This window comes from Chiroxiphia lanceolata, chromosome Z, assembly GCF_009829145.1.
Source record: "Chiroxiphia lanceolata isolate bChiLan1 chromosome Z, bChiLan1.pri, whole genome shotgun sequence".
Lineage (NCBI taxonomy): Eukaryota > Metazoa > Chordata > Aves > Passeriformes > Pipridae > Chiroxiphia > Chiroxiphia lanceolata.
In genome coordinates this window covers 56,412,963-56,485,051 of record NC_045671.1, presented here as the reverse complement: position 1 = coordinate 56,485,051, position 72,089 = coordinate 56,412,963, and positions in this window count along the sequence as shown.

The window sequence follows — 72,089 nt, the reverse complement described above, 5'->3', positions numbered from 1 at the left end:
GTCTTGTCTGACTACAGGCACTCTAAACACACCAAGGTAGTTTGGAATGATAACTGCCTCCAGATGTTGGCAACACAAGATTTGACTTTTAAATGAAGTATTTGTTTAGTTTTATTTCCTCCATAGGTTAGTGAAATGAATTTTCCCTAAAATGTCCATAGCTTTTAAAACCTCTGGCTCTAAAAGCCAAGTTTGTTGTATGAGACACAGATACTATTATTCAACTTCTTTCTTTTTCCTGGTGTTAACTTTTGACATAGTTTTCAGTGGAATTTTGGTAGTAATTTGATAGATAAATCCAATTATAATGTCTTCTACAGTGATGATACAATATGGAAAATTCTTAATTTTCTTGTGCTGTTTTCCGTGACATCGTTTTAATCATTATAGAATGGTAAATCACAGGTTATGTTTTCTTGCAGTCTCTGAAATTAGCTGAATTCTCTTCTTAATTGTCTTAGCAAGGTAGTCAAGTAGTTATTTCTTGGTGCTCTGAATTATAGTGAATGTTCCCAACAACACTCAACAGCCACTTTTTGCATGATGCCTTGTGCACAACCTGGAAGGAGGTCATATTGATGCTATCAATGACACACTACAGCTATAAAAATGAGCTCCATTGCCTATGAAAAAAGAAAGATGAAGAAAGATGAAGAAAGATGAATGAGAGTTAAAACCAGTATAAACACACTAAGATGTGGTAAGCTGTAACTGCCCTCTTTCCTCCATCTGTTTCTTTTTCTTCTCTTCCTTTAGAAAACTACTAGCAATTTTCTAGCACTACAAAGGCTATTTATAGCTGTTGCACAAGGGCTGAATGCATTATAGATTAAAACTCTCTTTGCACCCCTCAAATTCCCATTTTCACCTACTCACGTGGTATTCATCCATAGCTTATAAACAATATGTTCCTTTGCTGAGTGAAGGACACTCAAATTCAACATGAGCCTAGCAAAATTACTTTTTTTCCTTGTGCAATTTTAAGGCACTGTCCTTTAGAAAGTGTGTGGGAGAGTTTGCTATGTAAGGCTTAAGAGATCGTGGTGAGAAAGGAAGTAAAAGATAAATTCTTGCAAATCAGAAGTTAGAGGAACATGAATGCAGATGAGAAGTTAGAGTAATATAAATTAATAATGTGGAAGAAGAAAAACAACTGAACTTAAAAGATACAGAGAGACACTATATTGCACCTATCCTTGCGCTAACTGCTGTTCAATTTATTTTATAGTCTAGAAGACTAATACTCATCTCCTCTTGTTGCACTGAGAGATATGACAATCTCTGCAGTTTAAGAGATATTTTTTGTTTATCAGACTCAAACTGCATTTTGGATCATATTCTACTTGGAGTGGAGATGGTAGACTGTGTCCTAACAGGATAGTAAGTGCATGCAAATATCAAGGAACTAGAACAAGCTGAAATAATTTTCTAATTTTCAGATAAATTTCTTCTATCAAAACTTCAGATATTTGATCAGAATTTCTATGAACATTCTAATACAGATTTGTAATTAATGGTGGAATGAAGTCTGCACCAAAGTCACAAGATACAAATTTACCATATGCAATGCATGGAAAGATACTAGTATCATTGTAAATTAAGTAATAAAAACAAACAAACAACAATAACAAAACCTCTGAAATTTCAATTTTCCTAAATAAAGGCTTAAATAGGATTACAGTTAGTCTAAGTTATCTTATAGTAAATAGAGAAATTTTATTCAAAGTAAAAGAACATTAAGTATTGTCTCCTCAGCAGGAAGTAAGATAAGTCAGAGATATCACTGAATATAATACTTGCATATAAAGACAAAAAATATGTTCCTGGGATATTATAACTAAACTGACATTTTCCTGAGTTTCATAACTACTAGTAAATAAAACACTAAGTTAACAAGACATTTTATCTCATTGGCAGCTGGCTGTAAAACTGCTAAGCTTCATGGATGAAAACTGAATAGACTACAGTACAAAATTTATTGTCAGGCACGATACTTTTACTTTGATTATTTGTTTTTGTCTGTAGACTTGATGTCTATTATTGTATTTTAAACACCTGTATGTCCCAGAGATTTATTTGGAGGCTGTTGCTGCTTTCATTTGTGTCAAAACAGTGAAAGTTTAAGGGACCTCTAGAAAATCCAATTAAATACTGCAACAAATAGTTTGCTTCTAAAAAGGTGTTTGAACGACCATATACTCTTGGTGAAGGCTCATAAAGAAACACACAAATCTGTCTTCAATTTTATGAGAGATGGGAAGAGGGGAATTCTGTTGCATTGCCATCATATATAACAAACATGTCTCTGCAATCATCTCCAAAATAAATATTCTATTTCATTGTGATTTTAATCTTTATTTTAGCCTTCAATAGACAGTTAATGTAATAGGATAACCGCACTCAATTATTTATGATATTATTTAAAGAAACACCTCATATCAAAATGGTATATACAAGCAAATAATAAAAACATGTGAAAGGAAAGATTTCTAGTTGAGCTTTTTCTCTTAAACCCATAATTTCAGAGTTATACACATAGGAAGAGCTATTGGATTTTCCGTGTGATATTCTGATGTGTCCACACGTCCTGGTTTTTTTTAATTTGTTCAGCATCGTTACCTGACTGACAAGGAGACAAAACTTTCAAGCAAGATCCATGGTTTTGCTGTTGAATTCCCTGTGTTTTTCTACATTAACTAGAAGAAATGTCCACTGAAACAGAACCTAAAACCAAGGTAGAGAGGAAAGTCTTAGAAATTAAACTGGCTAGCAAACTGGGGGGTTGGGGAAAGACCTTTCTGTTCTTGTTAGGTTGAAATATTTAAGTGTTATTGCCATGACAAATGCAGTCAGAAAAACAGAAGAAGCCTACCAAGACTACTGAGAGAATGAGAAGGGCTAACTGAAATTAGAGAACTCAGATAATGTGAGTGCCCACTTCATGTGGGCTCTTGATGAGTAGGGAATGCACTGACCTCTTTTTCTTTGGCAATAAGATGTGCTTATTGAAGAAAACTAGCACTTAAAATGAACAAGGCTGACAGAAAGTTTGGATGAATTCTTTGATGTTCTTTTTCGGTTTTTCTGATGTGAGTGAAACAAATTCTTCAGAGGTGATAAAAAGTTAAATGTTCAAGAGCCAGCAGTACCTTCTATGATACCTCACTCAGCTGTTTCTTATCTTGAAGAACGCCAAGGCAAACAAGACCATTAGTCATAGTCATTACCCTCCAACACTGGATCATTTTTCCAATCATTTATCAGTATTGCCCTTTCATTGATTATTTTTTTCTTTTCTACCTGACTCAGTTGGGATTGCCTATTTGTGACTCGCTATTTAACAAGAACCCAAGAATGGAGGACAAAAACTTTCGAGGATTTGTCATATTGATAAAGATGACTACCCTCATATTTATTTGAATGCGCTAAATCCACATTCAAAATGTACTGGTAAAAACTTCAAGTAGTTAAGGCCATGACAGTGGAAGCTTTCTGGAAGCCCTTAACTGCCTTGTATTGCCGATATGATGGCACTGCATGGGTATCTGAGACATGTAATGGTGGCCAAAGCATGTGTGGCTTTTCCATACTGTAGTGAGTTCTTGGACTTCTGCTGATAGAAAAGAGAGTTTCAAAGTCACCTTCTATCAGATGCCCTTTGTAGGCTTGCAGAAGTGTTTGGGCTTGCACCCAAGCAGTACATTCAAATACAGATATAACCAAAACGGGAGACTTTATCAGTGCTGAGTGATATTAAAGCATCTTTGTTACAGAGCGTCATTTCATTATGAATGCAATATTAATAGCAGCAGTACATTGTTGCTGCATGTTTGTTACTTTTTGTTATCTAAATTTATGCTTATTGGGCCAAATACCCATTAAATTCAGAGATGGGTGTAATGTCTTCATTGTAAGCCCCTCCCAGCTGCAACAAACTCCAGTTAATGAGTCAGTACACTGGGTAAGTATAGAAAGAGTGAACAATGTAATATAAAACTTACTCTGAATGCTTTTTGCACCTGAGTGCAGCAGCATCTTGTGTTTTCCTTTTGGTCAAAGTTGACAATTACAACAAATGGCATTGAAATTTGTAGGAATGCTGATCCTGAACTGAAAAGTTTCTTACATGATTGCCTCAGCAAGGACTTCACAGGAAATAAAGTGGGTAAATATGGTAAATTCACCTCATTAATTTTCTAGCATTCTCACAGTTGATAATTTTAGTTGACCTTTCTGAGGTATTCTACTTCACAGAATAGTTTTGACCAGACCCATCCTATAAGGAAGTCTTCTGAGTCCCTGAGGCCTGGATAGGGGATGTTATTAGAAAGCTCTTTAGTCTTGCATGGCTGTCTGATTATTATCTGCTATTCATTCTTCATATTGGCAGGGATGAAATAGCAGAGAAGTCCAAGGGCAATCAAAAGAAATTTCAGGGTCTTGAGGTGATTGGTTGAAGAATGAGGAGCACATGTAGCATTTTTCTTGATTGTTTCAGTAGGCAGGAGGGATATTAAAAGGAATGGGCAGACCAATCAGGTCAGCACATTGCTCCAAGGCTGACAATATCAGCAGAATTTTGGAGTCTTTAATCTTGGGATGATCTATACAACACCAAATCGGTTGACACCTTATAGGATACACCTTTCTCAGAGGCTCAAGGACCTAGAAGGGAGGCCATATGACGAGCAGCTGGGGCAACTTGTTCAGCCTGGAGGAGACTGAGGGGTGATGTTATTGTGGTCCATAGGTTCCTCATGAGGGGCAGTGGAGCAACTGATCTCTTCTCTTTGGTGACTAGTGAAAGGACTCGAGAGGATGGCATTAAACTCTGTCATAGGAGGTTTAGTTTACTCACACAGAGGGTGGTGGGGTAGTGGAAGAGGCTCCCCAAGGAAATGCTCACAGTACCAAGTCTGACACAGTTCAAGAAGCATTTGGACAACACTCTTAGTACATGGTGTGATTCTTGTGGTGGTCCTGTTCAGGGCCAGGAGCTGCACTTTAATAATCCTTGTGGGTACCTTCAGACTCAAGATATTCTATGATTCATTATCACTATTATTTATTTGTCTCAAAGAACAAAAACTGTCAGTAAAATTCACAGGAAACATAAAATAAAAAGGATGCTTGAATTATATATTTTTTTGTTCTATTTTCTTGGGGACTCACTCAATTCCAGCAGCTTGATGATGACTAACATGGCTAGAGAAGGAAGGTCATTACCAAATAATGAAACCTGTTTATTATGTCTCCAGCTACTAGGATGAGCCATTTTCCCCAGTAGATTATTCAGTATTTCTCAGGGATAACATTTCTACAGCACAGCTTGGTGGTGGTTTTTTGTTTGTTGTGTTTTGTTTGGGGTTTTTTAGTGTTTGGGTTTTTTTTGTTTTGTTTCCCTTTATTTTATGATAGGAGAAAAAATAGCACCCATGATCAAAAGAAGTAATTTAATGGCAAAAAGTTTCTCTAGCATTCATGGAGTCCTAATATATCCTGGGAGTTAGTAAATTTCTGCAACCACTGGGAGTGAAGGACTTTATCAATTGCTATGTTCATAATGATTCTATTCAGGCCCAAGAAATGGCAAGGAGCTTAAAAAATATTTCTGTTACAGCCAAAAAAGCACACATGAAGCACTTTATGCTATGCTCCTTATGATCTACAGATATTGGTCCTATACCTGCATATTTAGGATCTGTTCTGCCTGGAGGGAAACAGGACCCCATTGGCAACTCGTAGCACTTTGGACCTTGTAGTCCCAAAGCACTGTCAGGATAAGCTGCACAAAGTCAGGATGTATTGAGCTGTCCTGCAGGCTCAACTCTATGTATGCCTTTGTGAAATGACAGGGAGATGTGAAGGGAGGATGTGAAGGAGTAACCCTGCATATCCTTCCTGTCAGGAAGGTTGGAGGCAGCTGGTATGCCCTAACATGGGGAAGGGAGGTCTAGGCTGAACACTTCCATCCTGCAGAGCACTCAATCCAGAAGTAGGTGCTTTAGCATAATAGAAAAAAAGCCAGGCCTTAGAAAACAATGAAGAAAGGAAGTGAAAAGTAGTGTCAGAGGAAGAGCAATAGTCCTGTAAGCCCATGGGATGCCTCCATTCTTCAATAGCTATAAAGATTAACAGAAGCATATTCCATTTAGCAATATTGAACTGCACAATGATAGGATTCAAGGATTTAAGGGAGCCCCCAGATAAACTGCACTGCAATATAATAGGTGTTTTTTTCCATCTCTGTTCCCAGTCTTTGCCCTGCCTTGGTGCATACTAAAAAAATATCTTATTTCATTCATATAATTTCTAGTATAGTATGAGGTATAATTGTCAGTGCTAGAATGTCTAAACAGAATGTTTCAATAGTCCCACAAATTAAATGCTAGCAAATTAAATGCTGTATTTATGTAACAGATTTTTACATTTATAATGTTTGCTTTTTCTGATAGAAAACCCTGCACTGAAAACTGTATCATGTCAATAGTATTTAGAAATTAGTGTGATGCGGAAACTACTTAACCTTTATATCACTAATGCTGTTAAGGAGTTGTTTCTTGATGCAACTTAGCCCATGCTGGAAAAATGCATAAGATCTCACAAGAAGCAACTACTTCTACGGCTGCTTTTTTTTTTGGTTCCTCCATATATCATGCACTTGTTTTTATACAATTTTTTTATGATCCTGAAAGAATTATATAATTTATCCTTTTCACATTTATAAGTTTTATCTTGTGAATATTTTGTCTCACTGTGGTAAACAGGGATTAATTATTGTTTAATAACAATTAATTCTACCATCCACTGTGCAGTAATGTTGAAGTTTGCTCAGGATCAGTACTTATGAAAATATCAGCACAGGTAAATGGAAGAAATTATAAGCACAACAGCACAAACTGGAAGGAAATAGCCAGAAGTCACCAGGTTAAATGGAGTTAAAACCTATAGGGTGAAAAGGTAAAATTTTACGATTTAAAAGACACATCTTTCACCAAAAATAAACCCAGATCCTTTATTTGGGGAGAGAAAATGAGGGATGACAATTAGAAAACTGTATTCAGTATATTACAATATATATTGCCCAACGTTCTGCTGAAAACTTTGCTGTAATATTGCTAGTCTAGTCTACTCTCCTCAAATTATTCTCCTTCCTACCAAAAAACTCAATGAAACTGCATATATATGACTTCATATGGAAAACATGTTCCTTCCAAGATTTGCCCAGTTAGCGCAAGAGTAAAACAAAGCATCATAGGAGTACTAACATCTACCTTATGCACAACCTTAAATAATAAGAATAAATAAAAAGAATAAATAACTTTATTCTTTCCTTACTGCTTTTGACACTGTTTTTTAGTCGATTTATGTGCTTCATGTATTAGGGAGTTAGAAAGCTTATGCTTTTTCACTGAAGAAAAAGAAAAATCACATAGAATGATTAAACAGACTTGGGTTTTCAATGACAGTGAGAATATAATTCTTTTTAGATTCTGTCAAGTATTGACAAGTAGCTAGCAGAAGCACAGGAATATTGTTTCTTTTCTTTTTTTTTTTTTAATTTTTACTATTTCTATGCTTTTAAAATCACAGAATAAATTTGGGTATTTTTATATAGAAGGTCTTACTTTTACATTTTTGTCCCAGAAACCTAGACCAAACACTCATTGCTTGTGGCTGTTATAGAGGAGAAATGCCAACTGCTAGTCATGATTAATCATCATTAAGGGTTGAAACCTATAAAAAAAATTAGATTAAATGAAAGTTGACTTGTTAGAAGTATTTACAGAAACCTCTACGAACTAGCATATTCTATTGCTTTATATACGTAGAATGGTTTGAACAGGACGGAAGGAATAAAAAAATCAGTTTAGCAAGAGGTGGTATACCCTTCTTAGTGCTGTCTAAAATGGAGAGTTACAGAGCTTGGAGGTCTATTATCTATCATTAAGTAGATATCCCATTTCATGTAGTACATAGTATGGGGATACAGGCAATAGCTATCTGTTAAAAAGAAATAGCGAATAATCTGAGACTGTAAAGTCTTTCATTCCTACAGCAGTAATGAAACCCAAAAGTACATAGAAAAGAGAACAGACATTGCTTGCCACTTGTCTCCACCGATAAAAGAAAAAATATAAAAATTAATGTTTACTTAGAAGAATTTAAGGAAATAAATTCCAGTGAGAGTCATGTTTTTCATTCTAGTTGTGTCAGAATCTACCCTCAGCTTTCTGTTCATGCTCATTTCTCGCAATAAATTGTCACTGTATAAGGAAACATTTCCTTTGATTTCTGTCACCCAGAAAATATATGCATAAATTCATATTACATTTTCCTTCTTCTTGAACCCTTGAAGATAGAATCTGTCCTTCATGGTTCGGCAAACGAGTGTCTCACAGCTGTTTCCATAAATACTTCAGTATTTATGCTATGGTAGCAAAAATTATCATTTTAAAGGAGAGTTTCAAAAAATTCTGTACCACAGGCCTTCCTTACTTTAACAGTACTGACTGTTTTAAGAGGTTCCTGAATAAATATGCAGTTTGGTAACACAGGCTGTTGTTACCACCTCCTCATCCCCACAGTTAGTAGAGAGCTTTGTGGATGTGAAATAAGACTGTGAATATCAAAGGCAATGGAAAGAATTGTAGAATCAGCCAGGTTGGAAAGGACCTCTGAGGTCATCAAGTCCAACTCTTGAAGACAGAAGTGGCACTGGACTGAGACAGCTCTGTTAAGTCAGGGGTGCAGGAAACAAATTTCAGGTGAAGGGGATTTTCTTTTCATTGAGGAAACTGAATAATTTCAAATAATTTAAAAATAAATTAAACTTTGAATCTATGCAGTTCATTTAGACTTATTTTACATTTGCAATAAAAAAGTAAATTTGGGGGAAATTATAAAAAAGTCATGTAAGCAATAAATTGGTTCTGAATTTTCCATTAATTCTTTCAGTTTTTCCTAACAAAGTTTACTAAAAACAACATGTATTCCCAAAAAGTTTTAGTGTCACTGAATGAGCAACTTTTCTCTGGGAAGTTCAGTTTAACGTATGAAAAATCAATAAGTACACTGAATCACTATGGTCATGATGTATCTTTATCCCCTTTGGTAAGAATTGGCAGGTTTTGACAGACTTTTAGGACTACTTTTCATGTGCTTGGGTAGTTTGCTTTTAGTACCACATTAAAAGTCATGGTTTCATACACTGTGTTAGTACACTGTAACTACTCAATGGTCACATGAACTGAAAGTCTGATACGAGGAATAGACTGTCGCAGTAAAATGCAAGCATAGAACAAACAAATTAAAAAAAAAAAAGGAGTTAATTATATTATATCATTAGGCCAAAATCATAAACAGAGCAATGTAAAGAACAAGGAAATGTGAGCTTTATGTAAACAGTCTTGGCACACAAATGCCATTGAGAACAATCTCATGCTAGAGAAATGGGCCACTATTCATCATTCAGGTTTTTTGCTTCTTTTGTCAGAGCTGTGTTCATCAACAGTCCTGAGGCGAGATAAGAACAATGTTGATGAGTCATGAGGGGAGACTTCCCCATCTAAATGGAGAAACACTGAGCAGCCCGCTATACACCAGAAAGATGTTAGGAAGATAGGTCACCATTCTAATATGGAAACTCAGTATATATGATGTTATTTTATTTTTCTTTTTTATTGAATTTTGTAATTTAGAGAATATGTTGTTCCTAAAGTGTTGATAGAGAAATAAAGGATGTAAGAGAGCTTGGAGATCATGTTGAATAATGCTAGTATGTCTTTCTTATTTGTTAAGCTTTCTGTGGTGATCAATTTATGAATTCTATTAAATAAGTGGGTTCGGGGTATTTTTAAGAAGAATTGGACAATCTTTTATTCCCAGCTCCAGTTGAAAGGTAGACTTTAAATGATACATCTAACATCTCAAATTTCAAGATCAGGAGGACTAATAACATTTCTTTTACTTCAGTGATCTCTGGGAATTCAAGGTTGTGGTGGGTTGTCCCTGACTGGATGCCAGGTGCCCACAAGCCAGTCTATCACTTCCCTCATCAGCTGGGCAGAGGAAAGAAAATACAACAAAAGGCATGTGCACTGAGATAGGGCAGGGAGAGATTACTCTGTTGTTGCCATCTTGGGTGAAGAGACTTGGGGAATATAGTTTAATTTATTACTAATCAATGAGAGCAGGATAATAAGAAATAAAATCAGAACTTAAAACACCTTCCCCCACCCCTCTCTTCTTCCCAAGCTTAACTTTAGTTACGATTTCTCCCCCTACTCCCTGTCAGTTGTACAGGTGGATGGGGAATGGGGGCTGTGTCAGTTCATCACACATTGTCTCTGTTGTTCTTTCCTCAAAGAGAAGGACTCCTCACACTCTTCCTCTCCTCCGGTGTGTGGTCTCTCTCATGGGAGACAGTCCTCCACAAACTTCTCCAACATGAGTCCTTCCTATGGGCTTCAATTCTCCATGTATTGTTCCAGTGTGGATCCTTTCCATAGGGTGCAGAGGTTCAGGTGCTTCAGCTTGGGTACCCTGTGGGGATCAGAGGTCCTACTTGGAGCTTGCTGTGGCACAGGCTTCCCACAGGGTCACAGCTTCCTTCTATCATCCACCTCCTCCAGCATTCTCAGGTGGATATCTGTTGCCGGGACAGAGAGAATGAACAATTTTCCTGCACTCTGTAGGCCTTGATTGCCATGGAAGTGTCAAGCGTGTATTGTTTATACTTATAGACTGTGTGAAAATATGTGATGCTTGTACTTGTTAGCTGTGTGTCTAATTATAAGGTTTGAGAACATAATATGTTTATAGAAAGAAAACCTTGAGAAACCGAAGATAATGAAACACCTGCAAATTTAGTAAAACCCTAAAAGCAGATTAATTAGAAAGAGGTTTCTATGCCAAGGATGATTTCAGGTCGCGTGGACAGAACAACAGGTCCAATGAACTGGGGACATGAGACGCGTGCACAGACTGAGCTATCCAATTATCTTGTTATGAACATGTACCCTGAGCAAACTAAACTGTATAAAAGTTAACTGATTCAAATAATAAATTGACGTATGCCGACCATAATGGCCTGTGAGCATTATGTTCATGCCTCCCCATCGATAGATATCTTCTCCACAGTGGACCTCCATGGGCTGCAGGGTGACAGCCTGCCTCACCACGGTGTTCACGTGGGCTGCAGGTAGTCTACCTGGAGCACCTCCTCTCACTCCTTCTTCGCTGATCTTGCTGTTTTGCTCACATATTTTCACTCCTCTTTTCTCTGGTTGCAGTTGTCATTGTACAGGTTTTTTTACCCTCATCTTAACTATGTTATCACAGAAGCAGTACTACCATCGCTGATGGAATCAGACCAGTGGTGAGTTTGTCTTGGAGCCAGCTGGCATTAATTCCACTAAACATGGGGGAAGTTTCTAACAGCTTCTCAGAGTAGCCCTCCCACTACTAAAACCTTGCCATGCAAACCCAATACACAAGGAAAGACAGAAGTCTGCAAAGACATTTTAAATGAATACTGACAAATTCTGCCATCAAAGAAATTTAGTTTGCCAGTACACTTTATACATCCAAGAATTTTCATAACTATTCAGCTAGTGATTTGAACATTCCTGATTAAGCAATTCTGCAAAAGAAAATATTTAAGCATATATAGTTCTGATTAATTAATACGATTAATTTTTTGTCTATTTGTGCATAGGGCTTTTTAACATGAGTAAAGTAACATCAGTCAAAATTTTCATTTTGGTATCCTAGTGATGAGCAAAATAATTAAATAAGGTGACAGATAGAGCTTGCAAGTATATTTTTCTTTTCAATCTCTGTAAAAAAATTTCCAGAAGCATATAAGTTCTTTGTTCTTCAGGCCACTTTTAATGAATTTATGGAAATTAATATATTGCATGTAATGTAATAATGGAATCTTGTCAGTTAATAATTTCAACTGGTGACACAGTTCTTGTGGTGAATTATCTGTGAGAAAAGAAATTATCCACTTACTGCAAACAAGGTTTCTGCATAAATGAATTGAATGGCCATACTTGAAATTATTTTCTTATGAGGTAAAGATTGTATTTAGAATTATTTTTAAACTCAAAATGGAGTATAATCTGGCATTTTTAATGCAGCAATTTTAATAAAACTAAAAAAAGTAGTGCCTGGGTTTTAATCACCAGACAAATTATACACAGCTCCTTTCAGGTCTGAAGTGATTTTATTCCTGTCACAAAATCTTTGATCAGAACTGCCGCTTCTGATGATCACATGCTATTATTTTTACTTATAAAAAAAGGGCAAAGAGAGGGAACATGGCACATCAAGACCTCTCAAGAAATCATTCAAGCATCTTAAGTATTTCATTTTAAATGAAGAAACAATGCATCTGTAATTTTGTCTGTATAGGCCTAAAATATTTCTCATTATGAAAGTTAACTATCATTTTAGAGTCAAACCTATTCTACCCTCTTCAAATGTCCCTTACTTCTTTATCATATATTTATACTTGAAATAGCTCACAGTTAATTTTACAGTATTTCAGATTATGGTAATATGAAATCTAAATTATAACATTCATCCTTAAAATTCTAGCTTCTTTCAGAGGCTTTCCTAACAAAAAGAACAGATTATGTTTACTTCTTACTTGCTCAGCTTCTTTCCGAGAATGTAGTCTTCTGCACTATTGTTCATTGTTTAGAGAGAGATTACAAAATTCTGTAATATATTAATTATTCAGAATTATCTGTTAATTTCCTCAGTCAAATATCTTTGGTCTGTAGATCATTGAAATTGCAACTATTATAAGAATGTAAAATTGGAAATAGAATTTGTATACAAGGCAGGCAATTGTAACATACTTAATATCCAAACAAAAGTGAAATCAAATGTTATATGCAATATATTACAATATTTATTATTTATAATGTGTTATTTATGTAAATCACCTACTGAGATACCAGCAATACTAAACCATGCTTTATAGACTTAATGTAACATAAAAATTTAATACATACATTTTCAGTCAAACATTAAATGCAGGAGTATTTTTTTTTTGATCATGTGATCCAAAAAAGTTTGACAAGTCGAATTGCTACAAAACTCATCCTTGAGCTGTTAAATGCACTACCCTAATGCCTACAATCATAGAGTCACCAAGGTTGGAACAGGCCTCCAAGATCTCCAAGTCTAACTGTCAACTTCATGTTCACCTCTAAACCATGTCCTCAAGTGCTACATCTACGTTTTTTTTGAACACTTCCAGGGATGGTAACTCCACCACTTCCCTGGCAAGTTTGTTCCAATGCTTTACAGCCCTTTCAGTGAAGAAACTTTTCCTGATACTCAATCTAAATTTCTGCTGGCACAACTTGAGGTCATTTCCTCTAGTCCTGTCACTTGTTACCTGGGAGAAGAGGCCAACATCCACCTTGCTACAATATCCTTTCAATAGTTGTAGAGAGCAACACGGTTTCCCCTGAGTCTCCTTTTCTCCAACCTAAACAAATCCAGCTCCTTCAGCCACTCCTCAGAAGACTTGTGCTCCAGACCCTTCATCATCTCTGTTGCCTTTCTCTGGACATGCTCTACCACCTCAATATTTTTCTTTTAGTGAGGGGCCCAGAACTGGACACAGACTTCAACGCGTAGCATCAGGTGCCAAGTACAGGGGAAAATCACTGCCCTGGTCATGTTGGGCACACTGTTTCTGATACAGGTCAGGATGCTGTTGGCTTTCTTGGCCACCTGGGCACACTGCCAGCTCATAGTGTTGACCAACACTCCAGGTCCTTTTATGATGGGCAGCTTTCCAGCCACTCTTCTCCAAGCCTGTAGTGCTGCATGGGGTTCTTGTGACCCAAATGAAAGACCTGGCACTTCACCTTATTGAACCTCATACAACTGGCCTTGGGCCACTGATCCCTCTACAGAGCCTTTGCACCCTGCAGATAAACAGTGTTCTACCAGCGTTCTCCAGGACAATGCCACGGAAGACTATCAAAGGCTTCATTGTGTCTACCTGAAGTCCAGGTAGAGATATGCACAGCCTTTCCCTTATCCACTAACCAAGTCACCTTGTGACAGAAGGATACCAGGTTGGTCAAACAGGACCTGCCTTTCCTAAACCCACAGTGGCAGAGCCTGATCCCCATGCCATGCTCAGTGACCTCCCCTGGCACCAAGGTCATGCTGGCAGGCCTGTAGTTCCCTGGATCCCTCTTTTGACCCTTCTTATCACATTTGCCCGCTTCCAGTCACCTGGCACCTCCCTGGTTATCCAGGACTGCTGATAAATGATTCAAAGTGGCTTGGCAAGCTCTTTCGCCGTCTCCGTCAGTACTCTTGGGTGGATTCCATCCAGCCTCATAGACTTGTGCAGGTCTAAAGGCATAGCAAGTCACTGGCCATTTCCGTATGGATTATGGGGGATTCATTCTGTTTCCTGTCTCTGTTTTACAGCTCAGAGGGCTGGGTACCTTGAGGACAAGTATCTTGCTGTTAAAGACTGAGGCAAAGGAGTTAAATACCTCAGTCTTTTTCTCATCCTTTGTCACTATGTTTCTGCCACATCCAATAGAAGGTGGAGATTCTCCTTGGCCCTCCTTCCATTTGTTGCTGATGTATTTGTAGAGATACTTCTTGTTGACTTTTACAGATATGCTCAAATTAATTTCTGTGTGGGCTCTGGCCCTTCTCATTTTCTCTCTGCATAACTTCATATTCTTTTAGTCTTCCTGAGCTGACTGCCCCTTTTTTTCTTTTTCCTCTTCCCTTTTTACTTTCTTGATCTTAACTCAAAGCAGTCAGATTCTTAATCTAAATAAAATGTTAGATCTCTCTTGAAACATTACCAAATTTTATAATTCAATTCATATTGATACTCCTAGAAATATTTGATCTAGTCCTTTTAATCTTTAAATCCATTTGATAGTCTTTTTAAAATATACAGTGGGATTAAAAGTTCCAGAAAGTTAATGGTAAAATGAAGTATGATACGTTAAAAGATAGAGGAGGGAAGAAAATTCCTAACTTGAGGACGACTGAAATGCATTATTTTAGAAAGGTATTCTGATTTTTTTTAATTTCTTTCCAAGATGATTTATACACCCTCAGATTTATTATTGAAGTGCACTCTAAAACCTGTTGATATCCAGACTTTATTCTGGCTCATTATGGTTCACCCCTCCCTAAGCAGGTCTCTTTTCCTAATGTGTGCCTGTTTTCTGTAAGTACACTGTTAAAACTTGTTGCACAAGAAAAGTTTCCACTTTTAACTGATTAAGAGCTGAAGTTCACAATTGATTTTCAATGCTTGTAATGAATCAAGCTGTTAAAATGTGCATATTAATACAGATGATAATTTCTTGTCTCAATTAATATCAAGATTAATTCTCTCTTAAGAGAAATCTTGACCTTAGCTTTACCTCAGCTAGTATTTAACTTTGAGGTCAATAAATCATAATGTCTTTCTCTGAAGGAGTCAATATCCACTTATTGTGAGTATAATGAAGACTTAAGAACATATACATGAATTTGTATTAGAATACATCAGCAAACACATGAAGAATTATGACAAATGTGTCACATACTTTGGTTTAATGATAAGCCAACATTCTTACCTTATAATGAGACAAGATTGGATGTTATTTTTTAAAACTTTCACCTACTTTTTGGTTACTGAACCATTTAGAAACACTTTCCATATTTTTTTATATACATATATATTTAATGTTGACATGATCTTGCTGAAAATCATTTCAATCTAGTCTGAACAGTGACTTGCTGTTTAAAAATTCAACAAAAAATGTGGTTATTGCATGTATAAACTTAAGCAAGGAAAAAAATATATTTTTTCTGCTGTGACAGGATCAAATCATGCCATCTACAGATACATATAAACAAGTGTAACTCTAACACCAACATGCATTATTCCTTTGAAGACTAGCATAGTCAGCACCCACCTCTCTTACACCCAAGTAACCATGTCTTCTCGGGGTCTATCCACTCTCTGATTTTTGTGAATCCTCTCAAAACACGAGACCAGTATAAATCTGGCTTTTTCATTTTTTTTTCCCTCTGGAACAAATGGTGAATATACATGATCAAAAGCAGATCCCAGGTTATTTACTTATCAACATTTGAATCATCTTTTTCTGTTCCTTCACCACTATGAGAAAACTCAAAGCTATTCCTTTTGCAAAGTATTTATCTGTTGATAGGCACTTGGTGAGGAAGGATTGCATATTAAGTCTTTAAGTCTCATGAATACAATACTGCATGCTTAAAAACCGTATCTGTGCTATTTAATGGTGTCATTTAACATCTGAATGGACCATAACCAGGAATAAAATTTACTTCTGTTTGACTAACAGGTTTGATTGCGCCAGGAGTGTGACCAGATCAATAAAAGGTGATTAAAATTAATGAAGCTTTGAAAACCTTGAAAGCCTCAGTTAAAGAGAGAATTTTTAAACCTGGTGAGCTTTCATGTCTTAAGAGAGCCTAACGAAATTCTCACCTAACTCCTTCTCACCCTAACATTTGCAAACATTTAAAACAACTGAGTTCCATTCCCATCATACTTTTTCTGTACTGCACACAACAATCTTTTTCCCTGTCAGCTTTCACACTGAAATGAAAGAAACAACTCCTTGGAATCAAATACTGTCAGCTTTCAAGATGGAGTGTCACCCATCATGCCAGCCAAAGAGCAAGGAGCTTGTGAGCTCTTCTATCATACCAGACATGAAAGGGTGCAAAACAGGTGAGAGGTGGAGGATGTGTCTTTTAGTGATTCACTAGACTTTGGCTTCAGTGGAGAGTATTTAATCATCACTGGCCTTCACACATTTAGACTGAGCACATAATGCTATTAAGTTTAGATTGAACAATTGCATTATTTTTGTACAGACACCTCAACAGAATCTTTAGTTCTGGAAAGTGCTTTTGTGAATGTTATTGACACTCTAGCAAACTAAAACTACAGTTGTGAAGTTTGAGCTCTCTCCAATGCAGGACTCAAGGGGAGTGTCTTGCCATTCCTTATTATGGCATGGGAATGGAAAAACTAGCAGAATGAAGTCCTGAGCAGGAGTATTGGTTAATCCCAAAGCAACTCAGTTATTCACAAAAGGTAAAATTAGCTTCACAAAGTATTTAAAAGAATTCTTGTCTTTCCTAACTGCTTGGTCTCAAGAGCCAGGTTGCCAGCTTTGATTCCGGAGATCTTACAGAGATGAATGTATTTTAATCTATTTAACTCTAGCTTCACATCCACTGGTAAATATTTTGCTCTCATCTGTGTATTCAGAAATTAAAAATGTAAAAACTACCTCTCCAACATATTTGCTTAATGAGGTCATAAGATAATTCCTTTTAAATGGTAATAAAGTCCAGTGACAATGATCAAGGAAAATGGGACCTTGTTGCACAATTCCATTTCCTGCAGGACCTGCTGAAGGCTTGATATATTCTGTACTCTGCAGTAATTTCTAAGAATGAAATACAAAAAAGGTAATTTAGCTTGTATACCAGTAAACAAACTATATATGTGTCCCAGAAAAACTACAAAACAATCTGTCAGAAGTAATTATTCAAAGTCCTTGGGAAAGCTAAGGGATTGTGATTGCTATGGAGATTTCTATTCTGTTTTTAAGTAGTGACAGCACTTGGCTGGACTTAAAAGTGTAGCTCATGTTTTCTGGGTGAAACAAATTAGTGGATGCTAGAAAATCACCTACTGTGTTGATGGACCTTTACACATAAATCGAATGGGAGTAAACGAAAATTTCACAGGCTGAAGTCTGATAGCAAACTGAGAGCCATGTGACATCTTCATCAAGAACATGTTATCCTAAGAGGGGTTTGGCATACTGACAATTATTTTTGGTGTACACAGTAGAGTTTAAACACATATGTAAAAATTATGTATAGTTTTCTTCCTTGCTGACTGTGACTAACTGAATTAATAAGATCCAGCGTAATTTCAACTATTTTCTTTAAAAAAAAAAAACAGGCACTAGGATATGGGCCACATTGAAAGTGAAAAGCATAAATATTGAAAGAGTTCTGATAAAAATTAGATTTACAGTTCTGAACCCCAAGACTTAAACAAGAAGAAAATAGGTTTGATTTTTATTTGATTGTTATTGCTGCAGCATCCAGAAAATGAATCTCAGATCTGAAGACCTATGTGCAATCATTTAAAAATCTAGATCTGATTCCAGTTTTGGATGTTGTGATTCATGCCCTATTTAATCTAACTAATATGAAAGTTAAGGCTAAGGCTAAAACAAATAATCTCCCACTGATGCCTTAAGGTCCTTGTAGTTTTTTGATTTTTCTAATTTTTATAAGTTTTGTAAGTAGTTATATAGCAGAAGTAGATTTAGAAGCAGCAGAATTTCATTCCTTTACCCTTAACACAGAAGCTACATAGATTACCAACCCTCTAACCCCATTCTGTGCTCCCCATATCAATTCTACTCCTGGATTCCATTAGAACATGTTTAGTCTCACTCTAAGATAGACCTGTTTGGAGAATGCTTGTATCTTGGCCTAAGCTGCAGAGTACAGTCAAACTCTGGGTAACTATGTGCCCCCTGTACCTCGAAGAAGATGCAGATTGACAGAGTCCCAAAAAGACTCCCACCTCAATTCCCCAGGGTTGGGTCGGGGGTGGATCAGGGCAAAAGCATCTGAGACATGGGGGGCACATGCACGTCTTATAACCAAATTAAATCCTTTCCTTATCTCATCCCCAATTAAACTACTTTGGAGGTTTTTTCCTCAACTCTTTTAGGCTTCACCACCAACAATCATACTCAGAGACCTGGCACTGTATTCTCTTTCTGCTCTTATAAAAGCATGCTGTGAGTCTTACACAGTGGTCTGTGTAAGAGACTTACACAGTAGTCTGTGTAACTGGCCTAAAACCCTAGGTAAAGACAAACATTTCAGAAGGAGGTAGAGTGTCTTTAATGCTGGCTTTCAAACCACTTTTTTGCATGGAATTTTTTGGATCAGGTTTCTAAAACACCTGAATGTCCCAGGATACTGCTCAAAAAGCCTTCCTTTGTCACTTACACAGGGTTCTGGTTTACATCTGGGATTTAGACTTTGAAATATTGCAGCAGTGTACTTGCAAGTACCTATGATTTTTATTGATGATGAATCCTAACTAAAAATCAAATTGATACTAAAATTATATAACAATTTGCAAATGGTTATGTCTTTATATCTTTTGTGCAATTCCTTGTAATCTGTGTTAGATTTTCTAGAAGTATTTAAGTACATGCATTCTAGAAAAGATCATTAAGATAATATTAGGTTAGAAATTATGAATTTGCTATTGATTATGAAATCATTCTTTCTACAGATGAAAGTTAGCTGAGATTCATCCCAAAAGTTGAAAGAGCTTAGGGAACACAAAGCTTAACTGACTGACCTTGCGTACCTTCATTAGTAAAAACTTTACATTGCCTGCAGGAATTGAACATTTTTACATTCAAATCTTCCCTAGCTTACAGAGAAGCATTACAGTGCTAAATTTGTACATGGAAAATCTCTGGACAACGTTCTGAACTATTGTATTTGAAGGCACTGAAACTTTTTATACGGCATTGCATGGAAGTCTAAATCAGACCTTGAAACTGAAGGATGGAAATGAAGATAATAAATGTGTTTCTCAATTTCCCATTTAAAAATACTCAAAGGTTTTGAACACATTTTGCATCAGCTGATTAGAAGAATGAATCTTAATAATGGCTTTACAGGGAAGTTCCTAACTTATATCTTGCTACTTGCAAACATATTAGTCTTTTAGGATGAAATTTCTGGGCATTTTATAGAGTTGGATAATATGTATAATTATAAAGATAGAAATTAAGTATTCACAAACCATGCTGCTATTTTCTGCATAGTTCTTAAAGATTAACACTACATATTTTCTTCCACTTGTAAGGATTTATCTCATGCGTTTGTTTATAATAGTGCCAATTATCTTGACATGTATTTGGTCTGAAAGATATAGGGTTTCAGGGTACCAGAAAAAAACAACAACAACAGAAAGAGAGATCCAAACTAATTTTAAAATACTTTTATAGACTCTTTCCTGAGCAGGTTGAAAGATGTTGTACCAGGCCAACCACACAGTTATTTTTGACTGAGAGGCCATGCTTACATATAGATATGTATGATTCTGCTGTTTGAGACTTGATGATCTGCTCCTGCATGACAAACCAAGGGCTGAGGCCTGCAGTCTACATCCAGCAGAATTCTCACTGCACACACAGGGTTTAGTAACTTCAGAGGAAGCTTTGTCAGCAGCTGTGAGACAGGTATTACTGCTGTCTCATGACAATGTAGGCACTGGATAGATACCTTCAGTTCAATTTTGACCCTACAATTCATTTTATGAAACTCCAGGCATTATAGAGTTTGCTTCTGTGGCTCAATGTACTTATTCTCTCAGAATTTCCATCTTGAAGTATTTCTGTCCAGATTTTTATATGTCTGTTCTAAAACTGTCCCTTTAGACTGAGACTTGGTATTTTAAAATAAGTGTTTTCCTTATTGAAAAAAAAGGGAGTTGAATTTGAAGAAAAACACTGACTGACACACGTAGTTGTGTTTAATTGGACATCAGTGGTCAGATGTTCATCAGAAGCATTGTTTTCCTAAACAAAAAAAAAGGTACAACAATAAAACCATTTTCTATTTACTATGCTCTTCAACAATAAGGAGCTTATATGATGAAATTAACATACCTGAAACAGGGCAAATATCATCAATGGAGACAGGATATTGACTAAGTAGGTAGGTGGACTAGATTGAACTAGATTGAACTATTCTTGTTTAATAAGGCTATTCTCATCTTTATGTTCACCACAAAGAAATGTGTAAGCATGTTTAAACCATTAAGGTAACCATTTCAGAAGACCATGAGGTCATGCAGATAGAAAGGCTTTAAACACTTTGTCACGTGTAATAATACTAAGGATTTAAAAAACAAAAAATAAAAAAATCTTGAAACTGCATTTTTCCTAGTGACCATTCAAGAAGTGCTATTAGGGCAACACATGTGACAATTAAAGAAAGGATATTTCCTTCTCTTGGAAGATCATATGTGAGACATTGTTGGAGAATGAGACGAAATTGATTGCACTAACTGAAATGCAGCATAGGTATTTCTTCCTCACTCCATCTTCCTAACAGCAGCAATAAAATAAATCTCAGCAATAGTCAGCGAGTAAAGGAAGTCATTCTTCAGTGACTGCACAAAGGTCTTTCAGGGGATATTTGTGCAAAGTCCTCTCTTCATGTGTCTTTTCTACAGCCATTTATTTTTCAGCTGGCAAATTAAAATTTTCAATAAAATAATTATTCTCATTTGGACTCTATTTCATGAACACTGTTTGCTTGTTTTCATTCTTTGGAAGTTGAATGTGTGTCCTTGCATTAAAAATATCGTGGAGATTCATTCAAAAACAGTGTCAATATTCCATTGAGAAGGTGAACTAACGAATAGCAAAGCAGTGACAGAAAAGTGTAAACAGCGGGTAGTTTACAGATAAGGGTGAAGCATTACGTATGTCCTCCAGAACTGAGGTACAGCAGGATGCTCTCTCTGACGTTGTCTCAGAGCGTCCTGTTGTGCCTAACTGCTGCAGGGACATATGGTGTCTGAATTTCTCAACACTATGGTGTCATGTCCCACTCTTAATACTGTCTTGCGTAAGAAGAATACAGAACAGGGTAGTGCCAGGGAGCTCTTATAATCTGTCTGCCTTGAGTGCTTATCCTTAGCAAAATGAAAAATTCAGCAAATAAAAAGTTAGAGTTGGAGGGCAGACATAAAACCAGAGAATTTATAATTTAATGATTTAAACATTAATGGATTAAAAGAACTGATATATGTAAGCTGTCATTTTTTGAGTGTCAGGACAGATGCAACACAGATTTATGCTTGCTACCCTGATGTGAAAACAATCAGAAAATGAATTGAGGAGCAGGATTGGGTTTTAGATTTAATTAAAACTTGGATAGACATGTCTGTATATATTTTTCTCAATTACATCTACTTTTCTCTTTGGGAAATTCTAGCTGCATTACACATAGGAAAAAAAGAGATAGAGTATTAAATTCAGGTAAATGTCATTCTCTCCAGTAAACGTGGGAAGAACAGTTCCTGAATATCAACACGGAAGGGAACTAATACGTTTTTTTCCCATTTGCTGTCATATTCTGTATTTATTGTGAACATGTCAATTGCCTGGATTCTCTACCAGAATGTAGGTTTTGGAAAAAGCCTTCATTTCCTAATAACATTTAAACCATAAAGAGCAGAAATGAAGACTTAAAATTTCAAGCCCTGAATAGGCCAAAGGAGAGAAAGCAAAGGAGAAGGAAGCATCTTGCATTTAATGTGATAAAATTATTAAAAATGGGAGCAAATGCAGTTGTATTACCTGGAGCATTAATATGATGCTTTTAAGAACCATCATGTAATCTCCAGTAACAGAAATACACTTTGAAATCCACAGATTGACACTAATGAAAGAGAGAAAGAAGACAATTCATTGTCAATCACTCTTCTCCAATTCAGTGAAACAATTGAATTGGTCAGCAGTTGGGTATAAGGATTTAGAGTTAAGAGTAACCATAACAATATATTACTGAGGTTCTTATTTGTGTAAATCATACTCAGAGTGTGGAAACAAATGTCCACTCAGCCCCACAACCAGAGTGCTTGTTCACCTTCACCACTGAAGTGCCAGTGGCATGACAGGTGCTGTGTTAGCCAAGCTGAAAAGTGTGCTGATATTGCTCTGTCAGCTCTGAGTTCTCATCTTCTCACCCCTTTTGCTTGCTCTCTACTCAATCAGCCAGAGAAAAAAGGTGGAGAAAATTGAATAATTGATAGGTCATGATTAATGACATAGTATAGAAATGATTGGGTTTCTTTGACTTGTATGAGTCATGGAAAATGCCTGAACTGCCTGCTGGATACATAATCTGCCTAGAAAGCGGGAAGTTGAGTTGCGTCTTACCACTAACAGTATCCTAAAACTGGTTGAACTATTTATCATGGAAATTCTTCTGCTTACACAAATTCAGTGCCAAGCTCTCTGAAACTTCGAGAATTCCCAGCTGTCCCATGACAAAGGAACAGCTCAATTTCCTAAAATTGTCTTGCTATTTGAAGGTATTTAATTTGGAAAAGATGACATCTGCCTGGCATTTAAAATGCCACAAACCACAACCCAAGACATCGAAAGTGTTAACTTTAAGAACTACCCAGATGACCCTCATTGTTATCTAGAATTAATGCCTTGGGAATACAGCCTTACCTTTGTCCCTCATTGCACACTATTCAGACCAAAATATCCTCCAAATTTCACTTTTTTTCCTGTAAATATCAGGAATAATCACTTCTCTAAACTTTACTGATGTCCATAATAGCCCCAGGCTTGTAGTTTCCAAATTAGTCTTTATGAAATGTAGGAAATGTTTGGTTGATGGAAGTGAATTTATGGACCACTCAAGATGGTACTGAAAAGCAGTGAAACTGCACAACCTCTTGAGGGCTTAGTCTAAAATTCCTTAATCCTCAGGCAATAGGAAGCACAATTAAAATTCCAATCCAGATAATTTGAACTATACAGATGTATTTTTTTTTATTTCAATGAAGAGTTGTCACTAGGAGGATATTACAATAGAAAAACAGGTTTTTCCTTGTCCCTTTTTCTGTCTGCTTGATTAGGAAAGCCAGCAATAATATTTTTAAAAAACTATTCTTAAAAAAGACATGGCTATACCTTTCAGTTAAGCTTAAGGCTTACTGGAAATTTTGAAGCAATTAGTCATTTAATATTGTAATAGAATTTCAAATCAATAGCTGAAACACCAGTAGAAAATAAAGAAAGCCATTTGGAAGAGATACAGAAGTTGTCAGATAAATGTCAATCTAAGATATTGTAAACATTATATCTGCCAAAAAATGAATGCACTGAATACATTGTGTTTGACAGGTAGAAGGACTGTTGAATATACTCATTGTAAATGCTATTATATTAGCATTCATTCAGACAATATTTCTGCTTGAGCTAAACCTGATGCCTGTACGCACTCAGTCACACACATGCATGTTCCACATATCACTAAAGAGCAAGTACATTGCATATAACCATATATTCCAATCAAGAGAAATCCCCACTTGAGTTGAAATAAAAATGTAAATAACCTCACTGTAGAAAGCAATCCAGTGATAGAGAAGTCAGGGTAAATTACTACATCCTTATCATATGATGGGAATTATTGGCAATTTAATTAACAACACATTGTATACAAAGCAGAGTGGTATTTTTTCCTGGTTCACAATCATACCTAAAAAATATTTCTTCAACAAAACATAAAATCGAACACAGGTTGTTTAGGGGATTGTAAAAGGTCAGAAACAGAGGGGAAAAAATGTCTTTTCCTGTCAACTGGTAACTACTAATAGCTGTTCTTCATCACACTTTTTACAGTTGTACAACTCTTCATCTGGTCTCCAAAATAAATACACTATGAACTGTATGAAAACTTTCCATAGGACATTAGTAGTATTTTCCTCTAGAAATCTGAATCTGAGAACATTTGTTACTGGGCCAAGCTTTTGTTCTGTATCAGCTGATTTAGAAGCTGAGAACAAGCCTTTTTCCAGGTTGTTTCTATTTATTTTATAGATATCAGTATCAAGAATGTTACTACATTACTCTAAACATTGTGAACTTTGGTTTTCATGAAAAATGTACAGGTGAACTAGTAACAATAGATGGATAACACAGGATAGAGATCATTATTGTTACTTGCATCTCTCACATACTTAATTGATATATCTCAGTTTTGATATACAGCAGCCATATCCCAGCTTTCTGTTAAGAAAACTAAATGACAATTGATTGAATTTTCCCATATTTCTTTTATTTTTGTATCTGACTTGGTCATGGTAAATATGATGCACCTTATTATTTTGTTATCACAGCATCTCATGGTGCTATAATCTAACACAAGCAATATAGTTGCAGTAAAATAAGTGTGTGATAGAAGAGGAAAGGCATTTCTATGTTTTCCTATAATATTAAAACAGAAACTAGTATATCATTAAAGTTGTGGAGATATGTGGAAATATTGTATTTCTCCGATGACCAGTTCATGAAATATTGTATTGTGAGCTTCGGTGAAGTGAGAAAAAAAGGTGTACTGCTGTCTGGTGAGATGATCTCAGGTTGCTTGCTTGCTCTCTGACTTTTCAGCGTATGAGACTGTTCTGCAATGCATGCAGCACTCCTGTGCAAACGGGCTAAAATCCTGTTGTCTCTTTGGGGTCTTCCGTGGGAAGTTCATAGCACTTCCTCATGTAAGTGAGGCTATAGGGTCAAACTCATACACTCTTAAGTTTTATTTGCAGCTGGTAAGTATGGCCTCAGAATGAATTATGAGAACCGAAATACAACCCTTGGTTGAGTGATGAAGGAGTACTTTGAGATCTGATTTACTTAGGAAGTACTGCACTTAACTACTTTTGGTAATTTAGATTGTTTGATAGATATCTCTTCCCCCACGCACATACAACTGCTTTTGCTTATCTGATGATTTAAAAGAGAGGTCAAATGTTCAGTCTTTCCTTGGAAGGAAATGTGAATTGTTTATGCTTGAGAGGAAGAACTGGGGTTAATCCACACATTCTCATTGCTCCATTTGATACTCTGAGGAAAAGTGTTTTTGACTGGGGCAGCAGAAGCACCCCGTTGAAGCATGGAAAAAAAAAAATCAATTCTCCAGAGGGTAAATTCATGCAAAAGCAACATAAAAGGATGAACTGTTTGTGTGAGAGGAATCAATATTCACATGCAAATGAAGTCCCTGAAGTTTATGAAGCAGTCCCATGCTTAAATGACTCACTCCGGAATAATCACGTGAAGGTTCAGCTCTAGTTTATTCTGCCACAGGGATTTTTGAAAGCATTCTTTACCCCTGCATTTTTTATGACTAAAGGGTCTGAGAAAAATATGGCAAGTAGAAAAAAGGGGGCTTTGGGATCACTTATACATGAAAACACGTTTTGCCCCAGAACTAGGAGTCTTGTGCAATAAAACTCAAGGTTATGTTAAATATTTTGCACCTGCATTTCAAAAAATCTCTTTCATGTCCTGCTAACATGTATTAGTCGTAAGTCAGTGGAGGCATGTAGATCAATAGTCAAGGGAAATCAAAAAGGCTTTTTCAAGGACTTTTCAAAAAGGTTTCTCTGAAGCTTTGGAGTCGTTTCATAATAGCTGTCTGCAGTACAAGAAGGGGGCCTTTTGTTTTGAAAAAAAAAATTATAAGGAATCCAGTATAAGGGATGCACTATGTTGAAAAATATGTGTTATTTGTAGAGTCCTGTGTTTTGATTTCTATTCTTTGTTTTGGTTTAAGTCTATAAGCAAAGAGGATGGAATCTTGTACTTTCAAAGACAAATGGAACTAGATTATAATGGTGCCTTTCATTTCTAGAACGGTTAGCTGGAGGGCAGCACAAAATGTTTAGTCTAAAAATGAGTTTAAATGGATTTATTTAAAACATATATATTACTGAGTGTACTTTTCTGGTTTTTCCCATTAAAAAAAGATCCTGCTTTTATAAGGATCTTTATGAATCTGTCTAATCATAAAAGGAGTACATTTGTGTCCTTTTATGGGAACTGCAGAACTTTCAACAGATAAGAAAGTAAGTGTTCACTTTGAAGCAGCTGGTTTAACCACTAAAATTAAATTTTAAGGTCCCAGTCCAGCATCCACTGAATGTAATGGAGTTTGGAAATTGACTTCAGAGCAAAGAGACACAAGCTGAGAAACTTAAAAGAGACCGATTTCTTCAACATTAAGAATTCACGTCTGTTTTACCGTGTTAAAAGCTGGAGATGATGAAATCAGATTGTCTGATCTCCTGGAAATCTCACCATGTGAAAGCTGTCCCTGTAATACTATTAACTTATGCCTTTTGCAGTAGGCTACTTCCTCAGACACTTATATTATTGGAGTAGAATATATCCTTTCCTTCTGTATTCAGATTCTGAATGAGGAATGTAAGACAGATATAAAATTGGGAGTGAACGGCTCTGACTAACAGAGACTCTGTTCTCATCTACTGCATATATCTGCCCAGGCTTCATGCTAAAAGCCAAATTAAATAGGTCAATATCTCACCAAGTATGGTCTGATGCTGGTGGAGCAATCATTTATTAACTAACTGGTAAGCAGGGAGACTCCAAATCCTAAAGCTTGCTTTATCCTAGTAAATCTATCCATGCAAACTTTTACTCATAATTCTGTAATTTGTGCTGCTTCAGTTGTAACACTGAGAGGATATCCTGGATATTTTTATGTGCACTATAAAGTTTTCCTCTCTTCTACTTTTATTCCCTACATGGAATTGTTCATATTCTCAATATATTCATAATTTTAATAAGTAAAGGTAAATTCCAGATGATGCTGTAAAACTATGTAAGTATTTCCAAAAACAGGAAGGGACTTCCCCATTTGCTTCTTGGGAAATTAAGCAGACTTTTTTCAGTACTTCCCAGAAGCACCATTTAACAAAGCAAATAACATCTTGCTTTGTTTTCTTTAATTTCTGCAGAGCCAGGTTTGGAAAATTTTGGATTCCTCCTGGAGAAGGAATGCATCAAGACTTTTGGATGGAAAAATGGAAAATCTGGAGCCTGCAATTCTTAACTGTGAGACAGATAGATCTTCATAAACTGAGGAATAAGAAGGATGATGATGTCTTCTTATATTCACATATAATTTTAAATACTTTCATACAGTTTGACTATACCTGAATGCATTCCTCACCAGAAAGAGAGCAATATTTACTGGTTTTCACTAACTACAGTCAGGATGATCACACCTCTAGAGGATGTGACTAAACACAGCAGGTAGCCCATTTTGACCTCAAGGATGTGTTTCAGTTTCCTCTTGAAAAACAGTACATGGCCATTGAAGTATACTATTTCACACATAGGGGAGTAATTGATGGACCAATGTCCCCATAGAAAGATGGTGAAGCAGATGGCTTAGTTACTCTGAAGAAACGTTTGCTGAATAAACGGTATAAGCTGATGTTTTCCAAGTAGGAACATCCCAGCCCTTAAATTCCAACTCTCATTTAGCTTGATTCAGGTTTGAGAATGGATTTTTCCATTAAAACACTTGCTAAGTAGTTCAGCTTAAAGTCTGCCATATTACTTTTGCAGATGACACCAGCTGAGTGGTATGGTTGACATACCTGAAGGACAGGATGCCGTCTAGAGGGATCTGGGCAAGCTTGATAAGTGTGCCCATGGGAATCTCATGAAGTCCAACTAGACCAAATGCAAGGCTGGGAGATGACCAGATCAAGAGCAGCCCTGTTGAGAAGGACTTGAGGGTGCTGGTGGATGAGAGGGCGGACAAGAGGCAGTCACGTGTGCTCACAGACCAAAAAGCCAATTGTATCTTGGGCGGCATCAAAAGGAGCGTGGGTAGAAGATCAAGGAAGGTGATTCTGCCCCTCTATTCCCTTCTGGTGAGACCCCACCCAGAGTACTGCATCCAGGCCTGGGGTTCCCAACACAGAAAGGACATTGACCTGTTGGAATGAAGGCAGATGAGGGCCATCAAGATGATCAGATGGATGAAGCATTTCTTCTATGAGGAAAGACTAAGAGAACTGGGATTGCTCAGCCTGGAGAAAAGAAGGCTCCAAGCTGACCTTACAGCAACCTTTCTGTACCTGAAGGGAAGCTACAAGACGACGAGATAATTTTTACAGGGCATATAGTGACAGGACAAGGGGGAACAGCTTCAAGCTGAAAGAGAATAGCTTTAAATTAGACCTAAGGAAATAATTCTCTACTGTGAGGGTAGTAAGGCACCAGAATAGGTTGCCCAGAGAAGTTGTGTATGCCCGGTCCCTGAAAGTGTTCAAGGCCAGGTTGGATGGGTATCTGAGCAAACTGGTCTAGTGGAAGGTGTCCCTGGTGCAGGTATTGGAACAAGATGATTTTTAAGATCCCTTCCAATCTAGCCCATTCTATAATTCAATGATTCTTGAATTGCACTTTTAAGTTCCCATTACAGAAGAGAAACTTCAACCTAGTTGGGTGAAAATGGAACAAATAAAAGACTATCCATATATTGTAGTTCTTGTTTCACAACTTGAGGTGAAATGTTCATTACATTGTAGCTCCTGCTTTAGGATTATTTTTTCATTTTAACTTGGACAATCACTGAGTAAGAAACTTCATAAATCACCACAGGAGCAGATATTGGTTAAGTCATACTCTTTTTTTTTTTCTCTAAACTCTGGTTGTACATCCATTTCTCCTTGTTCTTCTATTCTGGTTGAATTAACTTTATGTTCCTTGTTACAAAACTTGCACAAGACTGAAGGAGACTTCCTTTATTTTTCTTCTAATCTAATCTAGAAATGTTGGGTAAGGCTTTCAATCAAAAGGATGTGGATTTGAGCTTCAGCAGCCTCAGAATAAAACTACTGCCTGGATACATGTTCTGGCCCAATATTTTTACCTAAAAGGTGAGAACCACATCTCCTTTAGCAATTATTATTCTAAAGATATAAATTCTCCCCTACGATTGAAAAACCATGGAAGTTCTGGATCTTGAACAGATGGAGGAGTTACTTCCAACATCTTGGCAGGTACCTGAAGCTTGGAAAAATATCAGAATTACAAGTTGTCCTGTTAGCTAAGATAACTGCATTTTCCCATTCAGCATGTAGGGAAACCAGTCTGAGGTGACTGTGAATGTTGGAGAAGTTAATAGTGATCAGATATTGACTCAGCCCATCCTGAGGGGTTTTCTCCAGTTTTCAGACATATTACCTTTAAAAAACAGAGACACTTTTAAAACTGGCACCTCTAAGCACCTCTTTCATAAAGACAGAGCTGTTTTAATGTGTATGATGCTTTTCATACAAGAACAAGCACTGAGGAGTTTAAAGTTTGGCAAACATCTTGTGCCAATGGAGTTGAATTTTTATTTTGCTTTTCTCTTAATTTTAGTGGGACCGATTTTCACACTTTTTATTAAAAAAAAATTCAGATCTTTCTTTATAACGTATAACTACAAATCATGGATGTCGAATAGGGACACAGGTCACTTAGAGATTTTAAAAAGAGGCATTTTCCTCATTTGTGCCCATGCTCTACTCTTGCCCCAGGGTCTGTATTATTCAAGATAACTGTTCCCTTATCTATTTGCTATTGCTCAGTGTATAATGCAATAACTACTATTTAGCAGGATCCAGATCTGACATGACACCTTATTTTTAATTAGTATTTCTAAATTTTTTTACTCTTAGCTTTCAGAGCATTTCCTAAACATGAGCATGAAGCAAAACTGCTCATATAGAGTTTTTGAACCCCTAGATTACATTGAATTTAATATTTATTGAGAAAAGATTACTTGGAGTTTTTTGTTACATGTATACAAACAACTTCTTTTTCTATGTAATGACCTCTAAAAGCAATAACATTTTGTGTTTGTGTAAACAAGGTGGTTGGTTTTTTTCTGTGTGGTTTACCTTGGTTAACCAAAGTATTTGGTCTCTTGAATCCCATCAGATGTGAGGGTTACTTCATTAAACAATGTATTTAGTGCAGCAAATATTCAGCATACATTTTGTAGTGCTGCTGGGACCTAGATTAAAATTCTAGTATAGCAAATAGCCCATTAGATTGCATGGCTTCTGTGGATTTTATTTGTAAAAACAAGATATCCAGATAAAACTGAGTGAATACACTTACTACTTTAAAGAAAATTAAAGTGTTTCTAAAATGCATCATGGATAAATTGTATACTCTGGGTACCTTTCTGGATACTTTAAAGAACTCTATAGGGTGGAAAGGTGTCAGGGAAAAGATTATTATGGCTGTCAAAGATGAATCTTCACTATTTCAAAAGAGATTACATTTAGTTTTAGTTCTCACTATCTTGTGATAGCTATAAAGTCAATATTGGTACAGTATCCAGACTTGAAAACTAGTTTGAGCTCATGTGTATCTAAAGAACCATTAAAGTATTCTTAAGTAAAATGAATTACTTTTGTTCCCCCGCAAATTTCAGTGGGATTCTGTGGACTTACTGAATAAATCTACTAACCACTCAAATCATCATCGTGGCTAGGCTTCATGAACAAAGATTTGAGGAGGGCTTTACCCACGTTTGTTACAAGCGTGCTGGTGGCTAAAGAGGCCAATATGAGATAGACAAGTCTGGTTGCAAAAGACAGAGCAGAAAGACTCCTTAGGTGGTATATTCTGCAAGGCATGATTCTTTCTGCGTTGTCTTTTCTCCTCAAGAGTGATCCTGCATGCTTTCTCAAAAGCATCAGCAGCGTTATGGATGGTGTGTCTCCAGACCTCCCAATTGGAGGCCAGAGTAGACCAGTTATGATGATCAATATGGCCAAGGCTGAGATATTGTTTCAGGGAGTCCTTTTATCTTCTCTTTAGGGCTCCTCTCTTGCAACAGTCAGTGGTAAGTTCACCATAAAGCAAGATCTTAGGGAGGTGGTGGTCCTTCATCCTGGAGACATGCCCTGCCCAACGCAGCTGAGTTCTCAGCAACATGGCTTCAATATTTGCAATTGCTGCTTGTATTAGTCACATAATCTGACCAGTGGATGTTAAGGATTGTACAGAGGCAGTTTTGATAGAAGTGTTCTAGGAGTCACAGGTGGTGGCGGTAGATGACCCATGATTCAGACCCATATAAGAGAGTAGACAGCACAATGGCTTTGTAAACACTGATCTTTGTACTTTTCTTCACGTGTTCATTTCACCAGACTCTTTTATGGAGTTTTCCGAAAGCACTGTATGCCTTTGCTAACCTGTTGTCTATCTCCCCATCAATCTTACCGTCCAAGGAGATGAGGCTACCTAGGTAATTAAACTGTTGGACTGATTTGAGCTCTGACTGGCCAATGGTGATATGGGGATGATGGAAGACTTCCTGAGGTGCCGGTTGATAGAGAACTTCTGTCTTCTTTAAGCTGACTTCCAGCCCAAAGAGCTCAGCAGCCTCAGCAAAGCAGGATGTTAAACGCTGCAGAGCTGCTTCTGTGTGGGCAACAAGGGCGGCGTCATCAGCATAAAGCAGCTCCTGGACAAGATGATTTAAGGTCTTGGTGTGGGCCTTCAGTCGCCTTAGGTTGAATAGGCTTCCATCACTACGGTATCAAATGTAGATACTGTCCTGATCACCAAGGTCTGCCTTGGCCCTTTGGAGCATCATGCTGAAAAAGATTGTGAACAGGGTTGGTGCAAGAATGCAGCCTTGTTTCTATACCATTGGTTATTAGAAAGGGCTCAGAAAGTGCATTGCCGTATCTGACTTGGCTATGCTGATCCTCATGGAGTGAGATGATTATTTTAAGGAACTTGGGGGACATCCTAAACATTCCAAAATCTGCCATAGACCTTTTCTGCTCACAGTATCCAAAGCCTTGGTGAGGTCGACAAACGTTACATAGAGACCTCTGTTCTGTTCCCTACACTTCTCTTGCAGTTGCCTGAGAACAAATACCATGTCTGTGGTGCTCCTGTTGGCTCTGAAACCACATTGGCTTTCAGGTAGAATTCCTTCTGCTATAGTGGGTATTAGTCTGTTCAAGAGTATTCTTGCCAGGATTTTACCAGCAATTGAGAGCATAGTAATACCACAGTAATTTGAGCAGTCTGATTTAACTCCTTTCTTCTTATACAAAGTGATGATGACTGCATCACGAAGGTCTGATGGTAGTTTGCCTGGTTCCCAACACCACACCACAAACTCGTGAAATTTAGCACGGAGTGCTTGGCCCCCATGCTTCCAGACTTCAGGTGGAATTCCATCAACCCCAGCTGCCTTGCCAATTTTCACCTGTTGTATGGCCTTAAGGGTTTCTCCTAAAGTGGGGGCAGCATCCAATTCATTCTTCACCAATTGTTGTGTGATGGACTGAATAGCTGAGTCTTGGACTACTCAGCTAGTACTGAAAAGAGTCTGAAAGTGTTCAGACCATCAATTCAGAATGGAGGTTTTATCTGTTAGAAGCTGTCCTGGTTTGAGAGCTCCAAAATCCAATTCCGTAGTCCAAGTCCCCCTCCCACATCTCAACCCAGTGTGAGATGGGTGTTCCAGACACCACACGAGACTCAGAATGGGGAAAAGGGAATATATTACAATGACTGTACAAATAAACACTACAATACATCATATACAATCTTAATTATCTCTACCATGACATAAGTATTTACAATGGATCAAATCTCTTCTCCCTTCCAGGAGGGAAGAAGGAAAAGATCCCTTTTCACTCTCAGAACAGCAATGTCTCTAAGGTAGCAGGTTCTCTGTCCCTCTCTTCCATGCAGCAGCCATAGCTGGATCTCTGCCAGTACACACGAGGGGGTATCCAAGCCCCTCGGCCCGTCGTCTCCAAGCGAGGGTCTTCTCTTCCGTGGACTGCGTAGCAGGGACAAAACTCACGTCACCACATCATATCATGGGGCATAAGAGCCCCATGAAGGTCCCTTCCTCAGGGGATTCACCCCTGAGTCAGAACATCTCCGGCAGCTTTCAGTTGAAGGCCTTTACCTCAAGAGTTCTATCAGAACTTCTGTGCTCTGATCTCAGGCTGCTAGCTTAGCTTGGCAGCAGCGGCGAAGGGGGGCCAAGGTCACCCCCTCTGCATTCCTTTGGCCGTCCTGGTCCAGCTTTCCAGGATGCCTGAGCTTTTCAGCTCCTCTCTGCAGTGCATGTTGCACTTCACCCCTCCCTTCTAGGAGGGGTCTCCAAGGAGTTTGGGGTCTTTTGGTTCAGTTCTTACCCCAAAAACTCTGTCTGTAGAGCTTAGTCTTGTTCCCTCTCTCTGCTGCTGGCTCTCTTTCTCTCTCAAACAACTCTGTGTCTTCCTTGCTCAGCTGCATGTTTGCTTCTGCTCCTTATCTCTTCTGGCTCTCTGCCACTGTTTCTCCGGTCAGTGCTGATCTGCAGCTGCTGCTGCTGCTCACAGTGAAGAAACATCCCCCAGCTCTTAGCAACAGATACATAGTCCAACTTAACACTGTTCCAAGTCCCTGTAGTCCCCAGCCAGGGCTGGGGGGGGCCAGAGCCCCCCAGGGGGCTCCTGCCCTCACTCCTCGTGGCCTTATAACATGGCTACTTCTACAACTACAACTACCTTCTCTTCTGTTCTGCTTGTGATATGTTTACATTTTGCATCCCTCTGTCGCAGCAAGACATAATCAATGATGTACCAATGCTTAGACCTAGGATACATCCAGGTTGTCTTCAGACTATTTTTCTGCTGAAAGATAGTATTAGTGATGGTGAGCTGTTGCTCCACACAGAATTCTAGCGGAAGTTGACCATTATCGTTGCAGTTTCCAACGCCATGCTTGCCTAAAATTCCTTTCCAGGCTTCAAAATTCTTTCCTACTCTGGCGTTGTAATCACCAAGGATAATGATCTTATCATCTGCAGGCACCTTCTGGGTAAGGTGGCGCAGGTCAGTGTAAAATTTATCTTTTTCAGCAGGGTCAGCTTGGAGAGTTGGGGCATATATACTAAAGAGGACAACGTGTTGCATGTTGTGTAGTGGAAGGTGTAAGGAGATAATGTGATCAGAATGACCTGTCAGCAGATTTTTGAGTTTAGGAACAATAGAGTTTTCAGTCATGAAACCGACTCCTGAAAGATGCCTTTCGGTTCTGGGTTTACCTGACCAAAAGAGTGTGTAACCGGCACCATGTTCCCTGAGGCTGCCTTCCTCGTGAAGGCGAACTTCACTGAGAACAGCAATGTCGATGTTGAGATGTGACAGTTCGTGGGCAATTAGAGCAGAACGACAGTCATGATGTCCACTATCCACAGAATCAAGCATGGTTCTGATGTTCCATCATGCTAGAGTTAATTTGGGTACACCTTTGGAGGCAGGTGTGTGCCTTTTTCTTTTGATCTCTGTGCGACCACATTTGTAGACGATGACCGTTGGCCATGGTTAACCAACCGGGTGAAGGGTGGAGATAAGCTTTGGTTAGGCCACCTTTTCTAGGCCTCTCTCCGAGTGGAGCAAGAAGTGCTCTCCTTGAAAAGGCTGCTTGGTCATTCAGGGTGCTGCCCAAAGAAACTGTCATCTCCAGTCAGTCTCTGACGACCAATATCCTGAACCACCTGTATGCAGGGTTGGGTCTGCGGCTTCCAGTGCATCTTTCACCTGCCATTTTGACCTTCATCTGTTGCTGCGGGGCTTTGCAAATGTGAGTAAGGCCTTCAAGCCTGCACAATGGATTTTTTAGGTGAGACACAGTATGTGCGGAACTGGACCCACTCTTTAATCCTAAGGTTCATTTGCCAGGGCCTAGTGAGCTTGGATGGTGGCAGCGAGGTCCTCAGGACGTAGGTTTAATTAGAGTGACCTTCTCTTATCTGCCCAGGTTTAGAATAAGAGTTTTCCTTTTCCTAGGATGACTGCCAGAAGGCTAACAAGCTCATCCTGCCCAAGGATGTATTGTATCTGGCCCTGTGGTTTTGACCTGTCTGGCATGGGTGACCCTACCGAAGGCACGTACCATCGCCAGCATAGCTCGCAACCACATGGGGTACACAGTCTTCATTCCTATTAAAACTTCCAACTTTATTGCCACCTATCTATATTCAATCCCAAGGAAATACCCTGGGACAACCCTTTGTCCTGACCACCCTTGCAGGATGTAACAAGTGTATCCAGAACATACTGAGCCTGGGCAGTAGCTGCAGGTGAGCCAAAAACAAACAAACAGACAAACCGTTCCAGCCCCCGTACCCACCCGGAGCTCGAGTACCTTTCAAGGCTCTAGCCTGGCCGAGACCCCCAATCCCCCAGAGGAAACCATTGTCCACCCTGGCCTTATCCTCCCCCCCACCATGTTACCTCATATCTTCCCACGCACCGCTTACCTGTGACACTTCATGCAGGGCTGCCCCGCCCTGGGGGTCCTCCTGCCAGTCCGAGGACCCCCACGGCCCACCCATCACCCTTCCCCCCCCCAAGCTGGACCGGCAAACCTCTGCGTGCTCCAAGGCTTCCCCTCTCCTCTCCCACGAGGGTGCAAAGCCACACCGGCGAAGCTCCCCATCTCCTTTCCCCACCCGGGGGCCCCCACGCCCACATAGAGGTTCCAGTGTGGGGGGGGAACCACTCAAATAAAATGGAGCTATATTGCCAAGAGAGTTTAATATGAAAAAAAAACAGATACCTATAGAAAAATTAAATGTTTGTGTTCCAATTAAAAGACAAAACACGATGCCTAGCAGTAGCTGAATACAAGTGGACAAGTCTGTACATTTCCCTTCCCTTTCCCTTTCCCTTTCCTCTTCCCTTTCCTCTTCCCTTCCCCTTTTCCCTTTCCCTTTCCCTTTCCCTTTCCCTTTCCCTTTCCCTTTCCCTTTCCCTTTCCCTTTCCCTTTCCCTTTCCCTTTCCCTTTCCCTTCTTTCCCTTTCCTGCCTTGTCTTGCCTTGCCTTGTCTTTTTCCAAAAAAATAAGCTCATAAAGCCTTAAACATCATTTTCTATCTTCTTCTACTCTACTAATTCCATTAGCAAGCATTTTTTTTTTTGCCTCTAAGGAGTACAAATAACACACTAAATAATTTCATGGGTGCACCTATTTTTAAATTATCTTTGTTGCAACTAGCTTCTAAAAGCCACCTACAACCCTCCAGTAGCCACAGAACTTTTGGATTACACTCTGGAAGTATCTATAAAATAGGATGCAGTGTCACACTTAACACTCTGTCATGAGGTACTGCCAGCTAGGAAAAACAGCTCATTCTTCTAATCTCACCTAATGTAACACGCTCAATTTTCTTGTGTTCATTTATTGCCCCAAATTTGTTTCTTCTATTTAATCATGAGCCTTATTATCCAGTGAAGAAACTCATCAGATCTGAATGATATTTTACAATGGAACACAATCTTTTTTAAAAAAATTAAGAATGAAAATTAGCTGGAAACAAGCTACAGTTAGAGATACTGTAGTTAGGCATTAGAGAGCATTGGTCCTCTACATGTATTTTTCACTCATGAATGACTGAAACATGGTAAAGATATTAACATTATATATATAAATTATTGCCACTGTGCTGCATGAATAAAATACTTCCCATCTTTTTTTTTTAATTTTTCGATAACTAAAAACTTATCAACTCTATCAGTTACATAAATGTGTGGCCACGGGAAAGAAGCATGCTGCATGCTCAGTACTTATTTGGAGTAACACCTTCTTACTTTTCTGTACTGAAATGGCCTCAATATGTCCCTCTTATTTATTATGGTTGTTTTAATTATTCTCTGATTCTTGACAAATTATTCCTAAAACTTGGTTAGCCAGAGCTTTAGAAAAGAACAGAGGATTTCCAAGAATTAACTGGGTGAACTTGGTCAGTCCCTTGACCAAACAGATTCATTTGATTTGTCTGTTTCAGTGACCTTTTAACTTACAGTCATCTGCATTCCGTTCATGCTTTATTTCATTTTCTTTTACTGGAGAGCACTTTGGAATGTTTGTCATGAAAAGTGCTACATAAATATTAATGTATTGATAGTGTTATGGCTTTTCAAGCCTATTTTTCATTTCATGGGTTTTAAGAGCAACAAAATTTACTGACTATACAGAAAATATAGTATAATGGACTTTCTGAAATGCCCTGAATGAGATAAAATACATGAATTATTAATCCCATGGAAGCCAGTACTGTCTTGCTTATAGACTAAATTTTCTGTGCCAATCCAAGATTTTATATTCTACTGTGCAAAGTTTGTGATGAATACACTGTATGCCTCTAGTTTGTAGGTAAGCATATGTTCCTAATTACATTCTAAATATAGTTATATGAGTTTTATGTGCACAGTGTTATCATCAGGATGCACCCTGAACCTCTAAAAACTATGAGGAGCAGGCAGGGAGACATTCGTATTGGACTGTGTTTCCTACAGATAGTGTTAGCAGGCTTCCTTCATCAGAGAAAAGCAGCTTCAGACTCTGAATGAGACAAGGAGAGTGTGCTTTAGGGATATCTTGTCTCAGTTTATTCCCCACTATTTTTTTTTTTTTTTCATGACCTGATGATTCCCTGTCTTTCTTTTTTTATTTTTTTTTTAGTGGTTATTCTGCCACCTGGGCTCAACAGCTAAGTTATAAACTGTGAGGCTCGTTTATCACATCGTGGGAGGGAAGCTGGCAGAATCTGTAAATCTGCAGCAAAGCAGTAATACAGGCCAATGAAAACAAATGGACCTCAAGGTAAAGGCTACTCTCAAATCTTAACTCATCCAGATGTTTTCAAAATCATGAATGTTTAAGCCCCCAGAATCTTCGATATCTTTTATAAGGTAGTGGCCAGATTCAATTGAACTAGGGGAAGAATGCATCAGGCTTGGAACCTTGTCCTTATGATTTGCATCAATTGTCAACCTCATACGAACTGTGATAAATTTTCCTATTAAAAACCAAACTCTAAACATTAATGTTCCATGTCAAAGAAAGGCCTGAAGGGTGTTGAATGACTTTTTTTTTCCCACTGTAGTCAGTTATATCCACTTTCTCAAAGTTCACCCCTACTTACTGTCCTGCTGCATCATGGAACATCTTTCAGCAATGCTGGCGCCTTAAAAGCCCTGGTTCCCCTTCCCTGTATTTTTATGACTGACTAAGGCATAAGATATCTAGCTGCTCGTGAATGCTTCTGCAGCTACAGAGAACAACAGACCAATACTTGATATTCTTCCTTATACATCTTAAGCCAAAAACACAGGTAATTCTTGCTGTAAACCAACACCAACCCTCAAACTGTGTGAAAATTTTGTAGTCAAATACTAAGTCTTTATTTGAGGACAGCCTAATGTATAGCATCCATCCATCCATCCATCCATCCGTCTGTCTGAAGGTGCATTATATCATCTGTCATTGTAGTCTGAATTCTTGACCTTCACAACACAGAGCAAGATTCATCTACTAACTCAAGTGCTTGCCAAAGTGATATGGGGATTCATATGATCACAAGTAACTATTTATATTTTAATCTCTAACCATTCTCTCAGAATTTGTTAGGTAAGTGCATTTTAAAAATCAATCAATAAATAAATATGTCAGGCCCGGCCCACTTCAAGGGCAGAATGTATGTCTCCCTCTGAGTCATAGTTACGACAATACTGCGTATAACCTCAGACAAACAGCAAAAAGTAGTACAGCAGTGTGGAAAACCTAAGAGCCAAATTGTACAACTACTTTTTTACTGTTCTATTTTTTAAAGCTGAAAAGTAGTAAAAGAGAGACTTCAGAACTGAAAGAGTCTCCAGGTATTTTATATATTTAAAATAAATAATATCTCTAATTTAAGCTTGCACAGAACTATGTAGCTGTGTAATTTTGGTTTTTTCCACTCTTATAGTGTTTTGCTCGTTATCATGCCCAAAGCTGAAAGGTAGTTACAATCTGGCTTTCAAAGCTTCCTTTTAACATGATAGGAATTTTATTCCTTTTAGTAGGAAAATTAGGCAGCTATTTAAGTTGTTGAACAACTGTCTTCCATGTTTTTTGCCTGAAGACTATTTGGGAGGAGGGGGCAAACAAACAAACTAACCAACTAACAAACAAACCAACCAACCAACAACAAAAAAACCTGCCCAAAATTCAAACTACTCAGCTTTAAAATATAGATGTTTTGACTACACATAGAGCATGTGTAAAGGATTACAGGTGATGGTCATCAGTGTTTGCTAATATACCACAAAAAATTTAGCATATTATTTCTTTGTAGGTGGTTTTCCCACCGATTTACTGCAGGATGAATGGAATAGACACTTCTGTGGAGAGAAACAGATGATAGATACCTGGCTACACAGAAGTGTACTTTTTTTCTTTTTGTATGAAAGATGTAAGAACCGCTGTCTTTCAATCTGACTTGTTCCTTCCAGAGAAGACAGGAAATATGAAGAATTTGCCTAAAAAGAATTGTATTTTTACCAATCTCACACAAGCTACAAACAGTCCAGATTCTGAAGTGTTTTATGGGTTAATTTGGTGCTTATCTTCCCAATTAAAGGTAAGAGACAAGTCTCTTAAAATACCCTGGATCTGTGCAGTTGTACTGAAGTACATTCCCAGAAATCCTCATTTAAAGATAATATTTTGAATTTTTACTGTGAAATTGTTGTCAGGGAGTGCATATTGGTTCCTTTTCTGTCTCTTATATCGTCATTCAGAAAATTCATAATGTCTTCTGAAGCTGATTAATACAGGACTTTGTTGAGTATAAGAGATGACCTTTAGATCTCTCATTTTTTTGCTAAATTTTTAAGAACTCTCTAAACAATAATATTAGCAAAATTTTTATTAAAGTGAGTTGTTATGATGATATTTTTATTCTTTCCCCTTGAACTTTCTCTAGGAATGTAGTTCAGGTTGTTACCTTAGTATTTCAGTGACTTGCTTGCACATGTATTAATTTCCTCTTTTTGTCCCAAGACTTTGAGAACTCCAGTATGTTTGCTCTGTGACCTGGTAGGATAGCCCATGCAGCTCTTTTTCTCAAAATCAAAATCAACTTCCTCCTTCTTATGTTTTGGAAGAGAATAAAGCATAATTCGTGTATTAGGAATTAAAACATTCTGCTGTCAACAGAAGCAGAGTACACAGAGGTAATAAATATCCATCACCAACCTGATGACAAGTGAAAAGTGACTTTTAACAATATTGATACTAGAAGCACTGGTTAGACCTCAGACATAAAACTTCACAAAATTGAGTGGAAAGAAAGGTGAGTTCAATTCCATCTCTGTGCAAGTGGAAACATGTCATATGAATGGAGATTGTTCTACAAACTGAGATAAAACAAGTATAGAGTGTTTCAGACTAGTAAAACACAGACCAAAAAAATATGAATATTGACCCATCAGAGAGGCATGTGAATAAAAAACATATTTAAGCCCAAGCATGCTGTTGGAATGAGATCTAACGGTTTTACACTTATTATGAACATGTTTTTACTAAGAGTTTAGAGGCTTTGAACTATCATAGCCATAGAGTCTAGAAAGCTTTGAAACAAGGGTAATGAAAGTGGGAAGCTGATGTAATTCATCATGGGAACCCTGTGGGGGTACCTCTGCATGGTGCAGGAGGCAGATGGCCTCCATCATCTGGGAAATCTCCTCAAATCTTGCACTCCCTCATCACCCATGTGCAGATTCAGTAGGCAAATTGCAGAGAAAAGCAAAATTGGCTGTTATTACTGGAGATATGAAGAGAAGTGTGTGATAGACTGAAATGTTGTTAATGTCCTAAATATTGTCAAAAGCATAGAAAGAATTTTTGTCAAACTGCACAGAAGCAGCTAACTCCCTTCTGGGACCTCCAAAGAATCCCCCTCACCAATATTCCTCCTGAGTGGCACTTGGAATGTGATGGGAACTTGAGATAAGACTACTGTCCACTTATCTCAGGTCTGAGGAGAAGTAAACAAGGATTAGGGTGGAAGAAAGTACCTGTGTCAAGAATCAGCCCTAGCTGACCTCAGCGGGTGGAGGAGGAGAAGGATTCTGGGTGTGTGATGGCAAAATCTCTCTGTGTGAAGCAGAAGAAGTAAACTCACCCCTGCGGGAAGACCACGTACACACTGGACATTCATGTGAGAGACAGCTAAGAAGGGGTGCTGATGACTTCTTGCAATACTGCCCGTTCTAGCGTTAGATACAGCAGAGTTGACTTTAGCCTCCGCTATTTTTAGTAACCATCTCGATGATAAACATTGTTAATGAAGAAAGGCTATGAAGGCAATGTTAAAATATGTTTTAATTTGTAGTCTTTTCTTGATAGCTTAATATACATTATTCTTTTAGACAAGTGAAGTCTTTGCTTTCTAGCCTTCTTCACAAATTCTGAACTGTGTTTACAACAATTTCAACCTCACTTGGACTGCTGGAGGGCAGCATTTTTTTGTGGGAAATGTGACTGGAGGGGGATAAGAGAGAATAATGGGAAGAAGAGATTAGGTTGGGTAATAAACAAAAAGTTGGGAGAAATGTGATACTTATTAGCTGAAAGGGAGAGGATTGCCACCAAGTTGATTAGAGGCGTGGAACAACTCTGCTATGAGAAAGGGCTGAGAGAATTGGGTTTGTTCAGCCTGGAAAAGACAAGTCTTTGGGGTAACCTAAATATGGCTTTCCAGTAACTGCAGGGAGCCTGCAAGAAAGATGGAGAGATACTTTGTCCAACACTATGTAGTGACAGGACAAGAGGGAATGGATTGAAACTGAAAGAGGTCAGGTTTAGGTTAGATATTTGGGAAAAATTCTTTACTATGAGGGTGGCAAGGTATTGGAACAGATTTCCCAGGGAAATTGTGGATGCCCCATCCGTGGACGTGTTCAAGGTCAGGCTGATTTGAGGAACCTGTTCTAGTGGAAAGTGTCCCTGGTCATGTCAGAGGGGTTTGAACTAGACAATCTTTAAAGACCCTTCCAACCCAAACTATTCTATGATTCCATGATTCTGTGAAAAGGAACAGCAGAGCAAATGGAGGATAAAAAAGAAAAGGAAGCAGGGGAGAAAATCCATAGACAGAGACAGAGGTGGAAAACTGTACTAGTGACAAAAAATAACAAAAGCCCATCAGTTGTACACAGTGATGTATTTTACTTAATTTTTCTTTTGTGTCCTTGATCATTTATTATGACAACTACTTTGTATAAAGATGCTTGAAAATACTGGGATCCCCTATCACTTACCTGCGTGAATTCTGCCAAATTCCCATTATTGGCCCCTATAGGAAAGGCAGTGCAAAAGTGTAGCCTAGTGCCTGAACGCTTACAGCTTTTGTTTTCCCCTTGAGTTGACCCAGACAGGAATAATTGCTGTGAGATCAATGCTTTGCTTGAAATATAAGATTACGCTGGTAACACTTTGCTCAGAATTCTTTCAGGCATCCATGAAGAGCCTGCTCTACACACGCCAATAATTTTACCTTTTAAAAATACTACTTTTTTTTTTTTAATATTAGATTGTTAACCTATTATTGCAGGGTAGATTTATTATTACTACAAGTTCTGATCTGGAGTTCTCATCAGGCACTGCTTAGGAGAGTGCCTATATCCTGAGTGTTTTCAGTGCGTTAGAAAAGGCACTTCAGAATTTCAAGGCTGACACCCTACTTTTGGTGTCAACTGCTTTTCCTTGTGTCTAAGAGAGGAATTGAGGGATTGAGGGTCTACCTAAAGTGCATAATATGCCAGCAGAAAAGTGTGTGGATACTTGAGTCTATGACGATGAGAGCTAGATAATTGAGTTCCAGGTAAGGAGAAGTATAGGATGCTATTTTCTCAAACACCTGGGTTTGCCTGCATAATACTCTCTCTGAAGTGGAACAAACAGGGCTCACCAGACGTTCATTGCATTGACACTACCAATACTGATCTTCTTGTTGATCATATTATTGCAGCACTACTGAAAGGTTAGACCTTTTTTTCAGGGAGTGTTCCTCTTATATGGACTTATAGTTCACATAGTGCTCCATGTATTGAGATCTGAGCATAGAGGTGAGCTATGGAAACAAAGTAGGAGTTCTGAGTTTTGGAGATACTCATTAAACACTCTAAGAAACCTCTTGGCATTAGCTGAGCTTCAGTCTCCTTCAAAGTAGATGATAATGAGTCATAAAATCTGCTCTGTTTTTTTGGGTAGAATCTTTTGTCACGTGCTTCCTGGAAAGACAGCACAAAAATGTAGCTGTAGTGTCTACTCTTTATTTAATTGGACCATGTAAAGCACTCCTGATGCAGCACAAAGACTTTTAGGATGGAGGCCAAGATAATTACATGATGTAATTTTGCCTTTCAAGAGCTGCTCTTAGTTCTAACAAAACGTCAATGAAGTTTGTTTTCCTTCAAAACAGACTTTATCTTAGAGCAGGAGACATGCAGAGTTCAGTGTTGGTAGCTGTGACACTGTGGGCCTAGCAGACTTCTGCAGCCTTTGATTCTCCTAAAATCACTATGTGTCAGATGCTTTTGAAAGAAGCAAAAGTGAGTGTGTCACTCAGAAGTCTGAAGCTGGTGCCAAGAGTAGTTGCAAGACTATCAGCCAGTGAAATAGCCCTCACTCAAGATCTGTTCTTCTCATTCAGCTGCTGGCTGCTATTTAAGATGATCTTTTCTACTGAATTTCTTATGGAACTCTAAAGCAATATTGAAATATCAAAAGCTTTCCTGTACTGGTGAATGAGTATGGAGCAAGGTGTGGAATTTTTTCACATTGAAAAATGTTCAACTTTTTATTCAATTTCTTTTAAAAAGAAATATTCTGAACATCATGTGAAGTTTTTTGGTAAATGTTTGCCATTAGATCTAACTGATCATATTATAATTATTCTGACCAAATCTTTATGGTTCTTGACTAAGCCTTCAGGAATTCTCTGTAGGGAAAGCTCTCAAAGTAAGATTAGATATTTTATTTTTAGAAAAGTGATTGTGATGATAAACATTTTATTAACAGAGGTATAGATGTCTTTACTGTAATCATTCATGAGGGAAACTGCATCCTTTCCAAAAACATCTGAGTTATGACTTGCCAGTATTTCCATTTACCTCTACATTTGTATTTCTCTTTCTGTAAATATCTGGCTATTTATGCACATATACACTTCCACACTGGTGGGGAAGCCTTGTGCTTCCCCTTATGCTTCTTCCTTGTCCTTAAGATGACCTTAATTTGACCTCCTCCAATTAAATTATGTTTTCTAATACATAATAATGTTTCATACTGCTATAGGACTGTATATTTAGCAGATGTAAACTGTAATGATCATAGTGAATTTCCTTGTCTATCTATACAAGCTGAGGATGCAAACCACTGTAGTTAAGTGGATATCACATACATAGGTAAGATATATGATGAGAGAGCAAACTGGAGATCTAATTGCGTATTAAACTGGTCATTGAGACTAAGAAAAATTGATAAGGGAAATAATACAGATAAAATGTGTGCTTACTGGAAATGAAGAAATTAATGTGATTAATTGTATCCAGAACACTATATTATAAATTGTATTTCAAGGTTTTGAAATAGGGAAAATTCATAAAGTGGGTCACAACTGCTAAACAACTGCAAATTTTTCTGTTGTATCTTCCGATAAATCTGCATAACAATGGACTAGGGAAATAGATTTTTCTGGATGAATTTAATGAATTTGACAAATGCATGTATTCAGACATGCTGTAATACAAAGATATCCCAGGCTGTCTGAAGACGATGCAAGGGGGAATGTCATATTTTTTCAATTAAAACAATATGCTTTTACTGTTGTTCTGTTATTTAGCTCAGTACTGTCTAATAAGCATATGCAGTACTCCCAGAGCACCTTTTCTTGTTATATTCTGGTTTTTTCTCTTCTGCTTCAGTTTATTTAAGCAAAATTTGATTTTTGTGCCTGTCCACCTATAAGGTAATGATACAGCCAACAAAGTACTGTCAAAGAACGTAATTTCTTGCAGGTATATGTGTCTAGGTGTTTTTAGACATCATCTTCATATAGGCTGTTTTCAAATTTTCTACTAGAATAATCAAAGTTCCTGAAACAGGAGTGAAAATGAAGGGAGTGTGCAGCCATGGTATTTCGTCAAAATATTTTGTTGCTTGAATGAAGAAGATTTGATACTCTTCAAGACCATTGAATTACTTCAGATTCTCTGATATTTAGTTTTTCATGAGCTCCAGTCCTACAACCCTTACATACTGAGGCTGTTCTTTGCAAATACAGAATGCTTTGGAAGGTTCTTTACCTTAGCTGTGTAGATCAGGGCCAAAAATACTGGGGTGATGGGAATCCAAAACTAAACTGGGTCCCAATTTTATAATCACAAACATATGTATACATATTCCTTGCCTGTGACAGTCCAGCTTACAGTAACTAACAGCAGAACTTTTCTGCCAGCTTCATGCAATCTCTTCCAGCATTTCCTTCTCTGAAGTGTAATTATTCTGTGAAAGAGTAAGGAAAAGAGGGAACACAGCAGTCAGAGTGCTTCAGTGAAATGTACAGAGAATGAGGTATGAATCCAAGGAAAGTGAAAGAATATTACAGTATGAAGGTACAGGTGGCAATACAAAACACAGATCATAATATACATGTTTAAAGTGTTTTCTTACTTACACTAGTTAGTTTTTACATAATCTTCAGTAAAACAGAAGACAGTGTAGAATTCATTAGTAACCTGGTTTTTTGCAAGCTTTGAAGCAAGAAAACATGGGTAATGTAAAACTAAATATTAGAAATTAATACTACATTTGGGGCTAATGTACAGTATTTATCTAAGAAAAATCTGGGAGAGGGCCCATTCAAGTAGAGGGAGTTGTTTTTAGAGGTACACCAGAGTATCTGGAAAAAAGCATAGTGAAGAAAATTGGTCAAGATTCAAGACACTTAGAGAAAACGAAATTATACTTGCAATTAGAGAGTGGACAAGAGGCAGAAGTTGCTTGCCTTGTCACCCTATTGGAAGCATTATTAGATGAGCTCTCCAGATTTTCCTCACTTTCAGGTGTGACTCGATACTCAGTGTTATGCACATGCATTTCTTCAGAAGCTGCCTAATTTTCTTAGTAGTAGGGCCCTCTAAACCCAGTTTCAATACAATGAAAACAAGATGTGACCTGTCATGGTTTGAGATAGCCCCAAAATCCTAATTCCCTAGTCTAAGCCCCCTCCCACATCTCAACCTTATGTGAGATGGGTTTTTCCAGACAAAACACACCAGACTCAAAGTGGGGGAAAGGGAATATATTACAATGACTGTACAAATAAATATTATAAGACATTATACACATGATCACAACTATCTCTACCATGACATATGTATTTACAATGGATCAGATCTCCTCTCCCCTCCAAATAAAAGTCCAGGAGGAAAAAAAGGACAGATGCCTTTCCAGTCTCTGAATAGCAGCATCTTCTAAGGCAGCAGGTTCTTCTCATCTGTCTTTCTTCCATGCAGCAGTTGCAACTGGGTTGTTGTAGCTGGATCTCTTTTCAATACACACAAGGGGGTCTCCAAGCCCCTCGGCTCTCCTTCGGTCCAAGCGAAGGCCTCACGTGTGGACTGCCAGCAGGGACAAGACTCGCGTCACCACAGGTATATCATGAAATGCAGGGGCATCTTCGTGAAAGTCCCTTCCTCAGGGGTTCACCCCTGAGTCAGAACATCTTGGGTAGCATTCAGTTGCAAGCCTTTGCCTCAAGAGTTCTACCAGAGCTCCTGTGCTCTGTTTCAGGCTGCTAGGCTTGTCAGCAGCAGCGGGGGGGCCAAGGTCAACTCCCCCCGCATTCCATCTGGTCGTCCTGGTCCAGCTCCGGGACGTCTTTTGAGCTTCTTAGCTCCTCTCTCTCTCCAGTACTGCATGTCCAAAACTACTCTCCAGAACAGGAGTCCATGTCCCTCCTTTCCAAGAGGGGTCTCAATGGAGTTTGGGGGGTCTGGTACAGTTCTTACCCCCAAAACTCTGTAGCTCTGCTGCCGGCTCTCTCTCTCTCTCTCTCTTTCCAGGAGTTCCGTCCTGCTTGGCTGTAATGCCTCTGCTGCATCTTATCTTTTCTGGCTCTCTGCCACCGCTCCAGTCAGTGCAGTTCTGCCGCTGTTGTCTCTGCTGCTGCTTATAGTGAAGAAACATCTCCAGGTTCAACTACAGACACTTAGCCCAGCTTAACACTGTTCCAAGTCTCCGTAGCCCCCAACTGGGGCTGGGGGCCCTGGAGGCCCCAGGGGGCTCCGAGACTCCTTCCTTGTGGCTCACAACATGGCTACTTCCTTCTACCCCCAAAACTACCACACTTCTCTTCCGTTTGCTTGTGGTATGTTTACATTTTGCAGGAGCGTCCATTGGACAAAATTTCAAAACTTCCAGAGATTTCCACCCCTTGGGGTTTTACCATTTTCTCAGCCTCTGGGGGAAAATAAGGTCCAAACCACTACAGACCAGCAGTGTAACACTGACCCTCCTGGAAATTCCACCATTGGTTAAAAGAAAAGTTGTGAAACCATGTTGGAAAATAAACCTCTAACTGCTGTGAGTACTTTCTCTAACTGAGAAGTTACAGTACTTTTCATGTCAACAGCATTGATGGAATGTCTCTAAAGCTGTTTGCAACTAAAGCCTCATGAAGTTTCTTATTTAAAGTTCTGTACAGACTCTAAAAACCACTTGCTGATTAGCTATTGTTTAGATTTGTCCAGCTATATGAATAATTGTTCATTCTTGTAATTGCTTTTTCTCAGAAGAGTGCCTTTTTTGGATAAAGCTCACACAATTTTGTGAGGTTTAGATTCTGAACACGGCATTAAGTCAGTGTTGGCCTAGAATTGTTCCCCTTGCCTACTTGTGCATGCTGGTCCAGGAAGGGAATTAAGAGTAGGAACCATTTCAGACTTTCAGACCATCTGAAACTGCTCACTTCATGATTATTGTATTCTATTGCAGAAAGTGCTGTCTGCAGTGTCTGGGATAGAAGCAAGAGAGTTGTTGTTGAAGAATTCCACTATGATTTATAGCATGAAATAATTATGGAGGTGCCTAAAAGCAAATAGGAAAGATTTTTGTCAAATAGGCAAAAAAATTCAAACAAAACAGGCTCCATTTATTATCTTCTTAAAATTGTTGTCAAAATGCAATTATGCAAATGAGGAGCTGTGATCCCACTGAGTATTTGTTCCATTTTTGACGCATACACTTACTGGATTGAAGCATTATTTAAAAAAATAACGCGCGCACACACACATACACAGAGCCATACAGCTGAATTCAGGGAATGTGAAAGAGCATGAGAAATTCCCATTGGACCCATTCCCATTACATTGCATAAATAAAAGAGAAGTTTTGGGGTGTGCTTCCCCTCCTCTATTTTTCAGAGAATACTAAGTGTGGGGTATGAAGCATTGCTGAGGCAGTCAGCAGCACCTCTTCTTTCCTGATTTCTGCCTTGTTTCCCCTTTCATATCCACCAGCTTTCTTTCTCTTCCCTCACTCTTCCACAAAAGATTTCCAGCAGAGAGCAGCTGGTGCCTCGTTTTGGCTGCTTTCCCCAGATGCTGGGGGCTTTCACTAGAAATCAATGGCTGCCTATTTTCCCCAGTACTGTGTTTTTTATGTGTGGACTGACATGGCCTCAACCATACTGACCCATTCTGCTGTGCTGTTTCCATTCAGACGTGTCTCTTTACAAATAGCGGAAATTAGTAGAGGGCCAGTGTCAAACTGCTTGTCACATCTTGTTTTCAATCTGTTGAAATCAGGTTTATAGTGTCCTATTCAGAAGCCTAGGCTGCTTTTGAATGCACACAATGCATTTCAGGCGTTCCATCAGGCGATAAATGTAGAACTTCACATTGCTATTAAAAAATAATCATAATGATTAGTCTTTTGAATTTTCCGAAGTAACTTATTTGCTTGGAATTTGTTGTCTTAATTGCACTACGTCATTTGCTCGTAGGTATTCATCTCCATAAGATGTATAATCATTCCTAGCTGATTTGTCAATGTAGCAGTTGTAGCATGTGAATAAGTTCTCCCATTGATTTAGCAGTAATGAATGAATGAGTAAGTGAATGAATGAATAATCAGAGAATTGCTAGCATGTATGCAGTAAACTTGAGCTGCTTATATTCTCTGCAGTTTCTAGGAACTCCTGTCAAATATAGTTTTGGTTTTTATCTACACCTAATGAGCAACCATGCTAGAATTTCAATGAGGCTGAATATTTCTGGAGTTACACTAGGTATTATGTGTTATTTCAAAAAGAAGAAGGAACTTTTCTAAAGTGCTTATAACCTTAAAATTTCATGGAACAATGTGTTTTTTGTGACATTTCTCAGGACTTTCTTCTGCAATTTTACAATATATGTTATTGATATAAAGTTATCCAAGCATTAAAGAAAACCTTATCACAACCTTTAGAACAATAATTTTAGTTCAACTCACTTGAAAGTCTTCACACTTGCCAAGGATTTTACCCTTGATGAGTGAAAATGCTTTGGGCGTTTGAAGACATTATTAAAATAGCATATGCAAATGCAATTTATGTGATTTTCCGCTAATTTTTAACAAAATGCAGAGGTTTAGAGCTCCAGATACAAGCACAACTCTCTACATGCTCTAAAGAAGCTGCTGTCATGTACTTGTGAGAACTTTCAAAGGGTTAACCTAGGGATATTTATTTGAATCTCAATATGTGTTTATTCAAATGAACAGTCAGCCACAATTTTCCCTTTTCTTTGGAAAGAGAAGAAATCAAATGGGGGTGTCAAAAATCCACAGAACCTCACTGCAACAGTGGAAGGGAAGTTAAAAAAAACCAAACAAACATGCTGTAGTACACAGCACCCAAAACTGCTGAAAATTCTTCATTCGGTTCCAATATTCAGTAACTGCTAAGTTCTTAGGTCTGATTGCAAGGAATGAAGCTGTCTCTGTGCCAAAGCCAATAAGGGGCTTCATCTGCTAAGTGGGGTCCAGCAGTTAACACCAGGAACTGTGTGTTCTTGGAATCAGATCTTGGAGTATTTTTGTCTATGGGGACATTAGTAAAGATAGAGATTTCCTGTAGACTGAATTCCTACTCCCTCTACTTGAGCATATTATCTTTGGTTTGGGTGTGTAGATGCTGCAGGACCTGCACAATTCAACAATCTGTTCTCCTTCTTTCCTCAAAGCAACTGCTTTTGTAGATCTCAAGGTTATAGAGACAAGATTGGTAGCGAAAGATGCGTTCTTGTCTTACAGACTGGCAGGATGATTGTTAAGTATGATTTAGACTAACTAGTGGGTTAACTCTAAGTTAGAAAATAAAAATAAGTACTACACAGCTTTGATGATGTGGTATATAATTTCTTGAGTATATTCTAATATCAGTTGTTATCTTATCTCTTAAGTCTCATGGAACTGTGCTACGTCCAAACTCCATTAATCAATGGTCTAACTTATGTTTAAAGAAGTTTTTCTCATGTTTTCCATGTATGACATTTTGAATTGTGGCCTGAATCCATTACGTTCAGTCCATTTTTTCAAGTTAACTAGACACAGAGCCAAGTAGCAACATATCACATCTTTCAAATGCAAGGATATTTTTGTCCAGAGCTTCAGACCTCTCCATTTAAAGCATTTTTCATAAAATAATTTTCATTGAGACCCAAAAAGCTTATTTTTCTTTACATTACACCTTAAAAAATGTATTTTCTTTCTGAATGTCTTGTGTCAAGAGAGATTCACTGAAGTCATTGCAGGTCTGCAGAAAGGTACATGGGCAAGCTTTTTAGGGTACTATTTCTTACCTGGCTTGAGGAATGGGGAATCTTGAACTCTCATTGTCAAAGACTGGCATTAGAGGTTGAATTGTACACACCAAAAATATCTTGAAAAATAAAATGTTTCCCTTTATGAGAGTTTTTATTCTTTTCTTTATTTGAAAAGCCACTTTTTTTCACTTTTGCCAACTGCTTTCAAAGCTTGAAAATGTCTGAATTTTGGTCTAAGGAAACTCTGATGAGAATATGGCTTTGTTCAGTGATTTTTTAAAAATCTCTTTTAAATATTATTTCTTTGTTATGAAGGGGGGGAAAAAGTCGGACCAGTTAGGCAAGGTCTTATTTCCCTCCTAGGTCTCCTTTAGAATAAAACAGAAAGTATTCTGATTGAGAGCAGAGAAGAGGGATAAAAAGAAAAGACTATTTGGATAGAGTAGAAACAGGACCTGATACAAAGGACTGAGATGCCAACTACATCATATCATCTCTTCATTTTGGCAGAGAATTTATAAGGCAAATATCAGAAGAAATAGGCATAGCTGTCTAATACTGCTGGAGATGACTTTTTCTTCTTTTTTTTTCTTAATTAAGAACATGAAATCTGAACCTGGACTTATTGGACAAATTATATAAAATTTTTTTTCTAATTTTTGTTTTTTAAAAAAGAAAATAAATTCTAAGATTGACTAAGAAAAAAATTAATGTTTCAAAATTTTCAGTAGTTCATATGATTAAAATGGTTTTGGACATGTAATGATTATTTTTCAACACTAAATTGTTCTTTTGACTATTTAAAAGTGTCCTTTTTTTTACTCTTTATAAATCAGAAAATACAATTTTGAAATGAATGTATGAAATCTCATTGTCAGATACAGGAAATGCAAAGATCTTCCATCATTGTGGCTATTTCAAATGGCCAATTTATTCTAATTCAATTTCCAATTATTCCAGTGTTGCCAAAACTGAATTTTCTCTACCAAGAGTTTGGAGGGATTACTGAGGTTTGAAAGAGACATTAACTCATCAGGCATATTTACAGCCTTCTCAAATTAAAAGTTCCAAGCAGAACTTGCTGAGTCTTAAGAGAAGCCAGTTAAATGCACTTGCCAGTGTGCAGTGTCATATGCAGGGAAAGGAACAGCATGTCTCTCCTTACAGCCAGTGCAGTCATTTCTGTAATATTTTACACATGATGAAGGACAAAAGCCATCCTTAATGACTGAGAGCCATAGAATGAAATGTTGATTATTCCTTTTTATGATCTCTATGACTGCCAGTCTGTGTATACTCCGGTAACAAAATGGGTGAAAAAATATTTCTCGTATGCTTACAAGCAGAGATTTCAGGTATAAAGTACTTTAATAACTGATAGGTATTAAGGGTGCATATTAGGCATATAAAGCAGTGGATGGTTTGGGTGACTACATAGAAGCAGAAAAAGAATCAGTGTAGGGACCAAATCTGTGAATGTAGACTGTAAAGGAAATATAAGCAGGTCTGTGTGTTGCAGTTTGGAACAATAATATATTCCTGGAAAATACTCATGTCTAGCATTTTTATAGAGAATACCTCTTTTGTCTTTTTTAGTACTGTTTTGTTATAGTCAGAAAAATGAAACTATTTTACTATATTCAGAAACAGTTCAACGATTCCAGACGGTACTAGTACACATACTTTTACCCCAAACAATACATCAAAAAGGCACTTCAAACACAATAGCAAAATGAGTGATGAGAAGTGTATCAAACCAGAATAACTGGCCCTGAAGATCACAATTTAAAAGTGGATGACAAATGCCCTTGGATAAAAACAGCGTAGAGCTCTTTCTCTCCACAAAGAACCATCAGCAGCAATACAGATTTCCAGAACACTGAACAAAAAATTTTGTATGTTATTTCCTATCACTGCTTGCAATAATTAGGGGATACAGAAACTGTAGTGTTATATATATGACTCTTAGTAATGAAGGATATTAAATTAATGATGTGCATAGAAGCATTAATTATTCTCTTTCCAATAACTATTTCCATGTGATCTTGTAGTAGGTTGCATAGCAGTAGTGACATACCTCAAGCAAAGTATTACAGCTACAGGCTGAATTTTAAGACAACCAATCTCTTACACCTCTATGTATGCTAATAACAGCAACTACCTCTTCTACAACACCTTGCTCCCCAGAAACATGGGACTTTCAGAACACTTGGAATTTTGAAGAAATTGTGTATGTCCTGCTTTCTTGCGTGTGTGTATTGCAGACGTGATTAGAAGTCCTGTCATCACGTCTTAAGTTTGTATTGACACAATAACAGCCTAGCATATGTGATGCAGATCTACATGCGAGAAGGTCTGGTTATATTACAGGGAAGGTATGCATAAGATGCTTCACGATTTCACTTTAGTACAACTTCTGCTATAATGCTGAAAACAGAAACCATGTTTTTTAACTCACGGTCCAGAGTTTTAGGAGTCACTCTCCTATAATTTCTATGCTCTTATAGTACAAGTGCAGAAGTGTAGAGTGTTAGAAATAAGACTTTAAGACACAATAAGAAGTTATGTGAGCCTGCTTTTAAGGCTTCATAAATGTCTGCAAACCCTACTGGGTTTCTTGTTCTTGATCTTGATATTCTACCCTGACATAAGAAAGCACCTTTATTGAAGCGAACATTTACGTGGTCAAGAGTCACTTACATATTTTCTGAATGGGTATGAAAAGAAGTGTGCTTAACATTAGAGCCAATAGACATCAGAGTTCACCTAAGTTTTATTATACAATATAAAAATTAAATTGATGCCACAGTCTTACAAAAAGAAATCTGTTGATTTGTCCTTATACTCAGTTACTGTAGATGCCCTAAAGGTTAAAAATATGTTTTCTGCTTTGACCAAATGCTCATAATCTTTAAAAGTCATCTTCTTGTATTCAGGCTGCTTGCTTTTTCTCTTAATCCATATTAATATAATATGAAGGTTATTACAAAAACTAGACCCAAATACTCAATAGGCACTTGTGAGAAATTTTGGGAAACTTTGCAGGATTCAGCAAGGGTATGATTCTTATTTGGCATTTCCTGATAGAATATAAATAATCTGCCCCATTCCTATCATGCCACACTCCTAAAGGACTGACAAAGTAGCTGCACAGGGGGATTCTAAAACATCAAACATCCTGGGTTTTTAATATTTGTGAAGAGAAATCATATTTCGGGGAGAACAGATTTAAAAAAAACACCAAACAACCAAACCCAAAATAAAATAAAAAAAAAAAACCTAAAAAACAAACACTGCGAGAAAACAAAACAAAAACACAACAAAAAAACCCACCACCACCGGGGAAGGGGGGGGGGGGGAGGAAAACAAAACAAAAAAATAAACCCAGAACTGAATATACATACATTTTGAAGAGTGGCCTTGAAATGTCTAAACTACAATATTCAACATTCAATTTTTTTTTCATTTAGAGGGGAATCTTCCAATGATCTGTCATTCAAGACTTTTTACAGTAAATGGAATTTCTACAGGATTTGTAGAAACTTTTGACAAAGTGTGAAGTTGATGCCCAATTATTTAGATACTGACTCTAGATGCACCTCTGCAGTGAATGTCAGTATGGTTACTGAGGTTAATGGGACCCCTCAAACCAGAAGAGAAATCCATTCAACTAACAAAAGTGAAAGATAAGCAGAGTTCAGACGGTTTCCATTTATGTTTCTGTAAGTGGTGCATGTGAGAGGACATCTTTAAGACTCCTGTAATAGCTACACTGTTGGGCTTGTATTAAAGCTGAGCTAAGAAATCTTCCAGTAATCATCTGTGCTGTCAACCTTTCTGATATTTCAGGCTTTTACACTTTTGAGATAAAGGAAAAATACAGGATCCTAGGGCAATGTATGATATAATACCCAGTATATAAATACTTAATTATTACTACTGAGATAAAAGATTTAAATTATTTGGGCATGTCCTTTCTAGCCAGTGGCACTTTCCGTTTCAAGACAAAGCCTACAGTACCACAAGCTCAGACATGTATCTGTAAATATCTGAGAGGCAAGTCCATTAATTGTAAAGTAAATAGTCTGATTTTAGTATTGAAATCTATTTTTCTGGCTGTCCCATGACAAGGGCTGGTTTTTGATTCAGTGCCACTTAAGATAGGAAGTTATATGATTGATGAGCAATCCTTTATTGGCTCTCAACATATAAAGGGTAAGATTTTAACACTATACTGTGTGCTGTGTAAGACCTGGGTGCCTGCAAGCACATATACATAGTATCCCACACTGTCTTTATATTCCAGAGGCATTCACTGGTAAAATATTCTGGTTTTTTGGTTTGGGAGTCTTTCCTACCCTTGTCTTCTCTTTTCAGTAACTACACATGCTTCTAGCACAACCACAGTCCATTTCATTGGTCCTATGAAATGGACCTTCATTTGTTAAATAAATAAACAGCAACTCATATATATCGCCAGTGTAGAAAATTCAACAGTCTTAACAGGAAAGCAGAACCTTTGCAAAAGTCTCTCTGCTTTTAAAATGCTTATCACACAAGTCAAGCTTGATATGTCCTAGTAATACACAGTCAGTGTCTTTGGATGGGATTAGTGCTTGTTTGCAATAATGGCAACACTATGCCAACTGAGTAAACTTTCTTATTTCAGATATAACCCTTATTTCACAGGCATGTATATTTCATACTCAGCAGTATGCTGTGTTTGGTACCCTGCTGATGAATGCTCTGTTAAGCTGCAAAAACAATTTCAGTGAGTTATATTGTTTGGACAACAGAATTTATTGACCCATCTTTTCAGGTACTGGTTACACTTTGAAAAAAGCTGGTTGGTGCAGTTACTTTGCCATCTGTGGCAGCAATAAGAAAATATGAGGGTGATGGTCATGATTCTTACTGACAACTTATATCCTGGTATCTAATAACAGCTGACAAAAAGGCACCTGCATATGTTCCCTGAATTCTTTAAAGGTTACAGACTCAAAGGTAGAAAAACCAAAGGAACACAATGCAAAGTGATTTTGATGTGCAAATTTTGTTTACATGAACTACGTATTGCAGAAATCATAATAAGACCAACATCTAAAAATATTATCAGTAGCAATACCACCAGGGTTTCTATTTCTAATGAGCCCAGTCATATCAAAGCTCTGGTAAAGATGAGAAATGAAATAGCATCATGTATTTTTCTTAAGTTGAATTCCTTTGGGTTCTATTCCTACAGTATTTATCAAAACAGCACTTTTCAGCAGCTCCTCTGAGGAAAACAGCATTCCATTTCAGTTCACAAAGTTAGTGTGATATTTTTGGACCAAACTGGGGCAGATGGGAGGGTGGGAGATGGGGAGGAAGGGGAAAAAACAAGCAAAACCCATCAGCTGAACAAAAGAGAGGAATTAGGTCTTTCACATTTTGTAATACATCAGTATTTTCTTGGAAATCAGATCAAAAATTTACGTAGTAACTGCCATGGAGGGGACAATGGCAGAAAGCACCTTGTGTGTCATATCGTAACAAGTTATCATAAACACAGCTAATTCTTTGAACAGTAATTTGAACACTGGGATAAAAATACAGGTGCTGTCTATTCTGTCTTCTCTTTATTAACCTAACTGTGTTAATCTACTATTTTTTTTTTAAAAGGCTCTCAATATTTTTGTGAAGTAGCGATTCCTGCATATGGACTTAGTATTGTGGTTTTTCTTCAGCATGCATGTTAAAAGCAAGTTGTGGATTCACCAAGGGCAAGTCCTACCTGACCAACTTTTGGCCTTCTGTGATGGAGCAACTACATCAGTGGACAAGGAAAGGGTGGCAGATGTCATTTATCTAGACTTCTGTAAGGCCTTTGGTATGGTCCCCTATAACATTCCTCTCTCTAAATTAGAGAGAGATGGATTTGATGGGTGGATTGTTAGGTGGATAAGGAATTGATTGGATAGTCACATCCAGAACATAGTGGTCAATGGCTCAGTGTCTGGATGGCGACCAGTGACAAGTAGTGTCCCTGAGGGGTCCATACTGGGACCAGTGCTAATCAATGTCTTCAGCAATAACATCAAAAGTATCACGTGCACCTTTAGAAAGTTTGCAGATGACACCAATCTCAACAGTGCTGTTGACACATCTGAAGATGGGATGTCATCTGGAGGGATTTGGACAACTTGAGAAGTTGGCCTGTGAAACCGCAAGAGGTTCAACAAGGCCAAGTGCAAGGGGCAGCACCTGGGCAACCCCCAGTATCAATACAGGCTGGGGGATGAATGGATCGAGAGCAGCCCTGTTGAGAAGGACCTGGGGTGCTGGTGGATGAGAGGCTCAACATGAGCTGGTAAAGTGCACTTGCAGTCCAGAAAGCCAGTTGCATCCTGGGGCGCATCAAAAGAAGTGTGGACAACAGGTTGAGGGTGGTCATTTTGCCTCCTACACTCTAGAGACCCTATCTGGAGTACCACATACAGCTCTGTGGTCCCCAGCACAGGTAGGACATTGACCTGTTGGAGAGAGTCCAAAGGAGGACCACAAAAATTATCAGACGTATGGAACTCCTCTCCTATGAGGAAAGACTGATAGACTTGAAATTGTTCAGGCTGGGGAAGAGAAGGTTCCAGGGTGCCCTTATAGCAGACTTCCGGTAACTGAAGGGAGCCTACAAGAAAGATGGAGACGTACTTCTTACAAGAGCATGTGACAGGACAAGGGGGAACTGTCTTTAAGTTGAAAGAGAGTAGGTTTAGATTGGATATCAGGAGGAAATTCTTTACTGTGAGGGTGGTGAAATAGTGGTTCCGAAACACTGGAACTGGCTGCCCAGGGAGGTTGTGGATGTCCCATCCTGAAATTGTTCAAGGCCAGGTTGGATGGACTTTTGTATAATCTGATCTAGTGTGGGATGTCCCTACCCATGGTTGGAAAGAGATGATCTTTGTGGTCCCTTCCAACTCAATCCATTCTGTGATAATACGATATTCGTGAGAATATCAACTCTGCCTTGGAATTTTTACCTAAGGATTTCTCCTCTAATTTGCAAATACAATGGAAAATACACAGGAATTTTTGCAATAGCAAGATCAAGTGAGAAGCAAAGGTATCCATTGTACTAATCCCTGGTTTTAGCACTTGGAACTATAAAGTAGAATTTGTAAGAGGTTAGGTTTTTTTCCTTATATTTTTCCCCCCTAAACTGTTTACCTTTCCAATATTAAACAATAACAAATGCTAGAAATATAGGGAAATGAACTTCTAAAAATCTTTTAATGAGATCCACTGTGAATGGGATCATCTCCCTTCACTTTAGACATACACATTTGAACTATTTGTTTAGATTCTCTTGAAGCAAATGGAAAGAAGTATACTTTTCTGAAGTATGATTCATTTCAGTAGTCTACTTTAGGATGAGATATATTACATTCTAGAGATACCAATTTTTCTCCCTTGACTGCAAATGGCATCTAGATTATTAACCTAGGGATAGGTATCTGTAACATCTAAACTTCTAATGCAGAAAAACATGTGAAGTTAGAGGACATGAATCCCACCCCATATTTCAGGTCTAGAAACATTTTTGTCAGTTCAGTTTAAGAAAAATACAACTATTAGGTGCAATGCATCTCTTTTAAGACAAACACAGCACCACTGATGCCTTTTTGTTCTCACTTTATCCTTGTAGCTGTCAACCACAGGTAACAAGTTTGTGCTTATAGATAATGTTTGTAATTCAGATATATCACTGAAACTGTGCCAAGACTGAAAAAGTAATTTAGGGTTATACCAGACATTTTAACATGAAACACTGTGAGACTGGGGTTTACACACCAAACATCAACACACGTGACAACGTGAAAATAATCCTATCTTGTGACTTCTGACTTTTTGTTACATCCAAGCTGAATGACAGTATCTAAGTTGGAGAAAATGTGACCAAGGAGGTAAATTAAAATTTCTTTTTGGTACAAACTACACCATGGAGCAACAGGGTTAGGATTAAACGGAGAGATTCAAATGCTGGCATGAGAATTCCAGAAGATACAGGACTGGAGATCTGCCCTTGATCATGCCACTTACTGGCATGAACAAACTGGAATTGTGTCAGATACTGCATGTGCCAAGTTGATTGTGAGGGATTGAAAAGCCATACCCTATTACAGAGTTAGCATTGTATGTAGTGTTTTGGAATGGCCAAATGTATCTTCATAGGAAAAACTCTATATGTTTGGAAAAATTGACAGCCTAACAGGCAACATCTGGAAAACAACTTAAGACCATAACAATAAAATACCAAATTGAGACGGAGCACATTCAGTCACTGGGAAAAAATTCCTCTGAGTTATGATTTAAGCTAGTAACTCTTGAAAATTTTAAATGCTTGCCTTCATATACAATGGGATATTGCTCACTGCAGTCTTTTCATATTTGTAGATTATTTCAGTAAAACAAGAGACAATAACTTTGTGTTCTGTAAGCTGAATTTAAAACCAGATGCACATGTTCAAGCTATTTGCTGAATGCTATTTTTCAGGAGAGAGGTTGAGCATATGGATCCTGGGGATGAATATGCCACTGGAATAAGTACATGGATGTAGTTTCTAGTTTACAATGCAGCTGAGAGGAGCCACTGCTACATTTTTTCCTAAGCACAAAAAGGTGATCAAAGGGCACTTCACTTACACTACATAAACTGGTAAATTTGTAGTCAAAATTGTTTCACAGGCATGAGGATGACATGGAAGATGCTAAGTGAGGAAGCATTGCCTTGCTATCTGAGCGTCTTAAAAGATGTCTGTTCAGATGGCAAGTGCTCAAACTCTGCATGGGTGAGCGTACAAACATCCCTTTAGAAAAGGCCGGGTACTTCCACCTCTGTGCTTCCTGAGACAGTCATGTAGCACCACTGCAATGAGGAGACAGGAGTATGGCTCCAATCCATGCTCCTTGTTACTTAAAGTGGGTTTTTTTCCCTGGAGTTTTTAATCTCTCGTTCACAATTGCTAGTTTACAATGGTGCTAGCTATTGTAGCTTAAGTCTGTTCTGGCAACACTCCAGAGAACAAATGCAGAAATGCATGAAAGAAGATGTGTTTCATGTGCCAGTGGAATTTTGCTTTCACTGAACAAGTGCGCTGGCTGGGAGTCCTTTCTGAGCTGGAAGTTTGCCACAGAAAAGATTTCTATAAACCCCTCTGTCATGAATAAATGCAGGGATTTTTTGCCATGACATTCAGCACCTTAAATGAAATGCAAAATGACAGTTACCTGTGCTGTAGAGCACTGGTACCTGAGGCACACGGAACACAAATCAGTAAACAGCTGAATGACAGACTCACCTTCTTCCTACATAACTATCTGTACTACAATTATTTGCTACAACTAAATCAATATAATTAGCATAACACTTAGACACCGTTCTTAGAAACATTGGTAAACAGGTTTTTCGTTGTTTGCTTTTCAATAAAGAAATTTCTGTGAGCTTGTTTCTCAGACATGTTTTAATAGTATAAAAATGCATTAGCAAAATATTTCCTTAGAAGCCTCATATTTCTAATTGTCATGTATATGAATGTGCAGCAATTGCAAAAGAGAAATGAAACTAAGCTGCTATGTATTCATAATACTGAGTGCAAGTGAAATGCACCTTCTTCAATAGGTCCACAGTTATCAGCCACCCAATTATACACAGAATAATAAAGATTCAAGGCTAATGAGGATGTTCTGTCGTTTTTACTTTTGTGTTGTGCATATGGCCTTCAAAGAAAGCAAAAGACCCCAGGGAATAGTTTTGCTGTATTGAAGACAAGTAAAAGGTAGAAATACTAGGACTCAACCACTGAAAATTTGGGAATTATTAACATAACCTAGAGACCTCCTACCATGTCAAGAAACCCATGTGGCACATGTATTGACAGCACTTCACGGACTTATGCTGTCTGCTATAGCCATAGATGCTTGAAACGTTGGGGTAGGGGCACAATCAAAGGATACACAGCTATTCTGTAGGGACAGAGTTGTCCTCAGTACATATTCTAGCATTAGGGAGCAACTGATCTGTTGCTGCAGTGTGGGATTTGTCTCTTACTTTCTTTACAGATTACATCATTCCAGGAGAACAATAGCAGTTAGTTACTGTGAGTGTTCTTCATATTGGTGTTTTCCTAGGGTCAGATTAGATGGAGCTGGAGAGCTTTTATTACCTACATTTTTGCCTCTGTGTCACGGGTTTATTCATCTTTTCCCACCTGGAACTGAAAATGGTCAGTTCCAGAGTGGACTTCCTGGTTCTGACTCGGAGAAGAACCAATGGAAAGCTCTGGTAACGCCTCTGCGAATGACATATTTAAGCAGCCGGAAAAGAAGGCTTGTGGCTCAGTAGAAATTAGAACGAGGAGGGAAGCAGAGAGAGAGAGAGAGCTGTCGGCCCTGGAGGCTCGGCCCCACAGCCCGGGCCCCTTCGGGCAGGCACGCCGGGTGCTGTGGCAAGGGCTGGGCCCCCCCACCACTGTGAGCTGGATCTGGGCCGGCCTGGGCCGAGGGCAGTGGCCATGACCCTGGGGCCGTGGCAGCTGCTAGCCCAAACCACGCAGCGGGGAAGGGAGCAGCCAGGGCCAAGACCGGGTCCCTGGCCAAAACGTGCAGCAGAGCTTAGAAGAAATTCCAGAGAACGAGAGAAAAGCTGCCCAGAGTGGCAGCAAGCAGAGAGGCACCTGCAAAGGGGCAGCAGCAGCCACGGAGCGAGCCCCGTGGAGCCCGGAGCGGGCCCGGAGCAGCGTAGTCTGTACCAGCAGCCAGCTGCCGCCAGCTGCCGCCAGATCGAGGGGTGCAGGGAGCGCCCTGCGAGCTGCGCCAGGGTGGCCAGACTAAGTACAGCCTGCACAGCTACCACCGCCACTCGAATTTGCAACAGAATGAGAGAGAGAAGCCACATGCTGAGCAGGTTTATCCTGGGCGGGACTCTGGTGAAAACTATAGGGTACAAAGAGACTGAGCCAAACCCCAGAATCTGCGACCCAGGGGAGGGGTCCCCTGACAGCTTACTCCCCTGGTAGGGACCCCATGGAGCAGGGAAAAGACTCAAGAGCTTTAGCTCCCTGTAACCGGGTGAAGATCATGGTGCAGCAAGTGTCCCCTTGCAGCCCATGAAAGGACCTCGAGGAGTGCAGAGACCCTGCTCACCCCAATGGAGAGAGAGACTTTAGCTATTGCCCTGAGAGTTTCTCCTCCTGCATTGATACAGGGGCCCAAGGGGTGGTAAACAGTGTGTTTAATACTGTGTATTTTATTACTTTTTAGTTTCTGTTCTGTTAGCAATAAATTCTAATATTTTTCCTCACGTCGAGTCTGTCTTGCCTGTTGTGAAACCTCTCTCAACTTCTGGCAATTTTGTGAAGTTTGGAATCTGACCAGAGTAAACCTGTGACACGCTGCATTGAAAGAAGCCTGGTCAGAAGGTCAAGGCAGGTGGTTCTGCCCCTCTGCCCTTATGACACCCCACCTGAAGTGCTAGATCCAGCTCTGGGATCATCAGCACTGGAAGGACATTGACCTGTTGGAGTGAATCCAGAGGAAGAACACAAAGACGGTTAGAGGGATAGAGCACCTTTCCTGTGAAGAGAGACTGAGAGAGAGCTGGGTTTGTTTGGCCTGGAGAAGAGAGGGCTTTTGTGTGAACTTATTATGGCCTTTTGATACTTAGAGAAGGCCTACAAGAAAGTTAGAGAGGGACTTTTTACGAGGGTATGTAGTGATAGCACTTGAGGAAAATGACTTTAAACAGAAAGAGAGTAGGTTTAAATTGGATATTAGGAAGAAATTCTTTACTGTGAGGATGGTGAGGCACTGGATTAGGTTACTCAGATAAGTTGTGGATGTCCTGTCCCTGGAAGACTTACAGGCCAGATTAGACAGGGTTTTGGGCAACCTGGACTAGTGGAAGGTGTTCCTCACCATAGCAATAGGGTTGGAACTAGATGAACTTTAAGATCCTTCCAACCCAAACTATTCTATGATTTGCTGATATCTTCAGATAAGGATTTAAGGATTGGGACTCTGAAGTAATATTTCACATTTGTCTGTTTTACTGGAAGACACAGAATCATTGTTTACAAAGGAAAACTGACGGTTTGATGTCATCATTTGAGGCAAGTAATTGGAGGCAAGTAATCCATTTACTGTATTGGAAATAGGTTAAAGTGACTAAATATCATGAAACAAATGGGAGAAATTACTTTTTTCTGGTCCAGTAATACATGTGCATCCATTTCATAATGTTATGCGATAGATTATCTTAACCTGTCTTAGGCTTTGATTCAGATCTCTCCTCAGAGAAAGGGTAAACTTGAATTTGGATGGAGTTTCCAGTAGATCATACTTGAAAATCGTTACACTCTGTGTGTTTTGTTCCCTCTATCTATTAATCTGTGTCCACAAAGTGGAATAGCATCAACACAGAGATGAAGACAGCCTCCAATGAGAATAGTTTGGTAGTTAGCTTGCTATTTTTGGGAAAGCAAGTTTCTTTTTCCTGCTCTACAGGCAGTAGAATGAGGCTATCTAAGAGATTTAGCAGCTCCAGCTCTAAACAGTCTTAAGTGCTTTGGAATTGGTCATGATCTAAGACTACTACTATTTAAAACTTCATAAATTATATTGATGCCAGCCCTGAGATTTGATAGCATGCTGGAGATGCTGTTGTCATCCAGTGGTTTTTCATATGCATGTAGTGGCTGCATATGAAAGTGTTCTGGACACTTTGCTAGTCCAAGAAGAAGATAAGTCACTTCACTCGATGTTGCACATCTAGCCTCAGACAGGTCTGCAGGCTTACTCTATAAGTAAGGGAAGTTACCTATGGAATTAAAATCCGAGTTTTTACTGTTGTAATTCTGTCATTTTTAGGCTTGAATACCTTTCGTTTCCTGGAGCTTGTTCAGATGTCATATAAATTCAGAAAATCTATATTTATGGACTTCAGTCAATTCCAGGCCATGACTAGTAATCACAGAAAGTAGACATGTTCTTTCAAATGCCACAACTGACTCGGAACATATCTGCCCTGCTCCTCTATCCGTATAAGGGTCTTGCAAGTCTAACAGAGTAACCTTTAGAGAGTTAACCTGTGCGAGATGAACTCTACACTTATTGTTGCCTAAAAACTCTATTGAAAGGCTTAAAATGACAGTTGGTGCTCACATCCTGAACGACTTACAGAAAAACAGAGAAGAAAAAATGGAATAGAGGTTTACAATAGAAAGCAGTCATTATGGGAACTAATCTAAGGACATAAAATGAATGCCATAAACAGTACATGTTTTTTATAAAAGCTCACACATTAGCCTTGAGATGCCATCCTTAAAAAGGTGATTCCTTTTGGTGTCATTATTATTAGTTTACTAAGCTCTTCATTTTTATGTCAGTGAAATTTGTGGATAAATTAACATCTATCTGTTGAAAATCTAGAAAAAATAAACCTATAGCTTTGCAATATTTTATATTTAATGCACTTGCACTTTCACCATTTCTAGCCAATAGTAGTAACATTTCACTGACACCTTTAGCAGTGCCTGGTAATCTCCTCTGAAGGCATAGTAAGAAAGAACTAAGTTGTCAAAGGCTTGCACAAGGAAAGGTAAAACAATTCTGATGTATTGTTTTTTATTTTTCAATATTTTTGCTGTTTGCTCAGGCCCTTGATTGGATTTATCCTGAAACTGAATACTGAAGACTTCTGGAGATAGAACTTACAGAATAAACAGTGTTTCAGCACTGTAACTGACCAACTGGTTGTAAAGTTTGCAGAAGATTAATAACTCACAAGCTGGTTAAGACTTAGTATAGACAATGGACTTCACTCTCCAGAATCTGGCTAATCTCAGCTTTGCATTCAAATCATGATTTCATCACTTTATTTTTGTTGTTACCAGAGACATGTTTTCCTGTGTTTGTAAAACCTTCTGAGAATGGCAAAAAAAGCCTGGCCCTGCTAAATACCTCCTTTTGAAAATGGTGCTTCTGCTATTTTCTAATTTTCTTACAGCATTTCCAATGAAGCCCTACAGCATGCACTGACAGAATTGTTTCCTGGTTTTTTTTTCTATCCAAGTTTATGCAATATCTGAAATTAATTAACTGAAAATGTGCTGCGTTATCACGACTTTTTATTGAATTCCTCTTACATATTTGAGTGCTGTCGTAATTCTGTTTCAAGTGTTTGGGCATCACAAACTTATTATACAAGGGGCATTTTGATTTTTAGTGATACTATAGCTTGTGCCTGAAGACCACCCCTAAAGAGGCCCCAAGTGGCTTTACACTCAAGTAGACTCATTGTAAAAGTAATGAAATGGGTTGAAGCATGGTGTTTGGGCAGGAGGGGCGAGGGAGGAAGTGGCAGTAAGTTTGGCAGTACTGAACAATTCAAACAACCTCACCCAAAATCAAAATGCAACATGACTTTTCCTGACTTTGAAAATAAAGACATAACCAAAGAAAGCAGGGAAGAGTAAAGAAGACAAAAAAAATGTTTTTGACCGAAACATAGTTACCTTCTTCTTCTGTAGATCACATGACCCAGCTTTCTCTGGTATGCTCTTTCCTATAGATTGTAAACTTCTGTGCATGGTTAGGTTTGTTTAAAAAAAAAAAACCAACCACACTATACACAAAAAAGAATATCCATGTGCCAACCCAGCTGTACCACAGTAGTTTAGAAATATCAAGCCCTCCTCCTCCACCACTGCCTATCCCATATGCTCTCCATCTTCCTCACTCTGCTTTTAATCGTCCTTCAGGTGCTGCAGGGACAATATGGTACACAGCTTCATGGTACCTCCATGTTTTGACCCATACATTCATCTGTTCTGCACCATCTCTACCTTCATGTATATGCTTAATTTGCTCCTTAGAACCCAGTACCCAAAATGTTTTTTAGTTTACACTTTAAGATTTGGAAGTATGTCTCTGAATCTAGTTTCTTTAGATAAGACAGTTCTCAATACCCTTGCTTTTTCTACTTTTCATTATACCAGAATTGAATGAAATGTGAGCTTTGAATGATGTAGTCATGGTGAGGCTCTTTGTCAGCTGCACTAGTTTCCATACGCATCAGTTTGGTAATCTCTAAACTTTTCCTTTTATTTATTAGTCTTGCTATTTTCATAACTATGTTTTTGAAGAAAACCCAGGACTTTTCTATTCCATCAGAGTATAGTTGCTCCTTGATTTACTTCTTGAATTATTTTTTGACTTTTCACCTTGTTCTTCCCCTGTCTCGAGTTCTTATTAAACATAAATAAGATTTCTTGGGAAACCAGCAGTCATATGTGATATTTTGGAATCACTCTTCATGTTCTACATAGGTATTGTCATAAAACTATGATCCGTGTTACACAGTTTGAATTGCCACTTTTTTGGTTATCGATGAATTTAGCTTTTTTTTATATTTGGCCTCATTCTGTTTGATGGATGAATTTTAACTTTTAGAAGGCATTTGAATAATTGTGGGAATATGTCAGGCTATTTTTGCTTTTGCTTCTGAAATGCAGTCACAGTCTGCTACTGAATTACATTAACAATAAAATTGTGGGTTCACTATGGACATGTGTAAGATCAGAACTTGATATCCAGATCAAAGAATGTGAAGTAAAAGGAAAATTGTTTTCCTAGTTGTGCTGTAAAGGGAAGTGGACTTACTAGTTGAAAGATGTCTGATTTGAAACTCCTGAAGTTGGTTGTACCATGTAGTAGCACAGTCGTGATACTATCAGTAGAGCACACAGGGCATATAGTAACATTTTCTTTATGACAGGCAAAATGTCATCATCCATTACCCTTACTTCAGGAAAAAGAGAGATATCAGGGAAATTGCATGACTAGCGTGTATACACACCTTCCCAGAATTTTTAATACTATTAAAAAAAAAGTTGATTCTAAAACCAAAAAGAAGTAGTGTAGGGGAGAACAATAGAACAAATAAGTACACCTTTGGATGGGACAGTTTTACTGAGAATGGCTTGAAATGAGTCTCTGTGATGAAGAGGAGCTCGAAGCTTTGGCCCAGTCCCAGAGATCTGACATCACTGGCATAAGTGAAACCTGGGCAGATGAATCCTATAACTGGAGTGCCCTGTTGGACAGTTACAGGCTTTTCAGGAGGGATAGGCAAGGCAGAGAGGTGGCACTGTGTGTAATAGAAGAGTTAGAATGTATGGAGCTCACAGTTCGCAATGGCACAGTTTGGAGTCTCTGACAAGAATCAAGGGGTAAAAAAATAATGTGGATGTCATTGTGGGAGTCTAATATAGACCTCCCAACCAGGATGATGATGCCAATGAATTATTCTTTGAGGAACTAAAGGACACTTCCAAGTGAACTGCCCTTGTCCTTATGGGGGATTTCAACTTTCCAGAAATTACCATAAGCATCACACAGCCAGAAGATTCCTAAAAAAACCTGGATGACAACTTTATGGAACAGGTACTAAGGCAACCAACCTCAAAAGATGCCCTCCTTGATTTGCTGCTTGTCCATAGAGGTTGTCTCATGAGTGAAGTAGAGGTTGGTGGCTGTCTTGGCCACAGTGACCACAAAGCAGTCAAGTTTAAAATCTGTGTTGACAGGAGGAAAAGTGCCAGCAAAACCTCAACTCTGGACATCAGGAGAGCAGACGAAGTCTGCCCAGGGAATTAGTAAGTAAGATCTCCTGGGAAGATGTTTTTGCAGATGCTGGGGTCCGTCAGTGCTGTTGAATTCGAACTAGCTCCCTAAGGGCACAGGAGCAGGCAATTCCCAAATGCGGGAAGTCAAGCAGGTGAAGCAGAAGACCAGCTTGCCTGAATAGGGATCTTCCCTTGAAAATAAGGCAAAAAAAGAAGGTGTATGCCCACTGCAAGCAAGTTCAAGTGACATGAGAATATAGATATGTCTTGCCACTGTAGGGAGAATATTCATGCAGTCAAAGCTCAACTGGAGTTGCAGGTGGCCAGAAGTGTAGGGGACAATAAAAGGAGTTTTTTAAATCATCAACATGGCTAGGCTTTGCGAACAAAGACTTGGGAAGGACTCTACACACATTTGCTACAAGTGTGCTGGTGGCTAAAAAAGGCCAATAAGAGATAGACAAGTCTGGTTACAAAAGGCACAGCGGAAAGACTCCTTAGGTGGTATCGACAAGACACGATTCTTTCTGCGTTGTCTTTTCTCCTCAAGAGTGATCCTGTGTGCGTTCTCCAAAGAAGCAACGGTGTTATAGATAGTGTGTCTCCAGACCTCCCGATTGGAGGCCAGGGTAGACCAGTGATGATGATCAATATGGCCAAAGCTGAGATGTTGTTTCAGGGAGTCTTTGTATCTCCTCTTCGGGGCTCCTCTCTTGCGGCAGCCAGTGGCAAGTTCACCATAAAGCACGATCTAAGGGAGGTGGTGGTCCTTCACCGTGTAGACGTGCCCTGCCCAACGCAAGGAGCACGTTGTTGTGTTCTCAGCAACATGGCCTCAATACTTGTGACTGCTGCCTGTTCAAGAACAGACATATTAATCACATAATCGGACCAGTGGATGTCTAGGATTGTACGGAGGCAGCGTTGATGGAAGCGTTCTAGGAGACGCAGGTGGTGGCAGTAAATGACCCATGATTCAGACCCATATAAAAGAGTAGACAGCACAATGGCTTTGTAAACACTGATCTTTGTACTTTTCTTCACGTATTTATTTCGCCATACTCTTTTAAGAAGGTTTCTGAAGGCACTGTATGCCTTTGCTAACCTGTTGTCTATCTCTCCATCAATCTTACCATCCGAGGAGATGATGCTACCTAGGTAATTAAACTGCTGGACTGATTTGAGCTCTGATTGGCCAATGGTGATATGGGGATGATGGAAGACTTCCTGAGGTGCAGGAAGTTAAATGCTGCAGAGCTACTTCTGTGTGGGTGACGAGGACGGCGGTGTCAGCATAAAGCAGCTCCCAGACAAGATGATTTAAGGTCTTAGTGTGGGCCTTCAGTCACCTTAGGTTGAATAGGCTTCCATCACTACGGTATCAAATGTAGATACCATCTTCTTCATCAAGGTCTACCGTGGCCCTTTGGAGCATCATGCTGAAAAAGATTGTGAACAGGGTTGGTACAAGAATGCAACCTTGTTTCCATACCATTGGTTATTAGAAAGGGCTCAGAAAGTGTGTTGCCATATCTGACTTGACTGTGCTGATCCTCATGAAGTAAGATGATCATTTTAAGGAACTTGGGGACATCCTAAATATTCCAAAATCTACCATAGACTTTTCTGCTCACAATATCGAAAGCTTTAGTGACATCGACAAAGATTACATAGAGACCTTTGTTCTGTTCCCTACACTTCTCTTGCAGTTGTCTGAGAACAAATACCATGTCTGTGGTACTCCTATTGGCTCTGAAACCACATTGGCTTTCAGGTAGAATTCCTTCTGCTATAGCAGGTATTAGTCTGTTCAAAAGTATTCTTGCCAGGATTTTACCAGCAACGGAGAGCAGAGTAATACCTCAGTAATTTGAGCAGTCTGATTTAATTCCTTTCTTCTTATATAGGGTGATGATGACTGCATCTCAAAGGTCTGATGGTCGTTCACCTGGTTCTCAACAGCGCACCACAAACTTGTGAAATTTAGCATGGAGTGCTTGGCCCCCATACTTCCAGACTCCAAGTAGAATTCCATCAACCCCAGCTGCCTTGCCAGTTTTCACCTGCTGTATAGCCTTAAGAGTTTCTCCCGTAGTAGGGGCAAGATCCAATTCATTCATCACCAGTAGTTGTGTGATGGACTGAATTGTTGAGTCTTGGACTACACGGTTGGTACTGAAAAGAGTCTGAAAGTGTTCAGACCATTGATTCAGAATGGGGCTTTTATCTGTGAGAAGCATTTGACCATTTGCACTGAGTAGAGGGCTTTGGACCTGGTATGTAGGCCCGTATGCTGTTTTCAAGGCCTCATAGAATCCTCTGTGATCACCTGTATCTGCGCATGATTGAATTTTTTCAGCTAGATCAATTCATCACTTGTTCTGGATGTCACAGAGTTTCTCTTGGAGCTTGCTGCATGCAAGACGAAAGGTTGCTTTCCTTACATGACAAGATGGCTGAGCAAGGTGTGCTTGGTGAGCAGTTCTCTTCTTCAAAAATTCCTGGATCTCTTGATTGTTTTCATCAAACCAGTCCTTGTTCTTCTTGAAGGAGATCCCTAAGGATTCTTCAGAGGACTGCAGGATGCTGTTTTTAATATGGTGCCAAATTGTTTCAGGAGAGGCATCTGTAGAATCTATGGAATGGTTTTCGAGCCTAGTTTGAAGATTTGCCTGGAAGCTGTCTCTCACTGTAGCTATTTGAAGATTGTTAACTTGGAGTCTTCTCCTTGGGATACTGCCCCTTTTAGGTTTGAATTTAAGATTGAAGTTAAGTTTACAGCACACAAGTCGGTGGTCTGTTTGGCATTCTGCACTGGACATCACGCGGGTATGATGAACATCGCGAACATCACTCTGTCACACCAAGACATAATCAATGAGGTGCCAATGCTTAGAACTAGGATACATCCAGTTTGTCTTCAGACTATTTTTCTGCTGAAAGATAGTGTTGGTGATGGTGAGCTGCTGCTCCGCACAAAACTCTAGTAGAAGTCGACCATTATCGTTGCAGTTTCCAACACCATGCTTGCCTAATACTCCTTTCCAGGCTTCAGAGTTCTTTCCTAGTCTGGTGTTGAAATCACCAAGGATAATGATCTTATCATCTATGGGAACCTTTTGGGTAAGGCGGCGCAGGTTGGTATAAAATTTATCTTTTTCGGAGCAGTCAGCTTGGAGAGTTGGGGCATATATACTAAAGAGGACATGTTGCTTGTGTAGTGGAAGGTGTAAGGAGATAATGTGATCAAAGTGACCTGTCAGCAGATTTTCAGATTTAGGGACAATAGAGTTTTTAATCATGAAGCCAACTCCTGAGACATGCCTTTCTGTTCTGGGTTTACCTGACCAAAAGAGTGTAACCGGCACCATGTTCTCTAAGGCTGCCTTCCTCATGGAGACGAACTTCACTGAGAGCAGCAATGTCGATGTTGAGTCGTGGTTAGGCCACCTTTTCTAGGCCTCTCTCCGAGTGGAGCAAGTAGTGCTCTCCTTGAAAAAGGCTGCTTCGTCATTCAGGGTGCTGCTGAAAGAGATTGTCATCTCCGGGGTCAGTCTCAGGCGACCAATGTCCTGAACCTCCTGCATGCAGGGTTGGGTCTGTGGCTTCCAGTGCACCCTATCACCTACCGTTTCATCCCTCGCCTGTTGCTACAGGGCTTTACAAATGTGGATATATCCTTCAAACCTGTGCCACGGATTTTTTAGGTGAGGCGCAGCATGCACAGAACTGGACCCACCCTTTAATCCTGAGGTTCATCTGCCAGGGCCTAGTGAGCTTGGATGGTGACAGCGAGGTCCTCAGGATGTAGGTTTAATTAGAGTATCCTTCTCTTAGATGGATGGCCTTACAGGGCTAAACAAGCTCCATCTTCCTGGGTTTGAATTTAGAGTTGTCCTTCTCTTAGGATGACTGCCGGAAGGCTAGTGAGCCCATCCTGCCCATGGATACATTTTATCTGCCCCTTCAGTTTTGACCTGTCTGGCATGGGAGACTCTGCCCAAGGCACGTACCTTCGCCAGCAT